Source organism: Pseudophryne corroboree, chromosome 9, assembly GCF_028390025.1.
Source record: "Pseudophryne corroboree isolate aPseCor3 chromosome 9, aPseCor3.hap2, whole genome shotgun sequence".
Classification (NCBI taxonomy): domain Eukaryota; kingdom Metazoa; phylum Chordata; class Amphibia; order Anura; family Myobatrachidae; genus Pseudophryne; species Pseudophryne corroboree.
In genome coordinates this window covers 451554505-451626593 of record NC_086452.1, presented here as the reverse complement: position 1 = coordinate 451626593, position 72089 = coordinate 451554505, and the positions used below count along the sequence as shown (strand labels likewise).

Sequence of the window (72089 nt, the reverse complement as noted above, 5' to 3'; positions counted from 1 at the left end):
TTTTTCACACACACCCATAAAACAGCCAGTTTCCGCCCAGAAACACCCACTTCCTGTCAATCACACTACGATCACCAGAACGAAGAAAAAACCTTGTAATGCCGTGAGTAAAATACCAAACTTCTTAGCAAATTTACTTGGCGCAGTCGCAGTGCGAACATTGCGCATGCGCAATTAGCGGAAAATCGCTGCGATGCGAAGAAAATTACCGAGCGAACAACTCGGAATGAGGGCCTTCGTTAGGAATTCTGCTAATAATAGCAGAATTGCTAATCTTTTGTTAGCAATTCTGCTATGCTAAGATACACTCCCAGAGGGCGGTGCCTTTGTGTTTGCATTTCTGCTAAAAGTAGCTAGCGAGCGAACAACTCGGAATGAGGGCCATTGTGTTTTACAAGAGGTTTCATATACTGTAAGTGGCCATGAGAAACCTTATTTAAAATGCATGTAGCCATAGGGATCTTAGGGGGTAATTCCAAGTTGATCGCAGCAGGAATTTTGTTAGCAGTTGGGCAAAACCATGTGCACTGCAGGGGGGCAGATATAACATGTGCAGAGAGAGTTAGATTTGGGTGGGGTATTTTGTTTCTGTGCAGGGTAAATACTGGCTGCTTTATTTTTACACTGCAATTTAGATTTCAGTTTGAACACACCCCACCCAAATCTAACTCTCTCTGCACATGTTATATCTGTCCCTCCTGCAGTGCACATGGGCCCTCATTCCGAGTTGTTCGCTCGCAAGCTGCTTTTAGCAGCTTTGCACACGCTAAGCCGCCGCCTACTGGGAGTGAATCTTAGCTTATCAAAATTGCGAACGAAAGATTAGCAAAATTGCGAATAGACACTTCTTAGCAGTTTCTGAGTAGCTCCACACCTACTCGGCATCTGCGATCAGTTCAGTCAGTTTCGTTCCTGGTTTGACGTCACAAACACACCCAGCGTTCGCCCAGACACTCCTCCGTTTCTCCAGCCACTCCCGCGTTTTTCCCAGAAACGGTAGCGTTTTTTCGCACACACCCATAAAACGGCCAGTTTCCGCCCAGAAACACCCACTTCCTGTCGATCACTTTACGATCACCAGAACGAAGAAAAAACCTCGTAATGCCGTGAGTAAAATTCCTAACTGCATAGCAAATTTACTTGGCGCAGTCGCACTGCGGACATTGCACATGCGCATTAGCGACTATTCGCTCCGTTGCGAAAAAAAAATAACGAGCGAACAACTCGGAATGACCCCCATGGTTTTGGCCAACTGCTAAAATATTTGCTGCTGCGATCATCTCAGAATTAGGCCCATTAGGGTGATTCCGAGTTGTTCGCTCGCTAGCTGCTTTTAGCAGCATTGCACACGCTAAGCCACCGCCCTCTGGGAGTGTATCTTAGCATAGCAGAATTGCGAACGAAAGATTAGCAGAATTGCGAATAGAAATTTCTTAGCAGTTTCTGAGTAGCTCGAGACTTACTCAGCCATTGCGACCAGCTCAGTCCTTTTCGTTCCTGGTTTGACGTCACAAACACTCCCAGCGTTTGCCCAGCCACTCCCCCGTTTCTCCAGCCACTCCTGCGTTTTGCAACTCGAACGCCTGCGTTTTTCCGCACACTCCCATAAAACGGCCAGTTTCCGCCCAGAAACACCCACTTCCTGTCAATCACACTACGATCAGCACAGCGATGAAAAAGCTTCGTTATGCCGTGAGTAAAATACCTAACTTTTGTGTAAAATAACTAAGCACATGCGCTCTGCGAACCTTGCGCATGTGCAGTATGCGACTAATCGCAGTATAGCGAAAATCGTCAACAAGCGAACAACTCGGAATGACCCCCATTGTGCCTTATAACCAATGCAGGGAAATGGCACTGACGATCCCATTTTAATGTATATCTCTCTGATTTATTTTTTACCCCAAGAATGAAACAGCTGCATAATGGGGGTAAGGTATAATCAGGGAGATTGCTGGTCTATTCAGGGAGTCAGGGAGATTGCTACTATTTCAGGGAGTCTCCCACAGAATGCGGGAGGGTAGGCAACTATAGGTCATATAAAATTTGGCCCCAAGGCAGTTGCCTGACATGTCTACAGTTCTGAAAATATCCTGTTGTAAACGTAATCCTGGGGTCCTGCTAAACATTTAAGCGGATAAGGAACTGCTGTAATGAACTAGTGAACGTAAAATAATGTGGTGTACACATACCTCCCAACTGTCCCGATTTTTGAGGGACAGTCCTGTTTTTTTGGTACAGTCCTGCTGTCCCACCCGCGGACCAGTGTCCCGCGGCGGGGGGCGGGCAGTTGGGAGGCTTCTGTTACTCTGCTCTGCTTAGCTCACAGAACGTGTCATTCACGTGAAGCCACACCCCTTTTATATAGACCATACCCCTTTTACGGGAGTGCACAGCTTCGGCACGCCAGGGAGTCCCGATCTCCTGGTCACAATGTTTCATGTTGTGCAGAGCTGAGCAATGTTTGTTTAGTAATCTTTGAGTTTGTGCATTGCATCAGAGGCAGGGCCACCGAGAATGGCCAAGGGCCTGGGTGCTGATGGGGGCGTTGCCAAATCTGGGGAGGTGTGGTCACATCAATAAAATAAAAATAGTACAATAGCTTCATTCACACAGTGGGCACCGGCGGACGCATAAGCCAGCGGCTACAACACTTGCACAGGGGAACTTTTGTCCCCCATAGTAGCTGACCCAGCCCCCCTGCTGGGCAAGCAAAGGCCCAGGAAACTAGTAACCTCTCGCCATTGGAGCTACTGATCAGAGGACGTCTGTTGTCTCCTGGCACCAATAGTGATGGTATCCATGTGGAAGAATGAGGATGTGGAATGTTACACACGCTCCTCTAACCAGGGTGTCATCTCCAGCAAACACCTGCAAAACCTGCCACAGAGGAACAAGACAGGCCCGAGGTGAGACGGCAGGAGATTCTTCTACTGGAAGAGTCACGTTTCCATAAGAACTACAAGAGAGTGTTTGTTAAACACAGCAGTAACAGCTTTCATATTTACAATTTACTAAATGGAGCGGACTACGGTAAACACATCACGCCAATTTCCTCTCTGCTCTGAGTGCTGCAGATGATATAAAGAGCACCTGTTCTGGAGAGATGCGCAGATAAAGATAATCCAATCTTCGTATGGATAACTGGGAAACCAGCGCAAACGTGTTTTTGTTTTGTGTTTTTTTCTTCCACTTAGTGAAATAATTTCCAGCGCGTACGCTGCTGAATGGTCTCAATAGAAAATTACTGATTTCTCCTTGACAAACAATGAGCGAGCAGTTTTATACCACCCTGCAATACTTCTGTTTAGATTTGTTAAGTTGTTTTTCTCTGTTTTAGTTATGATGGATGTTGCGCTGTCTGTTTGCTAGTTCTTTAAAGCACCAAATAGTTTTAGAGAATAAGTAAAATGATTTGGAAAATTTCCAGAACACTCACATTGCTGAAGGAGTGGTTGTACGTGAGGGCAAGCGGGGTGATGTGGCCAGAGAGCGCGGCCGCAGTTACCCCGGAGGTGCCCGCCCACACACCGTCTGCAGCAGGAACCGTGGGCTGCGTGGGCACCTCGCTGCAGCGGACACCACTGAAGGAGACAGTCAGACGCTAGAGGTCCCACATAACCTCTAGCGTCTGGAGGAGAGAAGGGAAACAGATGCTAGAGGTCAAGTGGGACCTCTAGTGTCTGACTGTCACAGTCAATGGTGTCTGCTGCAACGGGTGCCCATGCAGTCCACGGCGCCTGCTGCAGCCATGGTGTGGGCGGGAGGTAGGATCCCTGGCAATGAGCAGGAAACCCCTGGCAATGAGCAGAAACCCCTGGCAATGAGCAGGAAAATCACAGTATGAAACCCCTGGCAACGAGCATGAAACTCCTGACGAGCATGAAGCCCCTGACAGTGAGCATGAAATCCTTGGTAACGAACATGAGACCTCTGGCAACGAACATTAGACCCCTGGCAATGAGCAGGTAATTTAAAAGTGATTAAAAGCCTTACTGTGGGCATTATTTGTAAGGGACATTATGGTGTGCAGGGCATAAAATTATGTCAGGGGATTAACTGTTTGTGGCATAATGTGTGGCATTACGGTGTGTGGCATAACATGTAATGGACGTTATGGTGTGTGGCATAACGTGTAATGGGCATTACAGTGTGTGGCATAATGTGTATTGGGCATTACGGTGTGTGGCATAATGTGTAATGGGCATTACGGTGTGTGGCATAATGTGTAATGGACATTACGGTGTGTGGCATAATGTGTAATGGACATTATGGTGTGTGGCATAATGTGTAATGGGCATTACGGTGTGTGGCATAATATGTAATGGGCATTACGGTGTGTGGCATAATGTGGAATGGGCATTATGGTTTGTGGCATAATGTGTAATGGGCAGTACGGTGTGTGGCATAATGTGTAATGGGCAGTACGGTGTGTGGCATAATATGTAATGGGCAGTACGGTGTGTGGCATGTGTAATGGGCAATATTATGTGTGGTATAATGTGGAATGGGCATTACGGTCTGTGGTATAATGTGTAATAGGCATTACGGTGTGTGGCATAATGTGTAGGGGCATTACTATAAGGAGGAAAAATTACAAATAATGTGTTGTATAAGGGGCTCTACCTGGTGTAATGTGTATAAAGGGTACTACTGTGCAGTGTAATGTGAATTGGTACTATTCTATGGCCATGCCCCTTCCTCATTAAGCCACACCCCTATGTTTTTTACGTGAGCTTTCGGTGCGCACTAACCCTGTTTAGTATTGGTGGGGGGAATGCACCAAAGGAAACTCTCGCCCTGGGTGCCACAAGTTCTAGAACCGACCCTGGTTACCAGTAACATTTACAAACTGTGCACGGGACGAGGACACCACACAACACAAGTCTCTGATAAGTATACAATTATTAATGCCTATATCTACCCACTTGCTTGACTAAACCAGTATATGTGTGTGCATATATACTGTATACTCTTTTACTACTTTATTACACTGAATTGCCTTATTTCTGGGGGACATTGTGCGTGGACCGGGACACACCCCTTGTGCTGGTTTTCCAACAGGGTGGGGCAGACTAGTCACATGCTCAAAAGCAGATGCGCTATACTGCACCTAATGTCACTCATATCTAACCTGACTCTCTGTAGTCTCACCCACCCGTTCACTGGCACTCATTCCGACCCAATCGCACGCTGCACTTCTTCGCAGCGGTTTGATCGGGTCTGGAATGTGCATGCGCGGCGTGCGTATTGCGCATGCGCGTCATTGCCCGGCGACATCCTTCGCCGGGCAACGGCACTGACAGCAAAGAAAGTGGTCGCAGCGACGACCGCAAGAAGATTGACAGCAGGAAGGCGTTCCGGGGCCTCAACTCACCATTTGAAGCCGTTTTCGGGGAGTGGTAAGAAAAACGCAGGCGTGTCCAGGCGAACGGAGGGCGGATGTCTGACGTCAAAGCCGTGACCATCCTCGCTGGACCCTTCGCACAGGGTAAGTATGTCCAGGGCTGGTCTTGTTTTGTGTGAAACTTTTTTAGCATAGCACTGCACAAGCGATCGCAGCCCTGCTATGCTAAAATACACTCCCCCATAGGCGGAGATTAGTTGATCATATCAGCAGCAAAAAGTTGCTTGGTGCGATCAACTCGGAATGAGGGCCCCTGTTCATAGCAACACACGAGTGGGCGGTAGAGGCAGAGTGAGGGTTAGTTGAGTCCTTTTAGAGTCATTGGGGTATTTTTACTAAGGTAGTTTTTAGAAGTAAAGATGTTGCCCATAGCAACCAATCCGATTCTAGCTATTATCTTCTAGCAGCAGCTAGATAAATGTTAAGTGAAATCTTATTGGTTGCTATGGGCAACATTTCCACTTCTAAAAAAAACTCACATCTTAGTAAATATACCCAATTGAGTCACATGGGCAGGGTTGGACAGGCCCACAGGGGTACCAGGGAAACCATCGGTGGGCCGCACTGCCTGAAGGCCCACTCCTTTCTCTAGGGATCAGGTTCCAGACTGTGCACCTGTATTATACATGGTAGATATGTTGCACTACACTGCACTAGACTATTGTGTATTTCTGTGGAGGCTGGCCACCCCCCCCCCCCCCCCCGTTGTAGGCTGGCCACACCCCTAAGTATGGCCCCCTATCACTGCATTCCCCCGGTGGGACCTTTATGCCTCAGTCCAACACTGCACATGGGAGCCACACTCATGCAGAGAGGCCCACTTTACCGAACTAAAACTCAGTGTACCCACCCTGCAGCCTAACCGTAACACCCCCTGGAGTCTGCCTATCCCGAACACCCCCTCCCACGGGATTTTGGTGTCGGTATTACGGCTGTCTGGATCCTGAACGTATACCTAATATTCAGGTCTCCTCAACCAAATATATTTTGCCTGTTTTAAAATGTATGCAGATTTGTCTATCTCACTGCTATAAATGGTTTTTGCACATGATCAGTAAATACAGCCGTGTAATGAGAATGACTAACACCCGCTATTGAAAGTCACCTGCAACACTGGCTGATACACACCTTATAGTATTTGCATGCGTTTGCATGTTTGTAACACTGCCCTACCTCATTACTGTGAAGATTGCAATGTAATCTTATATACTATTAATACACCCGGTGTGATCTTTGTGTTCTGCTTTTATGTGTTTTTTTGTATTATCACATATCACACCACATATATTTACTGTAACGTTTCTGCACACCTATCCCAATTACCTTTGCCCTGATGTTTGGAGGTTATACCTGTATTTAATGCATATTAATAAACTTTAATGTTTTAATAAAAAAAATATTATTCAAAAGCGTGCCCCAACAAAAAGAGTCTTCGTTCCTGTCTTCTGACGCAAGTCGATATATCTGCCAGGTTGCCAATGTCTTCAGGAAACTGTAGCTGCTGACATTTCCCCCGAAAATCGACACACGCGCTCTAGTGGGGGGTGGTTCATTGGGTCGACCCCCAACTAGGTCGACAGTTATTAGGTTGACCACTATTGGTCGACAGTGCGTAGGTCGACACCTGAAATAAGTCGACAGGGTCATGAGGTCGACACGGAAAAGGACAATATGAAAAAATATCAACAAGAGGTTTTTTTTTTAATTTTGGGTGTCGTTTTCTTCGTAAAGTGACCGGGAACCCCAATTAGTGCAAGAAAAAGTTTAATAAATGTGTTTGGTTTTTTTACTACTCATGTCGATCTTTTCATGTGTCGACCTTTGTCATGACGACCTAAAGACCTTGTCGTCCTAGTATATGTCGACCAATAATGGTGGACCTAAGTGTGGTCCACCTAAAGACCGGATACCGCTCTAGTGAAATCACCTGGAAACTGGTGTGGGAGCCGTATTTCCGAACCTGCACTTCAGTAGCGTATGGGTCATTAGGTCAAACACACTTAGGTCGACAGTGACTAGGTCGACACCTGAAATAGGTCAACACAGTCTTTAGGTCGACATGAACACGGTCGACATGGAAAAAGGTCGACATGGTTGTTGTTGTTTTTTGGGGGGGTATCGTTTTCTTTGAAAAGTGACCGGGAACCCCAATTAATGCAACGTGTCCCCTCGCATGGCTCGCGAGCTTCGGGCAAAGTTATTATTCCCAATCGTAGTCCACGTGGATCATAAAGTAAGAAAAAGTTTAAAAAATTATTTTTTTTAGAAAACTTATGTTGATCTTTTCATGTGTCGACCTTTGCCATGTCGGCCTAGTGTATGTCGACCAATAGTGTAAGACCTAAAGACTGGATACCACCTGGAAACTGGTGTGGGAGACGTATTTCCGAACCTGCAGTTTAGTAGGGTATGGGTCATTAGTTCGACCACTATTGGTCGACAGTGACTAGGTCGACACCTGAAATAGGTCAACACAGTCATTAGGTCGACATGAACACGGTCGACATGGTAAAAGGTCGAAATTAGTTTTTTTATTTTTGGGGGTGTCGTTTTCTTCGTAAAGTGACGGGGAACCCCAATTAGTGCACCGTGTCCCCTCACTCCGCTACCGCTGCACTTGGCACAGGTTACTATTCCCAATCGTAGTCCACGTGGATCGAAAAGTATGAAAGTTCCAAAAATGGAAAAACAAAATTTGATAAACACGTCAACCTTTTCCCATGTCGATCTAGTGACCGTGTAGACCAATAGCTGTCGACCTAATGACTGTTGATCTAAGTGTTGTCGCCCTAATGACCGTATCCCGTTCAGTGTAACTCTGCAAAATGTCCTTTTCTGAAATTGACTGCATTAAAAAGCTACTTTAGTAATGTTTTTGGTATATGATCCACCCTGGCAGGGCCCATCGCTCTTGTTACCCTATAATGACGCTGAACCGGTCGCATTATTCGCACTCTGCGTTACAGAGGAAGAGCAGCAAGACCGGGAAGTGAGATTAACAAAAGATAAATCATGTAGAACCTAAGCCGTCCTTGAAGGAATAAAAATCATGATATGTTGTTTCTCTAAGAAAATTATTGTTTTAAAATTTTAACAATATTCATTTCAATGGAAGAAAACAAAGTAGAGGCTACGAATATATAAATGATACATGAATGTGTTGTTGCCGGGCAGCGCTGTTACTTATTAGCTGGGATGTAAGATTCGGGATCCCAGAAGTAATATAAGTTTATCCATTTCTATGTATTTTCCCTGTCTGTTTCACCAAGTGACTACTTCTGTGTCCAATTCACTAACACCTGTGGCGTAAGCACGTGGGTTTAATGGCATATTTTGGAACAAAGCTATTTATTTTTACCCCCGATCGGGAGGCGATGGACTTTACTGGATGAGCTGTCAAACGAGCAGAAGTCGCTGAAATGAGACTTTGTTATGTAAATCATGGGGGGAAGATAACGCAAACAGGAAGGTGTTACCTAATTTGTATAACGGTGCTGGAGCCACAGTTCTTGTTTATGACACCACATCAGAGGTGGCGGAACCTGTTGCAATCCGCTCAAGCTTCTCACAAGAAGGCGCTCAGTTAAGCACCAGTAAACCTATGTTTTTAAATATAAACACAAAGGAGGGGAACGGAATTGTGTGCAAGGTTTAGTGAGGTAAAAAATCTTGCAGACCTCACATCCAATTCTGAATTAGCGTGGGTATGCGCACTCCCGATACACGCAGTATCAGAGGCGTTTCTAGAGAGGAGGGGACCCGTGTGCAGACTCCGCGTATGGACCCCCTCCTCTCCTGTAGCCGTCACCGTCGCTGTTAGCACTCTCAGCACTGAGACTCTGGCACAGTGCCAGAGTCTACAGCGGATGCGCAGGACTTCGAAAAAATGGCCGCCGCACCATTTTTTTCGGCGTCCTACGCATGCGCTGTAGACTCTGGCACTGTGCTCTAGTGCGCTAGCAGCGGCGGTGACGGCTACGGGAGAGGAGGGGGCCCACACACAGTCACCAGTGGACGCCGGAAAGGTGAGTATAGAAGGAATGGGTGCAGTGTGTACGGTGTGGGGCCCCCTCTGGACCTAGGGGACTGTGTGCACCGCACACACTGCAGCCATTATAGATACGCCACTTCGCAGTATCCAGTTTTAAAAGAAGGGTTTTCAGTTCTGAAAACCACGCAGCGCGTAAAAAATAAAAATATACCTCTCCAGTAGTCTCTGAGGCTCTCGATGGTCACTCCTCCATTTTCTCACTGGGGAGGGTGCTGCTGAGAGTCTCAGGGGCTAACGAGAAGTTCAACAGCTGCTGGGAGATGTAGTTCTCTAAGCTGCTGCCTCCAGGGGGGGGATACTCTCACACGGGGAGGGGGGTCGCACACACAGAGTCACAGTTATTCATGCACTCACACACACACACTCATACACCCTTAAAGACACTGCTTAGAAAGGGGAGTCATTATAGACTTATTAAGCTAACTGGAATTTTGTTTAATGAGACCCTGGGGGATTTTGTCGCCCGGGTGCCAGAGCTAGCCCCAATGATTTTTCCCCCCCAAAAAAATAATTTTAGGAAAAATCAGACTTGCTCGGGGAGTGCGAGAAAAAAGACAGGGCGAGATGCATCATTGATTGGAGAGTGATAAAATGGAAAGAGAAAGAGTAGCAGCCAATCAGCTCCTAATTGTAATTTTTCAAACACAGCCTATAAAATGGTAGTTAGGAGCTGATTGGCTGGTACTTTATCTCTCTCCATGTTATCTCTCCCCAAGCAATGATGCATCTCGACCAGTTATTTCTGTAGAAATCAACACGTCTCATTTTCTCTCTTCTAATTGAATAACAAAACCCTGCGGTTGCGAGTTTACATTTCCTCCAGTCAGTTGAATTTCCCCCAAATACTAATCTGCTACATAGACTGTGTGACTGCACTGCATTCCACACACTCTGTGACATCACCATCCAATCACACACTAACCTGCTACATAGACTGTGTGACTGCACTGCACTCCACACACTCTGTGACATCGCCATCCAATCACACACTAACCTGCTACATAGACTGTATGACTGCACTTCACACACTCTGTGACATCACCATCCAATCACACACTAACCTGCTACATAGACTGTATGACTGCACTCCACACACTCTGTGACATCACCATCCAGTCACACAATAACCTGCTACATAGACTGTATGACTGCACTTCACACACTCTGTGACATCACCATCCAATCACACACTAACCTGCTACATAGACTGTGTGACTGCACTGCGTTCACTCTGTGACATCACCATCCAGTCACACACTAACCTGCTACATAGACTGCGTGACTGCACTGCGCTCACTCTGTGACATCACCATCCAGTCACACACTAACCTGCTACATAGACTGCGTGACTGCACTGCGCTCACTCTGTGACATCACCATCCAGTCACACACTAACCTGCTACATAGACTGCGTGACTGCACTGCGCTCATTCTGTGACATCACCATCCAATCACACACTAACCTGCTACATAGACTGTGCGACTGCGCTGCACTCACTCTGTGACATCACCATCCAGTCACACACTAACCTGCTACATAGAGTGTGCGACTGCGCTGCCCTCACTCTGTGACATCACCATCCAGACACACACTAACCTGCTACATAGAGTGTGTGACTGCGCTGCCCTCACTCTGTGACATCACCATCCGGTCACACACTAATCTGCTACATAGACTGTGTGACTGCGCTGCCCTCACTCTGTGACATCACCATCCAATCACACACTAACCTGCTACATAGACTGTGTGACTGCGCTGCCCTCACTCTGTGACATCACCATCCGGTCACACACTAATCTGCTACATAGAGTGTGTGACTGTGCTGCCCTCACTCTGTGACATCACCATCCAGTCACACACTAACCTGCTACATAGAGTGTGTGACTGTGCTGCCCTCACTCTGTGACATCACCATCCAGTCACACACTAACCTGCTACATAGAGTGTGTGACTGTGCTGCCCTCACTCTGTGACATCACCATCCGGTCACACACTAACCTGCTACATAGAGTGTGTGACTGCACCATGCTCACGCTGTGACATCACCATCCAATCACACGCACTAACCTGTTACATATAATGTGTGACTGCACTTTGTGACTTACCCCCTGTCGTTTAGAAGATTTTTTTTTTAATTATTATTACTTACATTGCACTTCCGGGATGCCTGGATTAAGCCCCGCCCCATAATTAAGCCCTACCTCCCAGTGCTGCCGTGTTTAATATGTACGCATTTTCCTTTGAGGCCATGCCCCTTGGTATGAGGCTGCTGAACATAGTGGATGGGGACTGAGGAGGCAAAGGTTGGCACGAGCTGGGGTGTGGGTGAGTCTGACATATGGGGAGTGGGTACAGAAGAGTGATGAAGATGAGGCTGTGGCTTTTGGATACACGATTCCCTTTGAGGCCATGCCCCTTGGTATGAGGCCACACCCACTTTTCTGGAGTGCGCACACCAAATGCAAAATATCTCCTCCCTCTCTTCCCCTGCATTGGTACCCTGTCATTTTTACTGGATCCGCCCTGACTATGTGACTGCACTGCGCTCACTATGTGACATCACCATCCAATCACACACTAACCTGCTGCATAGACTGTGTGACTGTACTGCCCTCACTTTGTGATGTAACTATCCAGTCACACACTAACCTGTGACAATGCTAAATTCCTTTGTCGTATAAACAACCCTTTATGAAGTCTAAGAACACTGTACGCTGTTTGCTTAAGAAGTACCGTAATGGTACGCTAGTTGCGTAACGATCGCTCAGCCGTAGGCGAGACGCTCAAGCGTCACGTTCGCTCACTGCCCAGTGATCACAGGACACGTTATTGGCTATGACTAGAGTAATGATTCGCTATGGCGTAGCTTACGCTCGAGACCACGAGGAGGTCACCAGCGGTGCAGACGCTCACAGCGCTATACCTTTATGTATAAACCTTATACCAATGAAATACACAGAATACCTTAATGTGAATACAGGGTGTACGTGCAACCTTGTGTAACCTGACTAACTACAAAGCTGCTTGAACGTCACCGACGCTCAAGTGAACACTTAACACTATAGAAAATACACAGATACTGGTTTAGGGTCCGAAGCCTATTAACTGTATTATATCTAATATACTTGTAAAAAGGGGATAACAGTACAAATGATACACTCCAATATAACAAAGACTTCCTAACCACAGAACTAAACAATAAATACAAAAAGACAATACTACACTGACCTAAATGCAATACAATACAATACTATAATACTATGAGAGATATAAGAGAAAAGAGGAGAGAGAGAGAGACGGGGAGAGATGAGAGAAATTGGCTCACAGTAAGACAATGATTACGGAGAGAAAACTTACGCACAAAGGGTATGGTCGCATGCGCCTCGATATCCAGCTCCCGGCTATCAGCAGATAACCGTTGATGAGAGAGTCCCGTTGGATATGGTCGGCCTGCCTATTTATGCCCCACACACAATGCAATCTCATAGTCCCTACAATCCCATTGTCCATTGGCCGAAGGAATTCGGCCCTGCATCATAACAAAAGGTCATAGGGTGATTCATACAGGTGGGCTGTGACGATTTCCAACAGCTCAGGTGGGTGGGAAACTAGGTTTCCACGCCGCATACCTGAGTATGTGTAAATAATAGAAATGGACATAAACTTCTTATGTCCATAACTATTCGCACGAGCGATTAATACGCTCCAAACCAACACCGGAATATTACTAATTAAATACTCTTCCGATGGGTACCAAACACTGCTGTATGATTCCTGTCAGACCCTTCGTACAATACAAAGAGGGATTCCTTTAAACAGGGACCTTCTATATTAACCAAACTTTCAGAAACTATCAAAGGGATCATGATCTATAAACCACATTAATTGTGAAAATATGTAACGAATGAGTCGCACGCTACGACTACATAAACTCTACCGTAAATACGCATATCGCGCCTGCGAGTGCACGCTATTGCGGGTATGCGCCTTCACGGGAGAGCGTACGCATGCGCAGCGCGGACCAGTGTGCGGTGCAAATATGGCAACGTGCATAGAGACATTTTTCTGACTTTGACAGTCCACCCTTTGGCAGTCAATAATAACTGCCACCTTCTAAAATATTTAAGGAGAAAAATGTAAGTCAGGGGTTAATTGATTTCCATGGTGGGGTAAGGAAGAAGAGAGGAGTAGGTGTGAAAAGGGTATGACCTAGTGAGAAAGTAGAAGCATGTGTGTATGAGTCCATGTTTGGAGGGTCATGTATCATCGTGCCGTACGTGTGGTAAATCAAGCTTCGAGGTATTGCGAAGTATACATTTGAATTCCTTCTTATCCTGTGGTACAGGTCTGTGGATGGGCTGTCAAACTCTACCGAGCTCATTTCGGCTGTGGTTGTAACAAAATGGGGATGCACATTTTAGTTGATGATACATGAATGGGGGAGGTATGTGGTTGCTGCTATCTGTGCCTGTATTCCCTATCGTCTATGTGTGTCGTTACCTGGGGGTTGTAGAGATGAAGATAAAGAACACTTACGAAAAATGCAATGATATTCTATGTCAGGGAAATGTACATCTGTTGTTGAAGTTGTGTTCGGTATCTGTTGAGAGTCGTCTTCTTTGCGCTGTATTGCTCCTTAGGCATGAGCAACAAGCTTTGTCAGTGCCATCAGATTTACAAAAAAAATGTTGGGCTAGCGTGAGTTTAAAAGTACTAGGGAAACTGGGGATCCATGGCAAAGTTCATCAAGTGTCCATATTTAAAGTTGTCAAATCTTCTTCTTTGGTCAATCCGTTGTCTGTATACATCTCGTCTCGTCAGCTTCCTCGTCCAAGGGGGTCTTTGTATCTGGGAGAAAAGCAGAAAAACAGGTGAAAGAAACGGACCGTATAATCGCATTTTCATCACATTCTGGTTTCTATCATTGGGTCATAAATCAAATCCAGGTTAATTACAGTTTCCTCACTCCTCAAACTCATCACTCTGGTACTTTGTTTGCACCTCATTAAAGCCTGCCCGCATCTAAATATCAATCCAATCGATATAATGACACCCAAGATACATAGTAGAAACTTTCCAACATCCATTATGACTCCTTGAGCCCAGTCTCCTAAACCGGAGAACCAATTTCGCGGGTTCAACCATGACACCCAACCAGTCAGCTCATTACCTACAGCAGCAAGGGTGAGATTGTGTTTTCGACGAAATTCCCACTTCAATTGGAGAATATCGTCCATCTTTTGGTCTATGACCTCTACCGGATCCTCGGTGCTATTTGTGATATACGTGCAACACTTTATGCCGTACTGTGTTGCCAATGTAACACAATATCCGCCTGTTACTGCTGTAAGATAATTAAGAACCATCCTATGCTGAACTAGTTCTGTTTTGTAAGCTTGAAGTTCTCTTCCAGTGTATCTAAACGTGTCATCATACATTTCAGTGATATTATCTAACAAATTGGCGAGTGCGGAAATGTATCTATAATTCATCACTCCTCGAGCGGTGCGAGTGAAATCTAACGCTACCAGAACCTGAATCCCGGTGGATTCATGGATAAGATCAGAGGCCGGATGCTCTAACCTTTCTGACAGCTGTCTTTTAACTCGGTGCTCGTAATGAGTGTGAGTATAAGGAGCTTGGGCACCACGGTGTATGTCCTTCATTTTGTCATGTGTAACAGTCATCACTTCAGGCAATACTTTTCCAATATAACACAATCCTTCAGAGTTTGGGGCAAGCCACTTGTACGCCTTTCTCCCGCATATGAAATATGCATCATCGGGGAGAACATAAGGGACGGAGAAGGACATGACCATGTTACAAACCTTCCAGGTGAAATCTCCTGACCCTAATTCTTCCATCTGCTTAATGCACGTATCGGTTTGTACGATATGTGCACAGTATCCTGGTGATACCTCTCCAACTCTAGTAATCCTATTTCCTAAGGTATATCGATACCGGAAAGATTTTCCTCTACTGGCTATGTGGCGTACGAGCTCTGTATCTGTAGGCATTCTATCTGCTCTGTGTGAAAAGGTCATGGTAAGGTTGCTCCATGACACTTCCCAATTTCCCGGTTTTCTGGGATTGGAGATGTTGAAACATAAGAGGGACCTATCCACATGGTATTGGTGGAGCTTCAAACTAGGAGGGCTGGAGATGTTAAACCTCCGGTCCACCGGTCTCCCACCACTTAGCTCAAGTACCTCCCCTAACGTTAAAGGAAATGGTACTAGCCCTGATTTGCTGTGACCCTGAGGTACTTGAGAGCATACCCAACAATCTGTTTGGTTTAACACGTTACCCACTAAGGAGTGATAGTCACTCAATGGATGCCGGTCCATATGGATATTAAAACTGGATTGGCATTACTTAATGCACCCATCTTCAATGACATTGTTACAGAGCCTACAGATACAATTTTCTTCAGCTAACAATCCGTCACAATTTCTTCTATGGTCAATGCTATCGGATCGTTTTCTGATACTCGCCTTTGCTTGTTGGTTAGGTTGATCTTGGAAAACTACGCCTCCATCATCATAATCGGAACCCATTCCAGAACCTCTCTCGACCTCCATGGTACTCTCGCCGGAACAGACTGCTCTGGTCAACATCATGGTCAACAGGAAAATCCGGATCACAGTCTCTTGGGGCAAGTCCATCTTTGAGGAGGAGACGAAGAAGAATGAGAAGGAGGAAAAATACATTTGAGGGAGAGGGGATGGGAAGTGGAGAAAACAATAAAAGGGAGTGGGGAGTCGACAACTGCTTTCGGTCTTCAAGGCTCAGGTGCCGCCTCAGTCCTCCTGGAACAGACACTCCAGTGATACAACCTCTACCGTCTGTTCCTTATCACGGGACTTCTCTGGATCAGCAACCTTTTTGCAGTGGGATGAATGGACCCAAGTCTCTCTCTCAGCAACCTTCAATGCTGTGGTGCTAGTCAATAAGACCTGGTATGGTCCTTCCCATCTATCAATAAGACAACCTGAGCGTAGAAAATTTCGTATCATTACATAATCCCCAGGTTCAATGTCATGACAATTACTACCTGGTAGATCAGGAATCACCAACTTCAGATTATCATTTTGACTCCTCAACTGCTTACTCATGTTAATCAAGTACTTTACAGTTACTTCATTGTTACATTTCAAATCATCCTGAGGGTTAATCATGACATGCGGTTGTCGACCAAACAAGATTTCAAAAGGAGACAGATTAAGGGGGGACCTGGGAGTGGTTCTGATGCTATACAAAACAATGGGTAAAGCTTCTGGCCACGTCAATCCTGTCTCTGTCATTACTTTACTCAATTTATTTTTAATAGTGCTGTTCACTCTTTCGACCTTCGCACTCGCCTGTGGACGGTACGGAGTGTGCAGCTTACTATCAATTCCCATCAACTTACACATTCCTTGAAAGACATCACCTGTAAAATGGGTACCCCTATCACTTTCAATGATTCTAGGGATACCATATCTACATACAAATTCCTGCACAATTTTCTTAGCTGTAAACATAGCGGTATTTGTAGCTGCTGGAAAAGCTTCGACCCAATTCGAGAAAACATCTATACAAACAAGTACATATTTCAAATTTCGACATGGGGGTAATTGAATGAAGTCAATTTGTATTACCTGGAAAGGGCCGCCGGCAGGTGGGATATGGGATGGTTCTGTAGGTATTGCTTTTCCAATATTCTTTCTCAGACAGGTAAGGCATGACATTGCTCTTTTACTCGCATGAGAGGAGAATCCTGGGGCGCACCAGTATGCTCTTACCAATTTGCACATCCCCTCCTTGCCTAGATGAGTCAGCCCGTGAGCTGCTTCAGCCAGACATGGAAGGTATGCCCTGGGGGCCACTGGTTTACCATGTCCATCCGTCCAGAGCCCTGAGGACTCCTGGCCATATCCCTTTGCCTTCCAGACTGCTCTTTCCTGTGTGGAACACAAATTCTGCATCTCACACAACTTCTGTGTGTTGATGGTATTAAATACCATCAGTTGTGTGGTGTCTGTCCGTATGGGGGTAGCAGCTGCAAGCTTTGCGGCCTCGTCTGCTCGGCTGTTACCAAGGGATACTGGGTCTTGGCTATATGTATGTGCTTTACATTTGATAACAGCCACTCTGTCGGGTTCCTGTATCGCTGTTAGAAGCCTTTTTATATAAGCTGCATGCGCTATCGGTGTACCAGCCGCCGTCATGAAATTTCTGAGCCGCCATAAGGCTCCGAAATCATGTACTACCCCGAAGGCGTATCTAGAATCGGTGTAGATATTGGCTGACTTACCCTTAGCCAATTCACATGCTCTGGTTAGGGCGACCAGTTCAGCAACCTGGGCTGAGTGAGGTGGGCCTAGCGGTTCCGCTTCTATGGTGCCTTGGTCATCTACGACTGCGTATCCAGTACACAAGTCTCCCGAGTCTGACTGTCTGTGACAACTACCGTCCTTGTAGAACGTGAGTTCTGCATCTTCCAGTGGATTGTCACTGATGTCAGGCCTTGCGGTAAAATTTTGGGTCAAATATTCCATACAATCATGTGTATCTTCCTTTGCATTAAATCCTCCTTCCCCATCACTCTCACCTTCCACCCTTTGTGCCTGACCAGGCACACCTGGGAGAAATGTTGCAGGATTTAATGCACTGCATCTCCTTATGGTGATGTTTACTGGGGCCATTAATGCCAATTCCCATCTTGTAAACCTTGCTGATGAGACGTGTCTGGTTTGGGCAGAATTCAATAAGGCAGATACCGCATGCGGTGTATGGATTGTGAGGTTGTGGCCTAGCACGACATCTTCGCTTTTCGTCACTAGCAATGCTATCGCCGCAACGCTACGCAAGCATGTGGGGAGGGATCGCGCTACCGTGTCTAGCTGGGCGCTGTAGTATGCAATTGGCCTGCTGGCGTCACCGTGTTTTTGTGTTAGTACACCTGCTGCGCACCCAGCACTTTCTGTTCCGTATAGTTCAAAGGGTTTCCCATAGTCTGGCATACCTAGTGCTGGTGCCTGCGTTAGACACTGTTTGAGTCTCTCAAATGCTGTTTCGGATTCGTCTGTATGCGAAATCCGATCAGGTTTGTTTGAGGAGACCATTTCCTGCAAAGGTAGCGCCAATATGGAAAACCCTGGGATCCAATTACGGCAATACCCACACATTCCTAAAAACGTCCTGATCTGTTGCTGGGTTTGTGGCAGTGTCATGTCTCTAATGGCTTGGATTCTATCAGCGGTCAGGTGTCTCAGTCCTTGTGTTAGACAGTGTCCCAAATATTTTACCTTAGTTTGGCATAATTGCAACTTGTCTTTGGAAACCTTGTGACCTGTGTCTGAAAGATGAAACAGGAGCTGTTTCGTATCCTTCAGGGATGCCTCCAATGAATCAGAACACAGTAGTAGATCATCCACGTACTGTATCAACACTGATCCACTCTCCGGTTGGAAAGACTGTAAACAATCATGCAAAGCTTGAGAAAATATACTTGGACTATCTATGAAACCTTGGGGTAACCGAGTCCACGTGTATTGGACTCCTCTGTATGTGAATGCAAACAAATATTGGCTGTCAGGGTGCAGAGGTACCGAAAAGAATGCGGAGCAGAGGTCAATAACAGTGAAAAATTTGGCAGTGGGAGGAATTTGCATTAGGATGACAGCTGGATTAGGCACTACGGGGAACTGACTCTCAACTATTTTGTTAATCCCCCTTAGATCCTGCACTAGCCTGTAACCCCTCCCCCCACTCTTTTTAACAGGGAAGATGGGACTATTTGCTGTGCTGGACGTTCTTACTAGAATGCCCTGTTGTAGCAAGCGCTCTATTACTGGGAAAACTCCTAACTCCACCTCTGGCTTCAGAGGATACTGTGGGATTTTTGGAGCTATCCTACCATCTTTTACTTGTACAACTACTGGAGCTACGTTTGCCATTAATCCAGTGTCCTGTCCATCTTTTGTCCAAAGTGACTCTGGTATCTGAGATGTCATCTCTTCTACTTGGGATGGGTTCCTATTTGTCATAATGGAATGTGACATTAATTTTGATGGGGAGTCTAACATGTCTCGTACTTCCTGAGCGTGATTCTCAGGGATGTCCAAGAATACACCTTCAGGAGTACAATAAATGACGCAACCCATTTTACATAGTAAGTCTCTTCCCAGGAGATTAGTTGGTGCCGATGCAGCCAGCAAAAAGGAATGCTTGGTATGCAAAGGCCCTATTGTAATCTCGGCTGGTTTGCTAACAGGGTAGTGCTGGACTACTCCTGTTACTCCCATGGCTGGAATTGTCCTACCAGTGGTTCTCATGCCCACTGTCGAATTTATCACTGACTTGGCCGCCCCTGTGTCTACAAGAAAGTTTAAAGTTTTACCAGCTACATTGATTGCAATCTCTGGTTCGCTTCCAAGACTAGCAATCAATTTAACTGGGTGCAGATTACAGGTATGGCCACACGCCTATTGGGTATGCTGACCTCCCTGAATCCTGCTGGCAGCGACTACTTGTGCGGGGGTTAGCTGGGAACTACCAGAGGCATGCCAATCTCTGTTCGGGGGATATATTTTTGTTTCCCCTGTATGTGGCTCAAAACTCCGCCTCTGTGGACCCTGCTCCCAATGTCGTGTGTCGTGTCGTTGTCTAGGGGGTTGAAAAGATCTTTGTACACTCTTTGTTCTACATTCTCGTGCATAGTGTCCCGGTCTGTTACAAGAAAAACATGTTATTACACTTGCCTTACCCACAGGATTCGGTGGTACATACGCAGGCTGCCTTGTGGTCAGCGCCTGTATACTTACGGACATCAACTTATCACTTTGCGATTCCCTGTGCCTAGTGATGTTTCTGTCGTGATCAATAGCAGCCTCTCTCAATGTGGACACTGACAGACCTCGCCAACATGGCTGCGTGGTCTGTACCCTAGCTTTTAATGTTTCTTTCAAACCATCCATCAGTACAGATACTGCTACTTCTCGATGGTTTGGGTTGGTCTTAATGTCTTCTATACCAGTGTACTTTGCCATTTCTAATAGTGCCCGGTGAAAATATTCTGTTGCCGTTTCGGACTCCTTTTGCTTAATGGAAAATATTTTATTCCATTTAACAACGGCTGGGAAATACTCCTTTAGCTGTAAATTTATCCTTTTTACATTATCCTTGTTGTACACGTCTGTAAGCGGTACATCTTTATCCAATGCACAGTCAGCTAAAAATTGAGTTGCGTCAACATTGGAAGGTAAACAAGCTCTTAGCAGTATCTGCCAATCCTTGTTGTTGGGTTCTACAGTGTTACCTAGATCCCTGATGTATTTTTGGCTAGCAACTAAGTCCTTTCTGGGGTCAGGAAATTCGGACACTATTGTTCTTAATTCCATTCTGGAAAATGGAGTGTACATGGCAATGTTCCTTATGGGAGTGGCTCCAGACACATCTGTTTTTCCATTGGGAACTGCTATTACCCTTACAGGAGAAATTCTAACAGCCTCTTCCTGTGTGGATTCTACTGCTTGTTGTGGTACAATTGTTTCAGTGTAGTGCATGGTGCCGTACTTACCCGTTGACACGACCTCACCTATCCCTCCGCTAGGGGCTTTCACTAATCTCGTGGGTGTCGCTGTGCCTACTGTGGTCTCTGCTATGGTGGTTGCAAGAGAGAGAGCTGAAATTGTTGCTGAATCGTCTTCTTGATCACACTCCTGAGGAAGGTTCAAAACAGGGTACATCTTGCACGGGTTAATACTTGCATGAGTTATTTGGTTAACATCATTAACATTTACAGGGTTACTAAGAGTTTGTGTTTTACAACCCAGTGCGTTTCTCTCCGCAATCAACTTCTCTCCTGCAATGTATGGTGGAGGAGGAGCTGTGGCTATCAGCTTCCTGACTGCCCCAGATCCTGCCGCCAGAGCCAAACCTCTCTGTATCTCACCTTCCTGGTGCCATAACTGTAAATAATCATGATGTTGAATTCGTCTCTTTGTTGATTTTACGAGACATATCCTCCTCCTTAAATTTTGTAACACTTCTGGACTAAAGCTACCTATTCTTGGGAATTTGTCCCTGTCTTGTACAGTCATTCTTTCCCATTCATCACATAAAGATTCGGTGTGACTTCCATATTTTTCACACATTACATATCGTGCCGACCCAACTGGTCGGTTCACAGAATCAACCTGAACCAAGGTTGATCGCCCCCTACCTGAGCAACTGGCCCCCATAGTCTGCAGGTGTTGCTTAGTCCTCCTTGGATTTCTGTATCAAGGTTTTCAGCAAGCCTTTACAGACAACCAAATTACTCCACAGTAGGCCGGCGGTGGCGGTTTACCGAGTACCCCACTCACTCGCCCACCTCGACCAATACGACCTGATCACACCGACGTGGTGCTGGCGTACTCGATACAGGGCCCTACCAAAAACCTTCTGTTTACTGGAACATATGAGGGTTACCCGCAGGACACTTACTCTTTCCAGTAAAGGTGGGGTTGTTAGATAGTTCCTGAGTGACCAGCGAACTTCCCTTTAAAAATAAAAAATTACACAAATCACGTCAGAATGTACAAATAGCGTTTGTGACCACTTTACTCTAATGGTATTAGGTCAGATTACTAACTACTGCACACAATTACGTGCGGTCCAATCGTTCAGTACATAAGCACTACCTGTTATGTACTGAGAGATTTAATGGAATCGATGTTTCCGGCCGCGATTCCTTCAGCATGAGCTTATGGCCTATATGGGTTCTGCACCAACACCCCAGGCGTTGTGCCTCTTGTACCTTTATAGCGGACCTTTTAGTACCTTGTGACCTCCTGGTCTTGTTACCTTATGACCTCCTGGTCTTGTTACCTTATGGTCCGCTATACTCTAATGCTCAAATATTATTTAACCAGGGATGCCTCCCTAGCCACCGTATATGTCACTTACACGTATGTCCCTTGACGAGTACCCGACTTTCCTTTTGGTTCCACCTTAAAGTTGTATAAACTTATGTATAAAAAAAACCACACTCACTCAACACATGTACACTTTTGTTTCTATATCTATTTCTGCGCAGAAATTGTCTTCAGTCCAACAGTGTTACCAATTAGGAGCAGGATCTGTTAAACTAAATTTCAGATTTTTCCAAAAATAGATTTGCGTTATTTACCGCTTCGCGTTACTTATCGCCTTTGCGCTAATTATCGCTTTGCGCTAATTCAACTTTTCGTGACTTGAGCTACGTGGGCGTAACCGGACGCTACGTTGCGTAATGTACGCTGCGTGCGTCTGCCTTTTGGATTGCGTACGCTAGTCTTTGTTAGCGACACGTGTACGCAATGCAAAGATCCACCGTAACACAATATATACTTTTATCAATGTAAATGATCCCTGATCATCTACCGCAATCCACACTGACTGCCTTGTCTCCTAGACAAATCGTGTGTTGTTCTATACTTTAACTATTACCTCTACTATGAAATAACAGCAAATCTCTTTTTAGCACTTTCTATCAACTATAAAAATTGGCAAACAGGAATAGTGATATACGAAATTGAAAAAGAAATGCAGATAAATGTATGCGTGCGTGTATACGCAAGACAGAAGAGAAATAAAACAGTTTTAAAAGACACAAGCGTTTTGTTCTTACTTCCGGTTCCCGGATTCCTTCAGCACTCTTTATCTAAGCGAAGCAGACGCTTATCCCGTCAGCACTGCGAGACAACCTCCCACCCTTTGCTGGGGGGATAATGTCTGCTGATCTACCTAGTGCAGATATGAGAAGGATAGGACGAGTCCCCAATTGACAATGCTAAATTCCTTTGTCGTATAAACAACCCTTTATGAAGTCTAAGAACACTGTACGCTGTTTGCTTAAGAAGTACCGTAATGGTACGCTAGTTGCGTAACGATCGCTCAGCCGTAGGCGAGACGCTCAAGCGTCACGTTCGCTCACTGCCCAGTGATCACAGGACACGTTATTGGCTATGACTAGAGTAATGATTCGCTATGGCGTAGCTTACGCTCGAGACCACGAGGAGGTCACCAGCGGTGCAGACGCTCACAGCGCTATACCTTTATGTATAAACCTTATACCAATGAAATACACAGAATACCTTAATGTGAATACAGGGTGTACGTGCAACCTTGTGTAACCTGACTAACTACAAAGCTGCTTGAACGTCACCGACGCTCAAGTGAACACTTAACACTATAGAAAATACACAGATACTGGTTTAGGGTCCGAAGCCTATTAACTGTATTATATCTAATATACTTGTAAAAAGGGGATAACAGTACAAATGATACACTCCAATATAACAAAGACTTCCTAACCACAGAACTAAACAATAAATACAAAAAGACAATACTACACTGACCTAAATGCAATACAATACAATACTATAATACTATGAGAGATATAAGAGAAAAGAGGAGAGAGAGAGAGACGGGGAGAGATGAGAGAAATTGGCTCACAGTAAGACAATGATTACGGAGAGAAAACTTACGCACAAAGGGTATGGTCGCATGCGCCTCGATATCCAGCTCCCGGCTATCAGCAGATAACCGTTGATGAGAGAGTCCCGTTGGATATGGTCGGCCTGCCTATTTATGCCCCACACACAATGCAATCTCATAGTCCCTACAATCCCATTGTCCATTGGCCGAAGGAATTCGGCCCTGCATCATAACAAAAGGTCATAGGGTGATTCATACAGGTGGGCTGTGACGATTTCCAACAGCTCAGGTGGGTGGGAAACTAGGTTTCCCGCCGCATACCTGAGTATGTGTAAATAATAGAAATGGACATAAACTTCTTATGTCCATAACTATTCGCACGAGCGATTAATACGCTCCAAACCAACACCGGAATATTACTAATTAAATACTCTTCCGATGGGTACCAAACACTGCTGTATGATTCCTGTCAGACCCTTCGTACAATACAAAGAGGGATTCCTTTAAACAGGGACCTTCTATATTAACCAAACTTTCAGAAACTATCAAAGGGATCATGATCTATAAACCACATTAATTGTGAAAATATGTAACGAATGAGTCGCACGCTACGACTACATAAACTCTACCGTAAATACGCATATCGCGCCTGCGAGTGCACGCTATTGCGGGTATGCGCCTTCACGGGAGAGCGTACGCATGCGCAGCGCGGACCAGTGTGCGGTGCAAATATGGCAACGTGCATAGAGACATTTTTCTGACTTTGACACCTGCTACATAGACTGTGACTGCACTGCACTCACTCTGTGACATCACCATCCAATCACACACTAACCTGCTGCATAGACTGTGTGACTGTGTTGCCCTCACTCTGTGATGTCACTATCCAGTCACACACTAACCTGCTACATAGACTGTGTGACTGCGTGCAGGATGCTCCATGTAGCCCAGCAGCAGTGGTACTGGCTACAGGGTGCTGATGCAATCCCCAAAGCCTGTGCCCTGTGTGACAGCACTGTTCGCACACTCCTGCTTATGGCCGTGGTCCCCACAACTTCTGTTCGTCGGCCATCAGTCACGAGGTTGAGTTAGAGGGACAGATGAAGAAGGGGGCTTTGGCACAGATGGGCAACCAACAATTGACCAGTGAATGATGCTATTTTAATCAAATAAGTTGGTTTAATTAAATGGTCATTTTTTTATCGGCAGCTTCAACAAAATAAGGACCGCTCAGTGGTTTAATAATAGAAGCAAATAGCTTTTTAGGCATTTGAATTGATATGTCTTCTTGTTAGAATATTAACTCATTATTGTCCTATTGTATTAACACTGGCTGTGTGGGGTTTTTTTTTATTGTATTTGTGATTAAGAAGCCTATTTATCACCATCCGTAGCTCTATCCCTGCAATGACACTCCGCAGCGTCATCGGGGTTTTTTTTGTAAAAAAAAATACACTGATGTTCTGCTGAGCATGTGCCGGCCCCGCCCCCCCAACACCGCCGCCCCCATCGCAACTACTCCCCCCCCCCCCTCCTTGTAGGATAATATACTTACCCGTCCAGGGAGCCGGTCCATGCTGCTCTTGCTGGGCTGCCGGGCGCCGGATCCTGTGTGCGTCTGTGACTCTTGGTGCTGTAAAGTGCAGTGCCGCTTTGCAGTGTCACTTTACTGCACTGGGGTCACAGCACAGCAAATGAGGGACCCGGCAGTTGGCAGGGCTCAGCGGACTGGCATGTTTTTTGTTTTGTTTTTTACACTGGAGCCGCGTCCCGCACAGCTTTCTCTGCCAGGGGGCAGAGAAGGCTGAGCAAATGGCTCCTTATCGAGGTGCTGCCCTCTGATCTCGCCAGCCTGAGCTGGCAAAATTATCACAGGGCACACTGCAGTGTTTTTTCACATAATTTTTTTCTTTAGTAAATTCGGTCGCATCGCATTTCCCATTATAAGTATGGGGAATGCGATGTGGATTACTACAAAAAAGTGAATTAAATGGTTTGGATCCATTTAATTCACTTTAAAAGTGTCATTTTAGCCCCACCCCTTGTTGTGGATCTACAATTTGTGGCAATTTTTTGAGATGCGGTGGTATAATGACGCCAGATCTAAAGAAGCCAGCTCCTGGGAATAAGCCGCAAATATTTAATGATTAAAGGGCCCCTTAGTAATTCTGTTACAATTCTCTGCCGCAGTGCCTAGTAACAGCTTTGGCCAATGGAAGCAGGAGGATAGGACGGAGAGGGGGCAGGGACACAAGTGGAGGCAGGAAGTACTGGTGGACCGCAGGCTGCCAGAGAGAAGCAAACCCTGTACCCCAAACTCTGCCATGAACTGTATCTCAGGGGCAAACACACAATTTCTAGGTGGGGGTTTCCAAATGTGGAACATTCTCCCACCTCATGGTAAGGCTCCTGTCTTTTCTTCTTGGCAGCTACTTTTTGGTCCAGTGTACACATACAGCAAACTTTATAGAAGAAGCTGCTATACTGGGTATGTTGCAGCAGCTCAAGTGTTCATATTACATACTATTGCTATTGTGGTCAAAATTTTAGTCACTAAGAGGAGAGGGGGTTTCCGGGCAACTGGAATACCCCCTTGCGTTTGCCTACTTATCCATTAACAGGCAGATGCCCTGATGGCGACCCCATAGGGAAGGTTACTCCTCACTGTGCCCACAGATAAATACTAAGCTCCAATTTACAAGCTCTGTAACACAGGTGGTTTTGCATTACGACATATTCTATCCTCACCCAAAAGAACTTTGCAGAGTAAATTGTACGATACAGTTGCAACATGTAAAATTGCAACGTTTAATGAAATATAAATGAGTTATAATAGGTGGTGGGAGCACCTGGCAGAGATAAATTCAATCCAGTAACTTACTAATTGTGCTCTAACTGGGGAAACTATGAGGAGACATTTAAAATAATTTAGAAAATAAAATAAAACACCGCTTGTTGATTCTAATATCTGCAAACAGTCTCATCCCCCGAGAGATGGAACACTTTGAAATGTTGCAGTTACTATAGAAACACAGAAGGCTTACATTTTAATAATTAAAATATTTAGACTTGTTTTTATTAACATGTTATGTTATTGTAATCTCGTTTGCTAACAGCAAACAAATAGCACAAAATAGGATATAATTTATATGGATTTAGACGTTCGCAAATTGCTGGTTTGTGAGCCCAAGAGGTAATTAACATTTTCCTTCCAAAATTCGTCTCTATGCATCCAAAAATGTGACAACAGACTTCAACAAGTTGGTTACATGCAGAGTTCTCCTGTGACTTTTGTTTTGTATGCTGTTTTGTTAACAGAAGCGGTCTGATCGTTAATCCAAAGTGGGGGCTCCACAGGTGTAGCAGGGGATCTGGGGGCTAATAATATCGCACAGTGACGTCATGCCGCCGTCGTCCGGAGAATGCATTTTTGGACGATGAGTCCAAATTGAGCTGCATGCACGGCCGACACCGAGGGTCGTTAATGACCTGCGGGGCAGCGCATCGCTTGCCGGCGGCGGCATACACACTTAGCGATAAAGTAAACAACGTTGCTCAGGAATGGTAAAAATGAGTGACGTTGTTTACTTTATCGCTAAGTGTGTACCCACCTTAAGACTGATCACAGGGTGAGATTAGAGTCAGGAAAGGTTCTGATTGTGCTGGGTTAAAATTTCAAACTATAAAGTGTCCCTACGAACATATTTGAGAGGTGCCTGTGTCGCAGGGCGCAGTGTGGCCACCATTTACAGTTAATATGGGCAGTGTCAGGATGGAGATAGTCCCCTTTCTGCCTGGCTGCTCCACCTCCTGTCTCCCCACAGCCCTTCCCCGCCTGCCTCCAGGGTCCTCCAACCCCTACTGTGTGCGGCTAGTTACTGTGGGCTGGCACCTCCTCTGGGACCATCCCTGCGCCCTTCTCACCTCCCACTTCATATGTTCCTCACCTCTTCCTCCCTTCCTCCTCCCACCCCTTTTGTGGTTTTGAATACATTAAATAAATGTTGTACATCTGGGTGGAAATTAATTCCTTATTGTCCGAATACCGACAATAAGAAGTATTAGTCAGGACGGCTATCCGTATGGTGTATGTGTAAGTGCCATTAGTAACAATAATGGCTGCTGCTGCCGCACACAGAATACCAGCGGGCGTTGCAGCTCTCCGCTCCCAGCTGTGTGCGTCACTGCAGCATATGGCGGTAGCATAGGGTAGTACTGGCTACTGCGGCCACGCATGTGCGGCGCTAAACACATCGCAATCTGCTAATTACAATTCTTCAAATTCCGTTTAAGACAGAGGGGGAGAGGTGTCACCACCTAAAGAGGGTAAGTTTAGGGGTTGCCCATAACAGCCAATCAAATTCAAGCTACCATTTATCTAGTATTCTAGCTACCAATCATCTAGTCTCTACATCGAAGTCTGCATTTTTATCAAAGTGTGATATAATTGACACATAACAGCAACGTTCCACCAGCGGTCAACTGAAGTGAAATAGAAGGAAAACAGAAGGACACCAATCTATCAAAACATAGAAACCTGAAGAACTAATTTAAAAAACAAATGTGAGTCAATTACTCTTCATATCATTCACCTCCAGATTGTTGAATCTGAATAAATAACACTGAACTACTTTACTTGGACATTTCAAAATCCATCCATTTTACCAATACATGCTTTTATCTGTATTATTTTTTTATGCACAGTTTAAAACACTTAAAAGTCCTGTCTGAATTACCATAGCTTTTTTACCTTCACTCACAATCCTCTCATTTCTAATAGGCCCTACACATTAGGCGATTGGCCACCGAGGTGGCCGACGGGCGACCCGGCGGCGGGGGGAGCAGTGACGGGGGGAGTTAAGTTTCTTCACTCCCCCCGTCACCCGGCTCCGTAGACGTGCAGGAAATATGGACGATCTCGTCCATATTGGCCTGCATGCACAGCCGACATGGCCCCAGCGATGAACGAGCGCGGGGCCGCGCATCGTTCATCGCTGGTGCCTCCACACTGCACGAGATCGTTCATATCGTGCAGTGATGTCGGCCAGTGTGTAGGGCCCATTACAGTCCACATCAATTTCTGCACACATTTTATCTATGCTTCTGATTCACTTCAAACTAAATTTACACCCATTGAGCTTACACTGCTTTTCTCACCTGCGTTTCTGCAATTCTTCGGCTCCGATTTCCTTACAGCCTCCACTCCTGGATCCAGTTTCCCCCACCTATTTACCTACTCCACACTGTCAAGGTTATCTTCTACCCTCCACATCACAGCTTTATCCTTCCCTCCTAGTCTCCTACACCTTAATCCCCCCCCCCCCAGTCTCCTACACCTCCTCCTTTCTCCCCACCTCTGTCTCCCCTCAACCCCCTCCCTTTTCACACCTATCCTTCCCCCTAGTATTCTCCTAAACAGAAGACAGCAGACTAATCATTTCAAAGTATTCTGCTAGGCCTTAATCTTCAAAGCTTTACCTGAAGTTTTCCAGTTTCTAAATCATTAAAGATTAAGGCCTAACAGAATGCTTTGAAATGATTAGTCTGCTGTCTTCTAGTTGCCATTCTCATCTCACTAACTGCACACCTCCACCTTGTCTCCCATCCTCACTCTCTGCTCTTGACTTTGCCATTTACTTCACATCCAAAATTGACTCCATACGTCAGTACATCAAATCACACCAGACCATCAACAAACAGCCTCCTCCTATCCCTTACCACCCCTCCCCATCCCTCCCACCTACTCTGACATCTTACTCCCATGTATCTGGTGAGGAAGTCATGGTCCTCCTCTGTTCCTCCCCCCTCCCCACTTGACCCTATCCCCTTCCCCACTACCTCTCTCCTTCTGCCTGTTCCCATCTTTCCCACCGTCTCAATCTCTCCCTCTCATCAGGCACTGTCCCCTCTGCCTTCAAGCATGCACTCATCTACCCTATTCTTATAAAACATACCCTTGATCCAAACACTCTCTCCAACTACCGACCCATCTCTCTCCTCCCTTTTGCCTCCAAACTGCTTGAGCGTATTGTCTACAACCGCCTTACTTCCTTTCTTTCCTCACACTGCTTGACCATTTCCAGTCTGGCTTCCGTCCTCTCCACTCCACTAAAACTGCCCTTACAAAAGTCTGCAATGACCTCCATGCTGCCAAATGTAAGGGTCACTACCCTCATCTTATTCTTCTCCTCTCTGCTGCTTTTGACACTGTGGACCACCCTCTCCATCTGCAAATACTTAACTCGATTGGTCTGCCTGATACTGCCCTCTCTGGTTGTCTTCCTACTTCTCTGACCGTTAATTCTCTGTCTCCTCTCATGACTCCACCTACCCCCACTTCCACTAACTGTAGGTGTCCCCCAAGGTTCTGTTCTTGGTCCTCTCCTTTTCTCTCTCTATACATCCTCTTTAGGGGAACTCAGTTCTTTTGACTTCCAATATCATCTCTATACTGATGATACTGAAATCTACCTTTCCTCCCCGGACCTCTCCCTCCTTCTCCTCACTCGTATCTCCAACTGTCACTCTGCTATCTCTTCTTGGATGTCCCAGTGCTTTCTTAAACTTAATGGGGTATATGCAATTGTGGTCGAATTCCCGAAATTGGCGAATTTCGGGTCATTTTCGACCAAAAAAAAAAATTCCCCTATGCAATGCAGTGCTTTCCGACCAAAAAACGGACCTTCAAAATTCGACTTTTTGAAATTCGACTTTTTGCAAATTCGACTTTTCTGCAATGATACAAGTGCTGCAATTCGACCAAAGCATATTCAATTCAAGTTTGGAAATTCGACAGCAGTGCTTTTAGACAGCAAATTCGTCATTTTCAATCCGCCACACTTTGGAGGGTGAAAACAAATAAAAAAATTTTAAACATGTTTTTTTTGGTGGTTTTTTTTTTGGGAATAGCAGATCTATTTATATTAGAAGGGATTAGGTTTTTTTTTTTTTGGGGGGGGGAGGCACAAATATTATTTATATATTTTTTAAAATATTATTTTTTTATTTTTATTTTTTTATTGCTGGAACGGTAAAATCAGGAAAAAAAATGGCGTGGGGTCCCCCCTCCAAAGCATAACCAGCCTCGGGCTCATTGAGCTGGTCCTGGTTCTAAAAATGCGGGGAAAAAATTGACAGGGGATCCCCCGTATTTTTAAAACCAGCACCGGGCTCTGCGCCTGATGCTGGTGCCAAAAATACGGGGGACAAAACGAGTAGGGGTCCCCCGTATTTTTAACACCAGCATCGGGCTCCACTAGCTGGACAGATAATGCCACAGCCGGGGGTCACTTTTATGCCGTGCCCTGCGGCCGTGGCATCAAATATCCAACTAGTCACCCCTGGCCGGGGTACCCTGGGGGAGTGGGGACCCCTTCAATCAAGGGGTCCCCCCCCCCCAGCCACCCAAGGGCCAGGGGTGAAGCCCGAGGCTGTCCCCCCCCATCCAATGGGCTGCGGATGGGGGGGCTGATAGCCTTTGTGATAAAAAAAAAGATATTGTTTTTTCCATTAGTACTACAAGTCCCAGCAAGCCTCCCCCGCAAGCTGGTACTTGGAGAACCACAAGTACCAGCATGCGGGAGAAAAACGGGCCCGCTGGTACCTGTAGTACTACTGGGAAAAAAATACCCAAATAAAAACAGGACACACACACCGTCGACAGTAAAACTTTATTTCACACTACCGACACACACATACTTACCTATGTTCACACGCCGACATCGGTCCTCTTCTCCATGTAGAATCCACGGATACCTGAAAAGTAAAGTTCAATATACTCACCTTAACCAGGGTCCAGAGATAAATCCACGTACTTGGCAAAAAAAGAAAACGCATTTACCCGCACCAAAAACGGACTGAAAGGGGTCCCATGCTGACACATGGGACACCTTTCCACGATTAAGATCTGTCAGTGACAGCTGTCACTGACAGGTCTCTAAGCCAATCAGGAAGCGCAACTTCGTTGCGCTCACCTGATTGGCTGATCGCTGTGACAGCGCATCGCACAGCTCCCTCCATTATATTCAATGGTGGGAACTTAGCGGCTAGCGGTGAGGTCACCCGCCGGTCAGCCGCTGACCGGCGGGTGACCTCACCGCTAGCCGCTAAGTTCCCACCATTGAAAGTAATGGAGCGGCTTTGCGAGGCGCTGTCAGAGTACAGACGGCGTCCAGCCAATCAGGTGAGCGCCACGGCAGTAGCGCTTCCTGATTGGCTGAAGGGACATCAATGACAGGAGTCACGTGATGTCCCGGCATTCGGGAGAAAGGAGTGTAATGTGAAAACATTGGACCCCTTTCTAGTCCGGTAAGGCTCGGTGATCGTTTTTTTTTTTTACAAAGTACGTGGATTTACCTCTGGACCTGGACCTCTGGACGGACGCTGGAAGGTGAGTATAATTTTTTGACAGGTACCCTCGGATCGTCGGAGATCGTTGCAGTCGGCGTGTCAACACAGGTAAGTATGTGTGTGTCGGCGTATGAAATAAAGTTTTACTATCAAGGTGTGTGTGTCCTGTTTTTATTTGGGTATTTTTTTCCCAGTATTACTACAGGTACCAGCGGGCCCGTTTTTCTCCCGCATGCTGGTACTTGTGGTTCTCCAAGTACCAGCTTGCGGGGGAGGCTTGCTGGGACTTGTAGTACTAATGGAAAAAACAATATCTTTCTATCACAAAAGGCTATCAGCCCTCCCATCCGCAGCCCATTGGATGGGGGGGGACAGCCTCGGGCTTCACCCCTGGCCCTTGGGTGGCTGGGGGGGGGGGGACCCCTTGATTGAAGGGGTCCCCACTCCCCCAGGGTACCCCGGCCAGGGGTGACTAGTTGGATATTTGATGCCACGGCCGCAGGGCACGGCATAAAAGTGACCCCCGGCTGTGGCATTATCTGTCCAGCTAGTGGAGCCCGATGCTGGTGTTAAAAATACGGGGGACCCCTACTCGTTTTGTCCCCCGTATTTTTGGCACCAGCATCAGGCGCAGAGCCCGGTGCTGGTTTTAAAAATACGGGGGATCCCTGCCCGATTTTTCCCCTGCATTTTTAGAACCAGGACCAGCTCGATGAGCCCGAGGCTGGTTATGCTTTGGAGGGGGGACCCCACGCCATTTTTTTTTCGGGTTTTTCCCCGTTTTTTCCCGTTTTTTAAAATCGCGGCAAAATCCGCCAAATCGGCCGATTTTCGCCCGCGACTCTGGCGAATCCGTTTTTCATTGCATATGGTGAATTCCGGAAGCCACCTTCCGGAATTCACCTGGCGAATTTGGTCGAATTGAAAAAACGGCGATAATTGCCGCGAATTCGCCCGCTATTGCATATACCCCAATATGTCTAAGACTGAGGTGATCATCTTCCCAACCTCCCGCACAACCTCACCTCCCACAATTTTCATTATCTATTGAAAAACTATTTTCTCTAGCCCCCAAGTGCGCTGTCTTGGAGTAATCCTTGACTCCTCCCTCTCCTTCAAACCATACATTCAGCACCTCTCACAAACCTGCCATTTTCATCTAAAAAATATTTCTAGGATCAGACCCTTTCTCATCCAGGATGCTACAAAGACCCTTATCCACTCACTGGTAATCTCCAGACTGGACTACTGTAATCTCCTCCTGACTGGCATTCCTGACAAATATCTCTCTCCGCTCCAATCTATCCTCAATGCTGCTGCCCGGCTCATCTTCCTCACCAAACGCACTACGTCCACCTCCCCTCTCCTACAAGCCCTTCACTGGCTCCCCTTCCCTTTCAGAAGCCACTTCAAGCTTCTCACACTCACAAAGCCCTCACCCACTCCTCTCCAATCTACATCTCTGACCTTATCTCCCTCTACACTCCCAGCCGTCCTCTTCGATCTGCTAATGCACGCCGACTCTCCTGCCTACGGATTACTTCCTCTCACTCCTACCTCCAAGATTTCTCACGTGCTGCTCCCTTTTCTCTGGAATTCTCTACCTCTCCCCCTCAGACTCTACACCTCCCTACATATTTTCAAACGTGCTCTCAAGACCCACTTCTTCACCAAACCCAGCCAACTCTCATCCTAACCCCCTGTTCCACGCTCTCTATGTACCCCGTGTCACCCCTACCTGTCTACCCCTCTCCTTTAGAATGTAATCTCTCACGAGCAGGGTCCTCAACCCTCATGTGCTTATCCTTCGCTTACTTAAACCGTCTTCAACGGCACCAAATCCTGCGGCCTTCTGCCACCTGATACTTATTCCAGTGTTGTCTGCTGTTGTAGCTATGTTTATTTAACCTGTATTTGTCCTATATTGTCTTCAGCTGTAAGTTGCTGTTTTCCTGTTTTGGTTATGTACTCTGTAATTGGGCGCTGCAGAACCCTTGTGGTGCCATTTAAATAAAGGATGATGCTAATAATAATAATAATAATAATAATAATAGTACATTCTATACACAGCTAGAAGCTGACAGGCTGCTACAGGTAGCTCCTCCCCTTGTCCTCTTTAGAAGGCGCTGAGCGTCTCACCCTGACTCAGCAATGAGGCGGCTGCGGGCTCTTTAAGACCCTATTCCGCCTACTCATCCTTACACCAGCAGTCACGTGGTCCGTGCTGCAGCGGCCGCCGCCGCCGCGTCATGCCGGTGGGCGGGGACACATGCGTCAGGTGGCCGCTGCTGGGCGGGAAGACGGCGGTGCCGGGAGTCAGACTAGAGTCGCACTGTCGCACAGGCTGAGAGGACTCAGGGAGCCGCCATCGTCATCACCGCCGTCATGCCGCCGACCACGGGCAGCAGCAGCGCGGCACTCCGGGGCCGGGTGCAGGAGCTGGTGGATAGCAACGCCGTCATGGTGTTCAGCAAGAGCTACTGCCCCTACTGCGACCGGGTGAGGCGTGGGGCGCCCTGTGGGGGGTTGTGCCCGGGTGTGGGTGAGGGTCACCTCGTGCAGTCTCTGTAGTGGGGTGCTGGGGTCTGTATATCCTAGGGTGGGGGCTGCAGGGGGCTGTGTGACCCCCATTGTCCTATGGGGGACATGGGAGCTGTGCTGGAATGGGGGTAGCTGCACCCTCATCGCCCCTGTCCTGCCTGTAAAGTGCTCTGTTTGGGTCACATGGGGGTGGGGGGTAAGTGCGGCCACCCTATGTGTGTACGTCACACTGTGGTAACGCGTTTTGCCATCACTCCTATTTAATATGACCCCATTGTGTTTTACCTGGGTGTGGCGGGAGAGAGGTGACCGGCTGAGACCTGACCGATGTGCTCGGTTCTCCCGGTGACACCGCTACTCTGTAACGCAGCTCACTGTGTATATTGTTTTGCTACCAGGGCTATATGGGACACCTCCCCTTGTTGTAAAATCATTAGCGCCTATAAAAGGCTTATGGCCGCGTTGCTTAAAGCTGTATTCGTGGGTAGGGTGAGGAAAAACGTACACCCTGCTATAGCCCAGAGGGGTCCGCCCCCTGCGCCGTCTTTCCCAGGCTCCATTACACTGCCTGTGATGAGCTTGTTGGTCCATGCAACGCAGATCATTATCAGTCACTTACCAGTACGCTCAATATTGATTTACTTCATTGAATGACTGAGCTGCACATTGTTCGGTATCGGTAATTTTCACACTATTGCGGTATGTGCCCAGCGTTACCGGCTGAGTGCAGCCGGAGGATAGTAACAGCTGTAGTGGATATTATATAGTCCAGCCTTATACATAGAGGTTGCAGTTGTCCGTCACACATCGAAGTGATTCCCAAGGCATCGTCTGACCTGTACGTTACTAGAGCTAATAGGTTTGGGTTTTGTGGGGTGAGGGGCATTTGTGTTTTCTACTTGGTGATAAGTACATGTAGAATAACTGGTTCCTTCATGTGTTAATCTCTTGTGAGTGGTTTGCTGCATATGCTAATGACTCTACTCTGCTGTGTTCTGTTGTCTGCGTTGCCACTTATTTCACCACAAAAGTTACCGGCATCCAATTATTGTGGGCATTTACTCAGTCTTGCATCTTCCTTCTACCTGCGAGAACCCAATTTTAATAAACACTGACTTTATTTATCTTTTTATTAGGTAAAAGAACTCTTTACCTCGCTGGGCAGAGAATATGTCGCTCTGGAACTTGATCAGTGTGGTAAGCGAATATAAGACTACCTTCCTACAAAGTTACCCGTTCTAGTTATAGCTATTAATGTTTAACATGCTTTTATATACGGCCTTCGCATGAGAAAAGGAAATGCTGTACTGTTACACAACAGGTTCATTGGAGCTTCAGCTACATCACTTTGTATTGCAGCAAGAATGTTTACACCTCTGCTGCAGAGAACAGTGGGGCAGATGTATTAACCTGGAGAAGGCATAAGGAAGTGATAAACCAGTGATATGTGCAAGGTGATAAAGGCACCAGCCAATCGGCTTCAATATGTAAATTAACAGGATCTGATTGGCTGGTGCCTTTATCACCTTGTACATATCACTGGTTTATCACTTCCTTATGCCTTCTCCAAGTTGATACATCTGCCCCATTGTCTCATCCAGAAAGAAGGCAGACATACTGTGTACTGAACTTATTGCCGTATGCTGTACTGACTGTCCATTCACTGGGGATAAGCCTCAAGCGGGTAATTCAGTTAGCCGCAAAGTGTCGGCGGTCCAGCTGTTTCCCTGGTACCTCACACCACATAGAGGTGCACAGAAAAATTTACGATGTTGCAGGGTACTAACGTGCTGCTGCACATCGCTGCTTGTTGTGTTGCCACCAAAGTGCGTTATGCTACGGTAGTGTCAATAATAATCGGCAACGGCTGTAGGGTCGACTGGTGGGGGGTGCTTGGGTGCGCGCTAAGCATGTATAAACATACATGTGAAGATGTATGTAATATATGTTCTGGCAGCGTATCTGGTATCCGCAGCTGTGCGGTGTATCGCAGCCGCCATGCATCCCGGGTCTCGGCATTAGGCACCTGCCCCGAGACTCCTGTGAAACTAGCCAATGAGAGTCTGGGGGTGGGCTTAGGAGAGGGAATCCTAGCGCAGAGTCCTGGGTTCTGCATGGCGGCTGCACAGCGTCACTGCTGATCCCAGATACACTGCCAGTACACACATTACATACATCTTCACACGTATGTTTATATGTGCTTAGCTGTTGATGGTTCCTAGTAAGTGGATAGATTGCACGGCTGCTTTCTGTAACACGTACATATTATTTGTGTGTGCAGATAGCTATTGATGCTTACCAGTATTTATTTGATTTTTATTTTACCATATTAGAGGATGGCAGCAATATTCAGGACATCCTGCATGAGATGACCGGACAGAAGACTGTTCCTAACGTCTTTGTAAATAAAACGCACGTTGGTGGCGCAGATAAAACACTCCAGGTAATATTTCTTCAGTCTTTGCCAAATCTAGTAGTAAAGTCGGGTCCAGCTTACGATCCGCCTATATAAATGGGTTTAATATGCCATTTTATTGTGTGCCCATGGTTAACGAGTTATCTCTGAATTGTAGGCTCATAAGGATGGAACTCTGCAGAAACTGTTGGACAACTCTGTCACCTACGATTATGACCTTATCGTCATCGGTGGTGGCTCCGGTGGCCTGGCGTGTTCTAAGGTATAATAATGTCCCCTGGCACCCTTTTCCCTGGCCAATATATCGCATGTACCAAATCATAGTGTTCACTCTAGGCTGTTTTAGCAGGGCGCCGCGCCCTACCCGTTTTTTAGAAGGCAAAACCCACCCTGCCCTTTCTCTTTCATCCATCTGGGGGACGCTGCGCCATTACTTGTGGGTTAGAGGTGTGTGGTAGTGGAGTTTGGCACAGAACTATTAAAACCTGACTCCTCCCCCCTCTAACCCCTCCCATCTCCTTCCTGCCTAGCCAGTACCTCAGTTTTTGTTTTGTGCCTGTGGAGTACAGACACAGATTTTTTTCTCTCTGAATATTTTAGTTAGGTATTTTCTTATTTTATTATTTAAGTGCCTAGTCCCTGTATACAGGTGACAGGTACTATTAGAGTGGGGTTAGATAAGTTCCCACTCTATAATCTGCCGCTGGAGGTCACCACACTTCGGTCACTGGGGCTGGATTCCTATTTCTAAGAAGTCGGCAGTGAGAAGGTACAGGATAGACACAATCTGTCTCTGACAGTATTGGTCTATCCTTCCTATATCCTTCCTATATCTTTATATATTTATTATGTTCCCCCTATCTCCCCTCCCCCCACCCCCACCCCCCCCACCCCAGCTCTCTCTCGGGAGGTGAACGGAGGAGCGCATTACCAAGGATTTATTTATTCCTACTAAGGTTGTTGGCGGAGTAGCCCGGGAGAGTGGTGAGTCACTCCCTGGGAGATATGTGGATAGATGCTGCCGAACAGAGCCGCTGTGAGTAGCGGCGCGCGGGAGCCACTAGCAATCAGATGGCGGCGCACGGGAGTCACTGCTTGAGCAGGGCCGCTGTAAGTAGCGACACCCGGTGGCCGCTGTAAGTAGCGACACCCGGTAGCTGCTGCCGAACAGAGTCACTGTATGTAGCGGTGTACGGGAGCCGCTACCCGAACAGGGGGACGCGGCGGGAACTGTAAACTTCCGGTTATAGCGCGCCTACGCTGAGCTACCCGGCGCGCACTTGCTTCAGAGAAGGGACGGATTCCCGCCCTGCACTACCTGACACACACTCCCGTACAGCGTTTACAAAGCTCCGGCCGCCATCTTCTCCAGGCAGTATGGGGGACGCGGTGAGACACACAGCACTGAGCTTGGACACCTTTTAAGAAATACTCACCCTGTTTATTCAGTGGAGGTCACCTAACAACAAGTATACTTTGGGGGCATTATGTATTCTATACTTTAATGAGTGAACAGAATTTGTCTCAATATAAATTACACAGTATGCTTCACAGTGCTGACCACTACTCTACTGAGTTTATAGTACATTGGTAGTGCATTTGTTTAATAAAAAAAAAAAAAAAAAAAAAAAATTTCATTATGAACATAAGGTGGTCTGTGATGTCATAGTGGTTTCAGTCTCCACCTGTAATGCGTGCATCCCGTGTTCGAATCCTGGCGAGACCAGAATTTTCCAGAAGGGGGAAGACACCCTAGGGGTTTTTAAATTGCCTACTTGCAATGTGAGTCAAGGCTCGCTAAGGGTAGGGCGGACGCGGGTACCCTATATCCTTTATGCTCTGGTGCATCGGTGGTGGACCAACAGGAAGGTTCTGCGGACCTGTCTCTGCCTCCGTGGGCTCAAAATATGGGCAGATGTCTTGCTAATTTAACTCAATCCCTAAACAAGTTTGTAAACTTGCCGACAGTTTTCCTACTACAACACGGTCACAACCGTTGCCCGCTATAACTTTATGGGGGAGGAGTTAGAGTCAGTCCCATTGGAGAATGGGGACATAGACCCAGAGTGGGACAAAGTTTCGGTCTAAAAAAAAAAAAAAAAAAAAAAAAAAAAATTATTGTGTTATTAGCTCAAGTGTTAGATTGCTGTTAGACACCATCCGGCAGACTCTTAATAACAGGGATATTTTAAAGGAGGCCTGACTTAAACCGGATTATCGTTCCAAGTCCCTAAGAAATTAAAATTTCTATATCCTTTTACAGAAAACAGCCCAAAGGTAGGCACACTCATTTCACTTTTAGCAGGAGCTACGGCTATTCCTTCGGTACAGTCGGTGACATGGAAAGATCCTACAGATAGGATGATTGAAGCAATGCCTAGATCTGTTTTCTTTATCACGATTCTAGCTGGCGCTTGGGTCCTCAGGGCCGCGGATGACGGACTAGCACAGGTCATATCTGGAATGCAATCTGACGATCCATCGGAAGCCATTCAATTAGCAGGACAGATTTCACTCTTATTTATGTGGGTGAGGCCTTGATTGATTCTGCTACACTACACTCCCGTATTTCTGCCTTGACCGTGACAGCAAGACGGTCTCTTTGACTTCGGGGTTGGAATGCCGATTTTGACTCCAACAGACCTTGTCGGCGGTACCCTTTGAAGGTGAGTTCTCTTTGGGTCGGAATAAAAGAAGATTATTTCAGCTACTACAGGAGGGCAGGAGCCCTTTCTTCCGGCTGTTCCTTCCGAAACCAAATACAAGGGTTTGTTCCTTTCATGTACAGGACAGAGGTAGTTCCATTCCTTTCGTGCTGTCTCCACATATCCACGAAAACAGTTTCAGAGGTAGAAGTAAACCTACCGACAAACCTACTGCATAACGCCGGAGGGAGCAGTGACGGTCGGGACTCTGTTACTACAGTTCAAAGAAGTGCGACTCCTGTCGAAACCAAATAGGTAGGTGACGGAGGTCATATCCAGAGGATATACGTTAGATCTCGAGGAACCAGTCCCGTATCGTGTGTTCTTCACTTCTCTTCCAAACGGTCCCTCCAGCCGTCGAGTTCTTCGTCATGCAACAGCCACTCATCTACGAAATTAAGAAAATTTTTCTAGTTCCCGCTCATTAGAGAGGTTGGGGATTTTACCCGTGGACAAAGTGGACGGTTCGTTTCAACCCAAAAGCTCAAAATGGACTACATCCCCTCGATTATCATCGCCATGGAAACAGGGGAATATTTGGTTGCATTAGACATACTGTAAGACGCATATCTGCTTGTTCCTATTTGTACGGATCATAAAGCTCTTAGAGTCACCGTCAGCCTTGACATTTCAGTTTCAGGCTCTTCCCTTTGGCCTAGCCACGGCTCCTCGGGTATTCACAAAGATCATAGACCATGCGGTTGCAGTTTTGCAGCGTCAGGGAGTCAACATTACTCTGTATTTGGATGATCTGTTGATCAGGGCACCGTCAGAGTTGATTCTTCTCCAGACCTTGCGTCTCACAATAGAGACCCTACAGTTATTTGGATCAATAATAGATTGTCCAAAGTCGTCTTGGCTTCATTCCCAGAAGATAATGTTTCTGGAACTCTTATTCGATACCAACAACAGAAAGTGTTCTCCCTCATTCAGGACATACAGTCCAGAATTTGAGCACTGCTGCATTTCCAGGATGGTGGCAACCTTCGCGGCAGTTCCATATGCCAAGTTTCATGCTCGACTCCTTCAGGCTCAGATTCTCAACTGTTGGACTCGGACAGGGCCTCATCTCAACTTACAGCTGTTCCGCTTGTCTGTACAGACTCGTCAGTCACTTCGCTGGTGGCTTCACAGCTCCAATTTGACCAGAGCTCGAGGCCAGTCAAAGAGTCAGAGTTGCAGATCAACATCTTGGAGTTGAGGACGATTCGGTAGGCACTACTCCGGATTCAAACCAGAGTACAGGGTCATCAAGTGCGGATTCGGTCCAACACCACCACGGCGGTTGCTTACATAAACAAGATTTTCATATGGTAGGAACATTGGGTTCCGACCAGATCCGAGATTCACATGCCAGGAATCGAGACCTGAAAAGCGGATTTCTTAAGCCGTCACACGGTGCATCCAGGAGAGTGGGAACTTCACCGGGTGGTGTTCTGACTCTAGTAGCTGGTCGGGCATACCCGATGTAGTACTCGGGTCCCTCTAGAAATTCTAATCGATGCACTGATGGCGCTGTGGCACTTTCAGCTGGGTTAGGTGCCAACATTTCCACTAACTCCAAGTCTGCTTCAACGCATTCGGAGAGAAGATCTTCCAATCATTCTGGTGGCCCAGATTGGCCAGGCTGACAGTGGTACGCTCTTCTGCGCACTATGGTCATCAGGGAACCATTCCGACCCCCTCCGCATCCACATCTTAGGATTCAAGGACCATCTCACTACCCAGGTTGAATCGGCTGGTTTTCAAGTAAAAAAAAAAAAAAAAAAAAAAAAAAAAGTTTTATTCTCGTCCTGTTGTGTAAATTATGATTCAGACTAGCAGGCCGGTGGCTTCTGAGATTTACCACAGAGTGTGGCGTATTTACGTTGCTTGGTGTAAAAAGCGTGGTTTAACACCGGATTTGTTTAGAGTTCCTCGTCTGTTATTCTTCCTTCCGGAGGGTCTCAATAAGGGTCTGAGACTTTCTTCACAAATGGGTCAGGTTTCTGCCTTGACGGTTCTTTTTTCTAAAGAGACTGGTTATCATTCCAGAGGTTCTGACGTTCCTTCAGGGATTTCTGCGGATTTAGCTACCTTTTTGTTCCTCCGGTTCTTCCCTGGGACTTTACCTTAGTCCTTACGTCTCTTCAAAAATCTCCATTGACCCTTTGGAATCTGTAGAATTGCGGTGTCTAACGTTCCTCTATTGTTTTCCTATAGAAAATTGCCTCAGCAAAATGAGTATCTGTATTGGCAGCTATTTTCTTGCAGTCCACCCTTGTTGGTGTTTCATGATAATCGGGGGGTTCTGCGAACAAAACATTCCTTCTGAAGGTTGTGTCAGCATTTCATCTAAATCAGGACATTGTCCTTCCAGCGTTACTCTTTCCCCTTCCACGGAGGATTCCCAGTTGATTTTTTAGATGAGCTTAGGACCTTATGGTTTTCTTTATCTCGTGCGGATTATATCCATCGTACGGATGCTTTGTTGGTTTTTAATTGATGCGTCCAAACGAGATTGTCCGGCTTCCAAGTACATAGTGGCTCGTTGGGTACCTTCGACCATATCAGTCTTCTGCCGTTTCAGTTCCTGAGTCAATCCGAGCTCCTTCACCTCGAGCTGTTGGAGTTTCTTGGGCTGTTCGCGGGGGTGCGCCTATTGAGCAGCTGTGTCGGATGGCGACATGGTCATCTGTGCATTAGTTTAATAAATTTTACAGTTTTCATACTTTCGGTTTGTAGACTGCCTTTGTTGGGCGTCACATTTTGCGGACGGCTATGCCGTCTCCGTCTCCCTCCTCTTATTGGCTTGCTTTGGGAAATCCCACAAGTAATGGCGCAGCGTCCCCCAGATGGATGAAAGAGAAATAGGGATTTTTTGTTTACTTACCGTAAAATCTCTTTCTCTGATTCCATCTGGGGGACGCTGCGATCCCTCCCAGATGTTTGTCTGGTTTAACCAGTAAATTTTTGTTGGTCTATCTTGTCTGGTTTAACCAGAAAATTTTTGTTGGTCTATCTTGTCTGGTTTAACCAGAAAATTTTTGTTGGTCTATCTCCTTTGGCTTGGCTAAACGTTAACTGAGGTACTGGCTAGGCAGGAAGGAGATGGGAGGGGTTAGAGGGGGGAGGAGTCAGGTTTTAATAGTTCTGTGCCAAACTCCACTACCACACACCTCTAACCCACAAGTAATGGCGCAGCGTCCCCCAGATGGAATCGGAGAAAGAGATTTTACGGTAAGTAAACAAAAAATCCCTATTTTTGCGGCGCCCTGCTAGAACAGCCTCCCGCTTCCTGCCCTCCCAGCGTGTAAAGATGCCATGCGCGTGGTATCCATTCACGCATTGGGAGAGAGCTGGGGGAAGCCCAGCACTGACAGAGGTACTGGGCACGCCCCAAACAGTGATGTCAACGGCCACAGACTCCCTCTATAGCAGCGTCTGGGGGCCGCACCGCCCACAAAAATGACTGTGAGGGGGGCCGTCCCCTAATTTGCATGGTCGTGCCCCCGAACTCCGGCGCCCTGCCCCTTCATCATCCTAGAAGGAACACTAAAATCATATGGAACCACTCCCGGGAGAGTTCAAGGGAAATCGCCTCCGACTTTAGCCCTTCAGGCGTGCCTTTTCACTTTCTTTTTAGACAAAAAAAAAAAAAAAATCGTCATGGGTGAAAACGCCCACAGATTCGCTGAAACACGTTTATCGGCGCCGAATTTGCAGATACATGTGGTTTTGCCAGTGCCGGATTTTTCAACCAGTCGAAAAAATGTCATGGGCATTGAATAGGTCGCATGCAAATTCTACCTAAAAACGGGCGAAAAGTGCAATTTTTTTCCCGGCTGGTTGAAAAAAAAAAAAAAACGGCACAAATTGAATACACCCCCCACCCCCCGTAGTGTTCAGTCTCTGCGTTGTGAAATGATCTGAAGCTGGAAGGCAATTATTAGATTACTTTTCACCCTTTAAAAGCTCAACAATGCCATCCCAGGTGCAGAGAGGTCCTAGCTATGTGAGTGTCAGAAGCCGCTGAATACAGTAAGTGGGGGAAGTCCAGTAAGGGATCCCTGCTGTTTATTTTGCCTAGAGTCTGGGTCCTTGTAATCTATGCGATATAAACATTGAAATGTGAATGTTGTCTACAAGCGGTAAAATCAGCCATTTTGTCGGGCTGTACTAATGATTTTCAATGGTCCTACAAATTGTCCATGTGCCAGTGAGCTGGCGGGCTGCATCCTCAAACATTGGTTCATTCAACAAAATGGCGGCCTCCACGGTGACAAGGTCACAATTTATGTAGGCAGTTATAGGAATGACGCATGCAGTAGTTAAATCTCTTCTGTCCCTTGTGCAGGAAGCCGCTTCATTGGGAAAGAAAGTAATGGTGCTGGATTATGTAGTCCCTACACCACTAGGAACTTCTTGGGGTAAGTCATGTTTTCCTTATTGATCTTAGTGATTGAAGTGATAGGAACTTGCTTGTGTAACAAAAAACTATGACCTCTTAGGGTGTCAAAAAATGTTTTTTTTTTTGTTTTTTTTTCCCCCCATGAAATCAGAACCGATTTTTATTCAGATTTCTTAGAGGTAAACAAGTGTACAGCCTTTTCCTGATTACAAATAATCCGCAATTGATTATATAAAGCACTGCCCCCTTGTTTTAGTACTAGTTAGACACGTTCAGCTGTGATTACATCAGGAAATTGTAATTGTAAAAAATTATTCGCTATATTGCTCAACTTTCATCTGGATGCGGGGACTGTTGGCCACCGCAATGCCTCTCGGCAGGATTTGCTACATGTACCTTTATTATGGGATATTCTTTTCTGCTTGCCTGCACTATTTATTTTTCTCTATAGTGGACAATATAAACGGTACATTCCTCCTAACCCCCTCCCTCCCTTATTCCAAATTAGTTACTTTTTAAATATCACTCTTATAGGCCCTACACACATGCCGATATTCTGAAAGATATGAACGATCTCGTTCATAAATGAACGAGAACTCGTTCATATCTTTCAGTGTGGAGACTCCAGCGATGAACGATGCACGGCCCCGCGCTCGTTCATCGCTGGTCTCCCGTCGGCTGTACATGCAGGCCAATATGGACGATCTCGTCCATATTTGCTTGCACTTCAATGCAGCCGGGTGACGGGGGGAGTGAAGAAACTTCACTCCCCCCGTCACTGCCCCCCCGCCGCCGGGTCGCTCGTCGGCCGTATCCGCCGTCGGGCAGCTCGGCGGCGGGTCGGCCAGTGTGTAGGGCCCTTTAGATTTGTAATTAATATCTTTTGGTCTTCATGATGAAGCATTCATTGTGGAATCTCTCAAAGACCACCAGACTTATCTTGAAATCTGTTGAAACACTATACTTAATCAAACAGTGGGACTTGTGCAGTTATGGTTTATAAGGCGTCAAAGTGCAAACACACAAATGTTTCAAAATGTCATGAGTAGCAAAAATTAATATAACGCCAGACTGGGTTGGATTAATAATAATCAGCGGGACATCTGATTGCACCAGGGCTTGTGTAGATACTTTAGTTTTATCCTTGCTTGTTCTCTGAATGGCTTTAGAGTTTATTTGCTGCTGTCGGTGTGACCATTTGTAACAGTTCTGTAATCACGAATTTCCTCTGACTCTTAAATTGCTTTTGTGTGTAAATATTCAGTTTGCTTAATGGCTGCTCGTGATTAGTAGGTGATCAGCAATGACCTGTTCCACATCAAAGTGTAGCGTGCCGGGTTCATGTTACTCACACAGCAGCTCTTGTGAGTGTGTTGCGGATAATTATTACTGTGTGTTTTATACAGGGCTTGGAGGTACCTGTGTAAATGTTGGGTGTATTCCCAAGAAGCTGATGCACCAGGCGGCTCTCCTGGGACAGTCGCTGAAAGACTCCAGAAAATTTGGCTGGGAATATGATGAACAAGGTAATTGGACGGATTTCTATAAATGGTCACATCTCGTATCTGAGCTTCGTACAGGTTACTGTATTTTGGTGTCTGTCCGTCTCTTACAAGATATTTCAATTACAGTAAAGCACAACTGGGAGACCATGAGAGAGAATATCCAGAGCTATATTGGCTCCTTGAATTGGGGTTACAGAGTGTCCCTGCGGGACAAGAGCGTCCGGTATGAAAACGCATATGGAGAATTTGTTGAACCACATCAAATTAAGGTATAATCCATATTCCTGCCCCTCAGGTGGAGGTTGGGAGGTCTTATAGCTAATACTCATTTAAAACTCTTCCATTTTCCAGCATATACTGTATTCATTTGAATAACTGTCCCAACATCTCATTTATTAGGCAACAAACAGGAGGGGCAAGGAGAGTTTCTTCACAGCAGAGAAGTTTGTTGTAGCCACGGGGGAGAGGCCCAGATACCTCAACATACCGGGGGACAAGGAGTTCTGCATTACCAGGTGGGAGCTCCGTGGTTCCTTTGCACTTTCTTGTGCAGTTTCGGCATGCCAGTCTGAACACGTCACTAGAACATAGTGCTATTATCCTTATCTCTGCGGCATGCATACAGTTTTACAGTCATGGCTGTGTTCCAGGTTCTAAAACTACAGTTGTGTAACACTGAATTAGTAATTAAGCCTTGCTGTGTCCTGGAGGAGGAGGTATGGTATAGTGCAGAGAGAAACTGTATTGTCGCCTCCACATGGACCCAGCTGTGTGTGAGCCTGAAGAAGGCTCAACCTTCTAATGATGCCTGGAGCTGGTGGCGTCCTAGTAAAGGGATTTCCTGTGTGGCTGAATGTTTAAACTGGACCCATTGCCAACACTCGTCTTGTGGGCTGAACTAGTATGCAGCTTATCCGTGTGTTGGGAATCTGTCTTATGACTGATTTCCTAGCAACTTCATAAGCTACTCTCTCAGCCTGCGGAATGATGGCTGCCTAGCATAGGGAACTGGTCTACCTAGTGAGACCTATTGCCTGCACAGTAGAAACAGCATTTGTATGTGCTAAACAGGCCTCTAGATAGAGCAGTTTGCTGCTGTTCCATTGGAGATGTTAAGATTTAGGGGCAGATGTATTAAGCCTGGAGAAGTGATAAAGCAGTGATAAGCGCAAGGCGATAATGCACCATCCAATCAGCTCCAATATGTAAAATGACAGGAGCTGATTGGCTGGTGCGTTATCACCTTGCACTTATCACTTCTCGAGACTTAATACATCTGCCCCTTAGCTAGAAAGTGTATCGATGCAATTTGTTTTCATTTAACTTCCTGATGAAGTTGCTTGAAACAAGATTTGTCTCGTATTAATATTATCAGGTTTTTTTTTTATGGTAATACATAAGGGACTTCTCAGGTGTCATGTGATTTTATCTAATGTAGGACCTTTTCTGTTGTGGGCAGGGCAATGCGGTATGGGCAGGGGTCCTGTGCACGCTTCCGATAAAGGCGAAGGATTGGTGGCGTGCCCAGCACTTATGAACCTGCTGGGCTGCCCCCAAGCCTTTCCCATCACTGTCCATAGATACTGTGCACATGGCATTTATTCATCCGGTGCTAGTGATTGGCAACAGCAAGTTTCCCACCCTCGGGACTCTGTGGGCTACTGGTGGGAAGGGATAGGCAGGCTGCTCCTAAAATGGCAGGGTGCATTTTGTGGATTTCAAATCTGGCAGGGCGCAGCACCCTGCTCATTTTAGCTTGAACCCTAGACCTAATACAGTTAAATATGCCACTTTCATTTCCTAACGTTTGCTGTAAGTTGTGTGGCAAGGCAGAAAGGTTTCCTCTCCCCAAAGGTTTAATCATGCACCTTTCATCAGTGCTTCAGTTACTGTGTACAGATGTCTCCATGTTTTACATAGTCTGCTGTACGTAATCCAGCCATGACTCTGCACAGGGGCTGCTTCCTGGTTAGGTCATCAGCGCTGTATAAATCTGGCTGCGTTTCTACACAAGGAAAGGAGAATATATGGCTACATATGTATTTTATATTAATTTCCAGTACATTGTGTTATGACTCGTCAGCACTCCTAAGAAAGAAATGGGTCTTAATACCTCAGTAATGTTACCCCACACCCACTTCCCCTGGGTCCTGAACGGATCAGACTGTTCCTGCTCTGCTTGTTATGTGCCAACCTTATGCCCTTGTCCTCATGTACTTCCTGCTCGCACGAGTGTATTTAAAATGCCCATTTACTCTTCTGTTCTCAAGTTTGAGATTAGTTTATGTATATTAATCGTCAAACCTACTGGATTGTTGTGGAAGGTTGTTTGATAATTTGATGTTGCAGTGACTGATATATGAATATCTTGCTTGTTGTGGTGGTTTGGGTATGCAGATAACACCTGTGGTGTTTCATAAGTATGATCACCCCTGGTAAAGGGGGGTCAGTTTAGAAAAACTTGGGGACAAAGGGGTCTATTCAAGAAGCAGTGAAGAGTGGAGAAGCGAGTCTGTGGAGAAGTTACCCATGGCAACCAGCTGCTCTGTACAATTGTATAGTATGCAAATTTCAAATGATACGTCAATGCTGATTGGAGAAGTTGCCCATGGCAACCAATCGGCATTAATGTATCATTTGAAATTTGCATACTATACAATTGTACAGAGCAGCTGATTGGTTGCCATGGGTAACTTCTCCACAGACTCGCTTCTCCACTCTTCACTGCTTCATGAATAGTTCCCAAAGTACCAACCAGTCGGCTCCTATTTATCAAACACGGGTGTTTTCATGAAGCAGTGAAAAAAGACCAGTGGAGTAGTTGCCCATGGCAACCAATCGGCTTTGAAGGAAGTCTTTATCAAGTACATTCTATAAAATGTAATAGAGATTTTGATTGGTTGCCACGAGCAACTTCTCCACTAGTCCTTTCTCTACTCTTTTCACTGCTTCATGAATAGACCCCATAGCCTGTAACTGACATAATTGCCTCCTCTTGAAGAGAACCCATGGATTTTGGGTGGTGCGTTAACCACCTCAACATGTGGAGCTTGAGTTGGCCTTCAAATTAAAATCTTGTGTCAGATCATTTTTTTTCTTCTGATGGATTAAGTATACATATCTGTAATAAGAAAATGTCTAGCCCCATTATAACCATGTATATTTTTAATTCCACTTTACCCTTATTAGCAGCTGATAGTTTGCTATACAGAAATTTCCACAATGCCCTAGGGGTATAACATCTCCTCTCCCTAATCCAATGAGGAAGCTGGTATACATGTGTTATGTGATTACTTGTGCCAGGGGTTAGCAAAGGTGAGTCCTTCTCCATTGAGAAGGGCTGAGAATTTCACTGAGTGGTTCAGTTGTCCTTCAGCCACGAGAATCGGGCTGACACACGGGTCACGTTTGACCCACACGAGTAAGCTCTTAACCATCTTTTCCAGTTATGGAGCTCCTGTGGTTTTTTTTTTTTTTTTTTTTTTTTTTTTTTTTTTTCCAGTGCTCCAAATAGAGATTAGTTGCACGGGTATCATTGCTGTGTTAGTTTCTGGAGACTTCTTTAATGGTATGTACCCAGCATTAGCACTGACTTAGGTCACGCACTGTCCACTGACTTGAACTGCAGCTGCAGTTTTCCCACTCACTGGGGAGTTACACGAAGCAGGTGTATAGGGCACACAGAGGAGACTGAAGCCTGTCTTTTGTGTAAGTGGACACTCGGCTCATCTGAAGGTAGCAAGTCGTCAGAAGTCCCCATCATATTTTCACACCTGCCTCTGGTAATGGTTTGCATTCTCCTAGATTTCCAGCCAGCAAGAGCATGGAATACCAGTTGTCTCTGTTGGTCCTAGGTGGGAACAGTTATGAGTGGGCCTAAGCTGGTGATCAGGGCCGGCTCCAGGCATGTTCGACTAGAGCGGCCGCGCGGGGCGCCACTCTTACAGGGCGCCGCACGCTGCGGCCGCCATATTCCTGCCTGGAGCCAGCCTCCGTGTGTCCCACTCCCGGCCGCTTGTGTGCGCTATGCAGCGCGCTGTGCGGCGCCGGCGTCTGACGTTGGACGCCGGCGCCGCACAGCGTGCATAGCGTGCAGACAGTTTCGATCCTCCGTCCGCGGCCCGCCCGCGCCCACAGCAGTATTCCCGGCTCCCAGCAGCACCGCAGTGTCAGTGACAGGTAAGTTAAAATCTGTCTGGCACTGTGTGGGGCCGTTTATGTTTCTGGCACTGTGGGGGCATTATTTTTCTGGCACTGTGGGGGCATTATTTTTCTGGCACTGGGGGCATATCTGCACTGTGGGGGCATTATTTTTCTGGCACTGTGGGGGCATATCTGCACTGTGGGGGCATTATTTTTCTGGCACTGTGGGGGCATATCTGCACTGTGGGGGCATTATTTTTCTGGCACTGTGGGGGCATATCTGCACTGTGGGGGCATTATTTTTCTGGCACTGTGGGGGCATTATTTTTCTGGCACTGTGGGGGCATATCTGCACTGTGGGGGCATTATTTTTCTGGCACTGTGGGGGCATATCTGCACTGTGGGGGCATTATTTTTCTGGCACTGTGGGGGCATATCTGCACTGTGGGGGCATATCTGCACTGTGGGGGCATTATTTTTCTGGCACTGTGGGGGCATATCTGCACTGTGGGGGCATTATTTTTCTGGCACTGTGGGGGCATTATTTTTCTGGCACTGTGGGGGCATATCTGCACTGTGGGGGCATTATTTTTCTGGCACTGTGGGGGCATTATTTTTCTGGCACTGTGGGGGCATATCTGCACTGTGGGGGCATTATTTTTCTGGCACTGTGGGGGCATATCTGCACTGGGGGCATTATTTTTCTGGCACTGTGGGGGCATATCTGCACTGTGGGGGCATTATTTTTCTGGTACTGTGGGGGCATATCTGCACTGTGGGGGCATTATGTTTCTGGCACTGTGGGGGCATTATGTTTCTGGCACTGGGGGCATTTATGTATCTGGCACTGTGGGGGCATATCTGCACTGTGGGGGCATTATGTTTCTGGCACTGTGGGGGCATTTATGTTTCTGGCACTGGGGGCATTTATGTATCTGGCACTGTGGGGGCATATCTGCACTGTGGGGGCTTTTATGTTTTGTGGCACGGCGGGCATTTATTTATCTGGCACTGTGGGGGCATTTATGTTTTGTGGCACTGGGGGCATTTATGGATCTGGCACTTATGTATCTGGCACTGTGGGGTCATTGATGCATCTGGCACTGTGGGGGCACTTATGTATCTGGCATTGTGTGGTCATTTATGTATCTGGCATTGTGGGGGCATTTATGTATCTGGCACTGGGGGCATATCTGCACTGTGTGGCCATTTATGTATCTGGCACTGCTGGGGGGCATGTCACGTGTAGCTGGCACTGCTGGGGGTATGTCACGTGTAGCTGGCACTGCTGGGGGGCATGTCACGTGTAGCTGGGGGGCATGTCACGTGTAGCTGGCACTGCTGGGGGGCATATCATGTAGTGTATCTACTAGGCGTCTGTGGCTAGGCAATGTGTCTATCGTGCGCTGCCTGGCGCAAAGTGTCTATCGTGCTCTGCCTGGCGCAAAGTGTATAGGAGGTTCTACCTGGTGCAAAGTGTATTAGCTGCACTACTATGTGGTGTAATGCGAATTGCCACTATTCTGTGGTCATGCACCTTCCCCACGAAGCAACGCCCCTAAATTTTTGCTGCGCGCCTTCGGCGCGCACTGTCCCTGCTTCAGCATGTGGGTGGAGGAGCACCAAGCATTACAGTATGTACATCATTTTGCCCTCCTTACTTAAAAATGTGCCCTCCTTGTGATCAGCACCCTGCCCTAAAACGTGAACACTATCATGTGTAGTTGGCACTGCTGGGGGTCTATTGTGTGTAGCTGGCACTGCTGCGGGGCATGTCATGTGTAGCTGGCACTGCTGCGGGGCATGTCATGTGTTGCTGGCACTGCTGCGGGGCATGTCATGTGTAGCTGGCACTACACTGGAGACATTGTGTGTAAGGAACACTACTGTGGCTGTTCTGCATAAGGCTGCTAATTGTGTGCATAGAGGGGGTGTGAAAAAATATATTTATTTATAGTTTAATAATATGAAGTTACGAGGCCACACCCACTTTCCCAGGAGGCCACGGCCACTTTTCCCGAAGCGCGCGCGCCTTCGGCGCGCATAGGGGTTGGGGGGCGCTTTTACATTTTCTCGCTCAGGGTGCTAGTATGCCTGGAGCCGGCCCTGCTGGTGATAAACTAGAGGTGCTTATCTTACAGTAGGTGTTTGGCAAAGCTTGCGGGATTGGGGACTTCAGCAGCAGTGAATAGGCTCCAGGGAATTGTCTTTAGATCCCCTAGTTCTGAAGACCAAAGTGGCTTTTTGTCTTGGGGCATTTTGTCCTCCTACCTACAGTCCTCTCTCAACTCCATCTATTGTACCATAAAACCTGCTCATATGTTTTCCATCAGTGCTGAGCCCCACTCGGGTAATAATTAGGACAAGCCAATACCCTGCCGTGTGTGTTGTATAGAGCCAACCTATCCGAGTACTGCTGCATGGAGAGGAATGTGGTACGTGTGTGTAATTCTAGCTTTGTGCTCTCTCCCTATAGTGATGATCTCTTCTCATTGTCCTACTCCCCTGGGAAGACGCTTGTGGTCGGGGCCTCCTACGTGGCTTTGGAGTGTGCTGGGTTCCTTGCTGGTATAGGCTTGGATGTCACGGTTATGGTGCGATCCATATTCCTCCGTGGCTTCGACCAAGAGATGGCCGAGAGAGCTGGCGCTTACATGGAAAGTCACGGAGTGAAGTTCCTCAAGAAGTTTGTACCAACTTCAGTAAGAAACAATCTTACTCATTACACTGTAGTTAATAGCCTGTAGGGCGCAGACTTTGATATCTGTTTGTGGACACATTCTTTATAGGAGGGGTCCTTAGGTCTCGGAGTGACTTCACTATAAAATAGTTTCTCTACCTAATGTTTCTGTATATGTTGCCTGTAGGGCTGGTAAGACTATGGTAGATGGACGATTACCTGCAAACTGGTTATGCCAACATAGCCATCATTTAATGGAAGTCTTTCCTATGGTCAAACTGCACGTGGCTAGGCCGGGTCTATAGCAGCCTGACAAAGCACTCCTGCGATCTGTCCTAGGATTGTAGTCACTAATTGATGTCTTTACCCCCCTCTGATAGACTATGGGAAAATGCTGCAGGTCTGTTTTTATTCCAGTTGCAGATGCTTTAAACCTAATTAGTAATCTGGCAGCCATGACGGGCTCCCAGCGGGACCCAGGAGCAGAGAAATAAGTACATATTTAGTTTCTTATTATAGCTCCCACCCCTCAAACTCACAATGATGAATTTATACAATTTTGGATGGGAAACTTTTTAATACTACATTGAGCCAATCTAAACACTTTTTTGTTTATAATGTTCTGGAAGCATCAATAGACCTTTCTACCAAGTGACGCAACGAACCGTTCTGCGCTGTCACGGAGAACTTCTGTAGCATAAAGTTCTACCCTACACCGTCGATGCACAATATTGCCAGTATGACACAGATGGCTGTACTACATATATGCTTTTATTAATCACAACTACTGAATCTTTATCACCGGCCAGAAAAGGACCATTGGTGGTACTGTGGAACCAGGGTCCCCTCTGATGCTGCGCACCGTAGTCGTCTTTGCCTGATTGGTATTGCCCTGTACTGAGATGACTTAGAAAATAGCTGAACTGTCATATGTAGTTGCGCTGTAATGCAGTGAAAGTAATGCCAGGCCTGATTTCTGTAGATTGAGCAGCTGGAGCAGGGCACCCCTGGGAGGCTGAAAGTCGTGGCAAAGTCTACTGAAGGAGAGGCGGTCATTGAAGATGAATATAACACCGTAAGTGTGGTTTGACGTAGCGATCTGCCGAATCTCTGCACGTCTATATAGTTGCTGTAGACCTATGCAGATTTGTTGAAGTGGTTTTAAGCTTTGCTTTCTTGTAGGTACTGATTGCTGTGGGCAGAGATTCCTGCACCAAAAACATTGGTCTTGAGAAGATTGGAGTGAAAATTAACGATAGGTGACACACTTTCTGTGTAGATATATATTGTTGTGGTTTGGCTCTGCTGAGCTGCTATATAAACCTCAATTGTCCATACCAGGAACGGCAAGGTACCGGTGAATGATGAGGAACAGACCAATGTGCCTCACGTCTACGCCATAGGCGATATCCTTGACGGAAAGTTGGAGTTGACACCAGTAGCAATCCAGGCTGGTCGACTGCTGGCAAGAAGACTATACGGGGGCTCCACTGTGAAGGTATAAACGTGTAGTTATATCGGTGGGGAACTGTTTTGGTCATAAAATAGTGGCAGTGGTCTCAGTCATTCTATTGGGGCGTCCCTATAGATCGATCTTTTGCCTTGTGTGTATTAAAGGCTACAGGCTAATAGTCTTGCATAAAGCCAGAGCTCGGCATGTCCAAGCACTGGTAGCGTTTGTCCACTTGCTAGTGTGGTAACTAAAGTCCTTCATTCTCCCCAGTGTGATTACATCAACGTCCCAACGACAGTGTTTACTCCTATGGAGTACGGGAGCTGTGGATATGCAGAGGAGAAAGCCATTGAAATTTTCGGCGAGGAAAGTTTAGAGGTATGTCCAGACGCTCGTACAGCTCTAGTGTAACGTTCTGCTCGCCCTTCCACTGAAGTGTGGTATAGTCTATCATGGTCTTGTTTCTACATGACCCCATACAGAGGGGTGGTTTCTATGCACCAATATGTCTCCGCTCTGTGCGCTACACGGAATGTGGTATATACTGCGCTTGCTGTTGGCATCCTTAAACCCTGTGGGTAATACCAGCATACTTAGTGAATTGTGGGTAGATCATCAATACTGTGTAAACTGTTTCCTTTCCTCTTGGTCTGTTCAGTGTTGTGGTACAAAGTCAGGATGTGTGTAGAGCGCTCCCCTGTGAGCCTTAGTGTTACAGAACGTAAAACAAGCTAGATAGAAAAATCGTTCTCCAGCGCATTCCCTTGCAGATCGCATAACCTATGTTTCTCTTACGTCCTAGAGGATGCTGGGGACTCCGTAAGGACCGTGGGGTATAGACGGGCTTCGCGGGAGACATGGGCACTCTAAAGAACTTTTTAGTATGGGTGTGCACTGGCTCCTCCCTCTATGCCCCTCCTCCAGACATCAGTTAGATCCTGTGCCCAGAGGAGACTGGATGCACTGCAGGGGAGATCTACCGAGTTTCTCTGATAAAATAATTTTGTTAAGTTTTTTTTATTTTCAGGGAGCACTGCTGGCAACAGGCTCCCTGCATCGTGGGACTGAGGACAGAGAAGCAGACCTACTTAAGTGATAGGCTCTGCTTCTTAGACTACTGGACACCATTAGCTCCAGAGGTTCGGAACGCAGGTCTCACCCTCGCCGTTCGTCCCGGAGCAGCACCGCAGTCCCCCTCACAGAGCCGGAAGATAGAAGCCGGGTGAGTATCAGAAGAAAGAAGACTTCAAAGGCGGCTGAAGACTTCAGATGTTCTCTGAGGTAACGCTGCGCGCCATTGCTCCCACACACAGCGGGCACTGAAGGGCGCAGGGGGGGCGCCCTGGGCAGCAATATTAAACCTCTTGGGACTGGCTAAAGTATATAGATATACTGTGGAGACAGTATATAAGATAATCCCCGCCAGGATTGTGAATTTGAGCGGGACCGAAGCCTGCGGTTGAAGGGGCGGGGCTTGATCCTCCAGCACTAACCAGGGCCATTTTCTCCACAGCACACTGCGGAGAAGCTGGCTCCCCGGACTCTCAACTGCTGAACATGGTGACAGAGGGCAAAAAAGAGGGGGCGGGGGGGCACATTAGATTGGCGCAGTGAGTGTATATACATATATTGGTATAAAAGCGCTGTTAAACTGGGAATTCTGTTTCCAGTGTCAGGTGGTGCTGGTATACTCTCTCTGTCTATCCAAAGGGCCTTGGTGGGGAATTGTCTCCATATAAATATATCCCTGAGTGTGTGGGGGTGTCAGTGCGTGTGTCGGCATGTCTGAAGCGGAAGGCTCATCTAAGGAGGAGGTGGAGCAAATGATTGTGGTGTCGCCGTTGTCAAAGCAGACACCGGATTGGTTGGACATGTGGAATGTTTTAAATGCTAATGTGTCTTTATTACATAAGAGATTAGACAAAGCAGAGTCCAGGGATAGAACAGGGAGTCAATCCATGGCTTTGTCTGTGTCACAGGGCCCTTCAGGGTCTCAGAAACGTCCCCTGTCCCAGGTAGCAGACACGGATTCTGACTCCAGTGTCGACTATGATGATGCGAGGTTACACCCAAGGGTGGCCAAAAGTATTAATTACATGATTATTGCAATAAAGGATGCTTTGCATATCACAGATGACCCCTCTGTCCCTGACACGAGGGTACACATGTTTAAGGAAAAGAAACCTGAGGTAACCTTTCCCCCATCTCATGAGCTGAACGCGTTTTTTGAAAAAGCTTTGGAAACTCCAGACAAACTGCAGATTCCTAAAATAATTCTTATGGCGTATCCTTTCCCTGCGCAGGACAGGTTACGGTGGGAATCCTCACCCAGAGTGGACAAGGCGTTAACGCGCTTGTCAAAAAAGCAGCCCTCAAGGATCCTGCTGATCGCAGACGGGAAACTACCTTAAAATCAATTTATACACATACGGCTACTTTGCTCAGACCGGCAATAGCATCGGCTTGGGTTTGTAGTGCGGTAGCAGCTTGGACAGATACCTTGTCAGCTGACATTGATACCCTAGATAGGGATACCATTTTATTGACCTTAGGTCATATTAAAGACGCAGTCTTATATATGAGAGACGCTCAGACGTTGGGCTACGCCATGGCGATTTCTGAAAGGGCAAGCCCTGTGGACCCGCCAATGGACAGGTGATGCCGACTCAAAGAAGCATATGGAAGTTTTACCTTACAAAGGTGAGTATTTATTTGGGGAAGGTCGCGCGGACCTGGTTTCCACAGCTACCGCGGTTAAATCTACCTATTTACCTTATGTTTCCCCCACAGCAAAAGAAAACGACGCAATATCAGATGCAGTCCTTTCGGTCGCGTAAGTCCAGAAGAGGTCGGGGCTCTTCCTTCCTCGCCAGAGGTAAGGGTAGAGGGAAAAAACTGCCGGCTACGGCTAGTCCCCAGGAGCAGAAGTCCTCCCCGGCTTCTACTAAATCCACCGCATGACGCTGGGGCTCCACTGAGGGAGTCTGCGCCGGTGGGAGCACGTCTTCGACTATTCAGCCACGTCTGGGTTCAGTCAGACGTGGATCCTTGGGCGATGGAAATTGTATCCCAAGGTTACAAGCTAGAATTCGAAGACGTGCCTCCTCGCCGGCTTTACCAGCTTCTTCCCCAGAAAGGGAGATAATTTTAGCGGCAATTCAAAAAGTGGTTGTCGAGGTTCCCCGGGGTCAACAGGGAAAAGGGTACTATTCAACCCTATTTGTGGTCCCGAAACCGGATGGCTCGGTCAGACCCATTCTAAATTTAAAATCCCTAAACCCTGTACTTGAAAATTCAAATTCAAGATGGAATCGCTCCGGGCGGTAAACTCCAGCCTGGAGGGGGGGTGGGGGTTTTATGGTGTCACTGGACATAAAGGATGCATACCTTCATGTCCCCATATATCCCCCTCATCAGGTGTACCTGAGATTCGCTGTACAGGACTGTCATTACCAGTTTCAGACGTTGACGTTTGGGCTTTCCACGGCCCCGAGGATTTTCACCAAGGTAATGGCGGAAATGATGGTGCTCCTTGCCGGCAGGGAGTCACAATTATCCCGTACTTGGACGATCTCCTGATAAAAGCGAGATCGAGAGATCAGTTGCTGAAAAGCGTGGCGCTCTCCCTGGGAGTGCTGCAGCAACATGGCTGGATTCTAAATCTACCAAAGTCACAGTTGGTTCCAACAATTCGACTATCGTTCTTAGGCATGATTCTGGACACAGAACTAAAGAGGGTTTTTCTCCTAACGGAAAAAGCCCAGGAACTCCAGAACATGGTCAGAGACCTGTTAAAACCGAAAAGAGTGTCGGTCTATCAATGCACTCGAGTACTGGGGAAAATGGTGGCGACCTACGAGGCCATCCCCATCGGCAGGTTTCATGCGAGGACTTTTCAGTGGGACCTTCTGGACAAGTGGTCCGGGTCCCATCTCCAAATTCATCAGAAAATAAGCCTGTTCCCCAGGTCCAGGGTCTCTCTCCTATGGTGGCTGCAGAGTACTCTTCTTCTAGAGGGTCGCAGGTTCGGCATTCAAGACTGGGTTCTGGTGACCACGGACGTGAGCCTCCGAGGTTGGGGAGCAGTCACACAAGGAAGAAACTTTCAGGGGATATGGTCAAGTCAGGAGGCTTGTCTACACATCAACGTACTGGAATTGAGGGCCATATACAACTGCCTACGTCAAGCGGAGATTCTTCTTCGCGACCTACCGGTTCTGATTCAATCAGACAACGTCACAGCCGTGGCTCATGTAAACCGCCAAGGCGGAACAAGGAGCAGAGTGGCAATGGCGGAAGCCACCAAGATTCTGCGCTGGGCGGAAAATCACATAAGCGCTTTGGCAGCAGTCTTAATTCCGGGAGTGGACAACTGGGAAGCAGACTTCCTCAGCAGACACTATCTCCATCCAGGAGAGTGGGGACTTCATCCAGAAGTTTTTGCAGAGATAACAAGTCAGTGGGGACTTCCTCAAATAGACATGATGGCTTCACGCCTCAACAAGAAGCTTTGGAGGTATTGTGCCAGGTCAAGGGACCCTCAGGCAGTAGCGGTGGACGCCCTGGTGACACCATGGGTGTTTCAGTCGATCTGTGTTCCCTCCTCTTCTGCTCATCTCAAAGATATTAAGAATCATAAGACGAAAAAGAGTACAGAAAATACTCATTGTTCCGGATTGGCCTCGAAGGGCCTGGTATTCAGATCTTCAGGAAATGCTCACAGAAGATCCGTGGCCTCTTCCTCTCAGAGAGGACCTGTTGCAACAAGGGGCCCTGCGTGTTCCAAGACTTACCGCGGTTACGTTTGACGGCATGGTGTTTGAACACCGAATCCTAGCTGGAAAAGGCTTTCCGGAAGAAGTCATCCCTACTCTTATAAAAGCTAGAAAGGAAGTGACTGCAAAACATTATCACCGTATCTGGAGAAAGTATGTATCTTGGTGTGAAGTCAAGAATGCTCCTACGGAAGATTTCCATCTGGGCCGTTTTCTCCACTGTTTACAGACAGGAGTGGATATGGGTCCAAATTTAGGCTCCATTAAGGTACAGATTTCGGCCCTATATTTTCTTTCAGAAGGAATTGGCTTCTCCCCCAGAAGTCCAGACTTTTGTAAAGGGAGTGCTGCACATACAGCCCCCTTTTGTGCCTCCAGTGGCACCATGGGACCTTAACGTGGTGTTTACAGTTCTTAAAATCTCACTGGTTTGAACCTCTTCATACGGTTGAGTTAAGATTTCTCACTTGGAAGGTGGTCATATTGTTGGCCTTGGCATCTGCAAGGCGGGTGTCCGAATTGGCGGCCTTGTCCCACAAGAGCCCCTATTTGATTTTTCATGTGGATAGAGCAGAATTAAGGACTCGTCCTCAATTTTTGCCTAAGGTGGTTTCATCGTTTCACATGAACCAACCTATTGTGGTACCTGTGGCTACGAATGACTTGGAGGATTCCAAGTCCCTGGATGTAGTCGGGGCCTTAAAGATTTATGTAGCCTGGACGGCTAGGGTTAGGAAAACAGAGGCACAGTTTGTCCTGTATGTAGCCAACAAGGTTGGCGCTCCTGCTTCTAAGAAGACTATTGCTCACTGGAACTGTAACACGATTCAGCAAGCTCATTCTACGGCTGGATTGCCGTTACCAAATTCGGTAAAGGCCCATTCCACTAGGAAGGTGGGCTCTTCTTGGGCGACTGCCCGAGGCTCAGCGTTACAGCTTTGCCGAGCGGCGACTTGGTCGGGTTCAAACACTTTTTTGCAAAATTCTACAAGTTTGATACCCTGGCTGAGGAGGACCTTATGTTTGCTCAATCGGTGCTGCAGAGTCATCTGCACTCTCCCGCCCGGTCTGGAGCTTTGGTGTAATCCCCATGGTCCTTACGGAGTCCCCAGCATCCTCTAGGACGTAAGAGAAAATAAGATTTTAAACCTACTGGTAAATCTTTTTTTCTCGTAGTCCGTAGAGGATGCTGGGCGCCCGTCCCAGTACGGACATTTTTCTGCAAGGCTTGTATATAGTTATTGCTTACATAAGGGTTATGTTACAGTTGAGATCAGTCTTTGGCTGATGCTGTTTTGTTCATACTGTTAACTGGTGGCGTATGTTCCAAGTTATACGGTGTGAATGGTGTGGCTGGTATGAATCTTGCCCTTAGATTAGCAAAAATCCTTTCCTCGTACTGTCCGTCTCCTCTGGGCACAGTTCTCTAGCTGAGGTCTGGAGGAGGGGCATAGAGGGAGCAGCCAGTGCACACCCATACTAAAAGTTCTTTATAGTGCCCATGTCTCCTGCGGAGCCCGTCTATACCCCATGGTCCTTACGGAGTCCCCAGCATCCTCTACGGATTAGGAGAAAAAGATTTACCGGTAGGTTTAAAATCTTCTTATTTTTTCTTTCTCTCCAGATTTACCACACGTTGTTCTGGCCTCTGGAGTGGACGGTACCTGGACGTGATAACAATACGTGTTTCGCTAAAATAATCTGCAATAAACTTGATAATGTACGTTCAACAACTGTAAGCGTCAATTTGCGGCATCAGGATGTCTGTAGAAAAGGAAGTTGCTCATCTCTTGTGACTTGCTTTCCTTCCTGCTTTGATGTACAGTGGTAGTTCTAGGTAATTTGCCAGTAGCATCTGTCTGATCTACATAGGTTTGCTTTATTCTTAGCCTTCTAAGGCTGATCTGTTAAGGCAAATGCTGCTGTGTAAGTGACTTGCAACCCACTAGGTCGTGAATGGTTACATGTCTATCACATTTCTGCAATATTAAAGGACATTAATAATTTCAAATAGATTTCTCTTTCATCCATCTGGGGGACGCTGCGCCATTACTTGTGGGGTTAGAGGTGTGTGGTTGTGGAGTTTGGCACAGAACTATTAAAACCTGACTCCTCCCCCCTCTAACCCCTCCCATCTCCTTCCTGCCTAGCCAGTACCTCAGTTTTAGTTTTGTGCCTGTGGAGTACAGACACAGTTTTTCTTTCTCCTTAGATTTTTTTTTTTTTTTTTCTTTTTCCTTTCTTTTTCTATACCTAGTCCCTGTCTACAGGTGACAGGTATAAATGGAACAAGGATGCTGTCAGAAAGGGCCACCATACCTTGGTCACTGGGGCCTTTTTATTCACTAAAACGACAGATCAAAAAGGTACTGGACAGCCACAATCTGTCACTGACAGTATTGGGCTGTCCCTAACTGCTTTTATTATTATTTTATTATTATTATTATTATTATTATTATTATTTTATTTAATATTTATTTATTTGATTATTAATATTTCACCCCCCCCGACCCCCTCTCCCCCGGCGCAAGCCCGCCAGCGGGAGCTATGCCGGAGACCTGTATCCCTACACCCGCAGTAGTGTCTGAGGGGCTGTGGGGACGGACGGGGATCCCGGAGAAGCCGCCGCGTAAGTCGCTATACTTAGCAACGCGCGGCAGCCCGAACTTCCGGTTGATCGCGTAGTAACAGAGAGTGCAGGGACGGCTTCCCGCCCTGCTCTGCCCGCGCGCGCGTCACTTTGCCTGACGCCATCTTCCGGAGGGGACGCTGTGCAGTACAGGAGAGCCTCTCAGGGGGAGACTTTATTTACAAAACCGCAAGTATAGAGGGGCTATTCATAGGGGGAGATTACAATCAAGCTAATGAGCTAAGGCTGTTTATTACTTGGCAAAGAGAGCCAGCATACTGGGTTACAGTCCCAGAGATCTCTTCAAGCTATAAATTTCTTATTGAAAGGTCACTAGTCACAATTGTATGCTACTTTCTTTAGTACATTCAGAATAGAGAAAATGACTAGTAAACCGGACAAACCTTCAAAGGGAAAAACGGCCTCAGTGGTTTAATTTTCCTGCTCTCAGTGTGGCTCAAAGCTAGCAAAATGTAGTACTGACGCGGGTACCCTATGTACAGCATGTTCTGGTGCAATTTCAGATTTGCGTCAGTCTAGAGAGACTGAATCTGCTCGGACTCAGGTGGAGCCCTTGAGGGCCCAGAATATGGGCAGGAGTATCACTGATTTAACTCAGTCCTTTAAATAAGTTTGTAAATGCGGCCAGCAGTTCGACTGCTACTAAGCGATCGCAGCCGTTACCAGCTATAGCGTTTCCAGGTAAGGAGGCGGACACTCTGTCATCTCCTTTGGAGGAGGGGGAGGTAGATCCTGAATGGGATGAAGTTTCGGCTTGGGAAGTTAGATTGCTAATAGAAGCCATTCGTCAGACTCTTAATATTCAGGACGCGGCGGTGGAGGAGACTCCTTCCCCCTTCTTCAAACGACAGAAGAGACAGGTTACTGCCTTCCCTTCTTATTCTCACTTTGCAGATATTTTAAAAGAACCCTGGCTTAAGCCGGATTCTCGTTTTCAGGCGCCTAAAAAGTTAAAGTTTCTATATCCCTTTACGGAGGAAGATACAAAATTTTGGGAGACGGACCCAAAGGTAGACGCTCCTATTTCACATCTGGCAAAAGCTACGGTGATTCCGTCGGTACAGTCTGTGACCTTAAAAGACACTACCGATAGGAAGATAGAAGCATTACTAAAATCTATGTTTTCTTTATCAGGTGTTTCCCTCCGTCCAGTACTGGCGAGTGCCTGGGTACTTAAGGCCGTGGATGAATGGCTTGCACAGGTGGTATCGGGAATGCAGTCGGACGATCCGTCAGAAGCCATCCAATTAGCAGAGCAGATTTCGGAGGCCCTCACTTATGTGGGTGAGGCCTGGTTGGATTCAGTTGCGCTACAGTCTCGGGTTTCAGCCTTGACAGTATCCGCAAGACGCTCCTTGTGGCTTAGAGTTTGGAATGCTGATTCTGACTCAAAGCAAACCTTGACGGCAGTGCCTTTTGAAGGTGAGTTTCTTTTTGGATCAGAGTTAAAGAAGATTATTTCAGACACTACTGGAGGAAAGAGCCCTTTCCTTCCATCTACACCTCACAAACCAAAACCTACAAGGTTTCGGTCCTTTCGTACACAGGGCAGAGGTAGTTTCCAATCCTTTCGTGCTTCCTACAGATTTCCAAGACGGGGGTCTTTCAGAGGAAGAGGATCCCAGGCTATTCGCAGGCCGGCCAGTAAGCCTGCCGACAAACCTGAGCCATGACGCCTCAGGTCTCCTGGAGGGATCAAAGAAGGTTGGGGCCCGGTTACTTCAGTTCAAGGATGTGTGGCTCCTATCGAAACCGGATCGGTGGATAATGGGAGTCATATCCAGAGGATATATGTTGGATTTCGAAGAAACAGTCCCAACCCGACTATTTATAACACCTCTCCCAGACGATCCCTCCAGACGTCAAGCTCTCCTTCAGGCAATAACAACCCTCTTACAAAATGGAGTAATCATTCCGGTTCCCTCTCATCAGAGGGGTCGGGGTTTTTACTCAGGTCTTTTTCTCGTAGACAAGCCGGATGGTTCGTTTCGAACCATTCTGAATCTGAAGGCTCTCAACCCGTATCCCTCAACCCAAAAATTCAAGAACATAAAAGACGCTTACTTACATGTCCCGATTTGGGTAGGACATCAATCTCTACTGAGATTTGCAGTGGGCCCGGAGCACTTTCAGTTTCAGGCTCTTCCCTTTGGTCTCTCTACGGCTCCCTGGGTTTTTTACAAAGGTCATAGGTCATGTAGTCGCAGTTCTCCGTTGTCAAGGGGTCAACATCACTCCATATTTGGACGACCTGTTGGTCAAGGCACCATCAGCGGAGATTCTCACTCAGAACCTGCATCTCACGATGGAGACGCTACAATCGTTCGGGTGGATAATCAACTTTCCAAAGTCATCTCTACTTCCTTCTCAGACAATGATTTTTCTAGGACTTCTATTCGACACCAACAGCCAGAAGGTGTTTCTTCCGGCGGACAAGATTCAGGGACTACAGTCCAGAATCCGAACCCTGTTACACTTACCAGTAGTGTCGGTCCTCAGATGTATGCAGGTGTTGGGCAAGATGGTATCCTCTTTCGAGGCAGTTCCATATGCCAGATTTCATGCCCAACCTCTCCAGACTCAGATTCTCAACAACTGGACTCGGACGGAACCGCGTCTCGAATTACAGTTGATCCGCTTGTCGGTAAAGACTCGTCAGTCTCTTCAATGGTGGCTTCACAGTCGGAATTTGAAAAAGGGTACACCTTTCACTATCTGGTCTTGGATCATGGTCACCATGGATGCAAACCTCAGTGGTTGGGGGGCAGTGTTCCAGACTCCTCACTTCCAGGGACGCTGGAGCAATCAGGAGTCAAAATTGCAAATCAACATTCTGGAACTAAGGGCGATTCGGTATGCACTCCTTCACATTCAAACCATGGTACAGGGTCAACCAGTTCGTGTGCAGTCCGACAATGCCACCGCAGTGGCTTACATCAACAAACAGGGAGGAACTCGCAGCTGGTCCGCAATGAGAGAAGTCGCTCAGATCCTCGCGTGGGCGGAACGTTGGGTTCCGGTGATCTCCGCGATCCACATTCCAGGAGGGAAGCAGACTTTTTGAGTCATCACACGATTCATCTGGGAGAATGGGAACTTCATCAGGAGGTGTTCCTCTCTCTAGTGGACCGATGGGGAATGCCAGACATAGACCTGATGGCGTCCCGCCTCAACGCAGAACTTCCTCACTACGGCGCAAGGACTCAGGATCCACAGGCATTCCTGATCGATGCTCTAACTGCTCCATGGCAGTTTCAACTGGGATATGTGTTTCCGCCAATTCCACTGATCCCGCGTCTACTTCAACGCATTCGGTGACAGGGTCTCGCAGTGATTCTAGTGGCTCCAGATTGGCCGCGTCGACAGTGGTACACTCTACTGCGCAAGTATGGTCGTCAGACTCCTTTCGCCTACCTCTGCGACCAGATCTTCTTATTCAAGGACCTTGTCGCCACCCAGATTTACATAGGATGGCTTTGACGGCTTGGCTCTTGAATCCAAGATTTTGAAGGCAAAAGGTCTTTCTCGATCGGTTGTTCAGATGATGATTCGAGCAAGGAAACCGGTGACCTCTGGCATTTACCATAGGATATGGCGTATTTACATTGCAGGGTGCGAAAAACGGAGACTAACTCCGCATTTGTTTAGGCTACCTCGCCTACTCTCTTTCCTTCAGGAGGGTCTCGACAAGGGCCTAAAGCTTTCTTCACTAAAAGGTCAGGTTTCAGCTTTATCGGTTCTTTTTCAGAAGAAACTAGCAAATATTCCAGAGGTTCAAACATTCCTGCAGGGAGTACTTCGGATTCAACCACCTTTTGTCCCTCCGGTTCCTCCCTGGGATTTAAACTTGGTCCTTACGACTCTTCAGACCTCTCCATTTGAACCCTTAGAATCGGTTGAACTCCGTTATCTGACACAGAAAGTTGTTTTTCTGTTGGCTATTGCCTCAGCTAGACGAGTATCTGAGTTGGCGGCTCTTTCTTGCAGACCCCCCTTGTTAGTGTTTCATGAGAACCGGGTGGTTCTACGGACTAAGCCTTCTTTCCTTCCAAAGGTTGTTTCAAAATTCCATTTAAATCAGGACATTGTCCTTCCGGCCTTTACTCCGACATCTTCTCCTGGGGAGGACTCTCATTTAGCTCTCCTGGATGTGGTTCGAGCTTTACGTGTCTATTTGTCTCGCACCGAGTCATTCCGGCGTACGGATAACTTGCTGGTTTTGATTGATGCTCCGAAACGAGGTTGGCCGGCCTCCAAAAATACTGTGGCCCGTTGGATAACTTCGGCCGTAAGACAGGCTTACGTGTCTGCTAATGTTTCGGTTCCTGACTCAATTAGGGCTCATTCTACTAGAGCTGTTGGAGCCTCTTGGGGCTGTTCGCGGTGGTGCATCTGTTGAGCAACTGTGCAGGGCGGCAACCTGGTCGTCAATTCATACTTTCACACATACTTTCACCGTTTTCATACTTTTGGTTTGGAGACTGCCGCTGTTGGGCGTCGTATATTAAAGACGGCTATGCCGTCCCCGTCTCCCTCCTCTTATTAGCTTGCTTTGGGAAATCCCACAAGTAATGGCGCAGCGTCCCCCAGATGGATGAAAGAGAAAAGGTGATTTTTGTTACTTACCGTAAAATCTCTTTCTCTGATTCCATCTGGGGGACGCTGCGATCCCTCCCAGATGTTTGTCTGGTTTAACCAGTTAATTTTCTTTGATCTATCTCCTTTGGCTTGGCTAAACGTTAACTGAGGTACTGGCTAGGCAGGAAGGAGATGGGAGGGGTTAGAGGGGGGAGGAGTCAGGTTTTAATAGTTCTGTGCCAAACTCCACAACCACACACCTCTAACCCCACAAGTAATGGCGCAGCGTCCCCCAGATGGAATCAGAGAAAGAGATTTTACGGTAAGTAACAAAAATCACCTTTTTCCACTGCCGCTAAAACCCCCGGGTTATTGTCGTGGTAATCCGGGATGCAGCTCGATGGAAAAGGGTCCCCAAAAAAATATTCGGTTCAGCTACTTAGGAATTTCCAGGGTTGGACCCGGATTAAGGGGCAGTGTAAACCCAGGTCCCGTTTACAGCTTGGCCATTGGTTTAAAAAAAAAAAAAAAAAAAAAGGAACTGTCTGACAGCTGTCACCGGGCAGGGAGAGATTAGTCTCCCTGTATGGTCTGGACCATTCCGGTTTTTACCCCATCCCCGCTTCATATGGGGAGGCTGTAATCTCTCCATGCCCGTCTCCCCGGTGGCGAACAACCTTCTGGACAGGACACCCCCGCTCCACTGCAGGTTGCTGGTCTGACCCCGTTCCAGGTTTGACTAGACACCGGGGAGAGCTGAATTTCCCAGTGCTCGGAGATGGTGTAATTTCCAAGTGCCGGCAGAAGAGGGAGACTGCACCCTTGTGTAGTGTAAACAGCATGGACCCAGGAACAGCCCAGGTTGGAGCCACAGTGTGAAAGCTGTCTGACCCTGACTGGAACGGTGTTCCAAAACCTGTTGGATCCAGTATTTTGGTGAAAAAGGGGGTTTAAGTGTATGCGCTGATGTTTGGTGGGCTGAACCAATGTACACGCATAATTGAGCCACTTCACTTTAATTCAGCTGGGTTGGTCAGTGTAATGTGACAGATTTGCGTTTTAAAGAGACTGCATTCTTGCGAGCGTTGGTTCGGCCTACGAATGGCCCCCTCTAAAGCGCTCTGGTCACTTACTGCAAACTGACAAAGCTGTAGCACTATCCGCTGCTGTCCATCACACTTGTGTGTGCGTGCATCCGCTATATATGCGCCTGAAATACCCAGTAGTGTAGTTTCAATCACTTATTGAAATGGTCATTTTAGATTTTTAATTAAACACAGAATACAACCATGTAGGTGTGTATCCCGCTGGTGATGTAATTAGTTATTGAACAGTAGGAGATAGCTGTGTTCCCTTTGTGTTAATGCAGGGCTTCAAACTCAAAAGCCTCTATTGTTTTTAGGATCGCGTTATTGGGTTCCACGTCTTGGGTCCAAATGCTGGAGAGATCACTCAGGGCTTTGGTGCAGCAATGAAGTGTGGCCTAACCAAAGAGAAACTGGATGAGACCATTGGCATTCACCCGACATGTGCAGAGGTGAGTCCCACGTGGCATTACTTCTACCTAGTCACAAAGATCTTAGAGCCATTACCTCAGAGGTTCTCAAACGTGGCCCTCAAGGCTTATCCCTTAATGTTACTTGTGAAGATTAGCCCACGTGTGCGGTTGCCATAGCATGTTTCTCTGCTGAGGTGTAACCACCACTAACTTGTAGATGTTAGCTGTCGATGGTTCTGTTCCGCTGGTACTAAAGTGCGCGGGTGTTTCTTTGCAGTTAAAATATATATATATATATATATATATATATATATATATATATATATATATATATATATATATATATATATATATATATATATATATATATATTTATATATATATTTATATTTATTTTTCGTTTTGTAATTTGCCATCCATGGTATCTTATTTCTTTTTCAGACCTTTACTACAATGGATGTCACCAAATCATCCGGAGGGGACATCACCCAGAAGGGTTGCTGAGGTTAGATCCTGCTGTTAACTGTCCCCCTGACCGATCTTCCTATTGAGAGACCATTGTGGTTCAACGGACTCTGGTGGAAAACGAAACTTTGGAGGTTTTCATAAATGCGTCACCATCTCTGGAACTTGATAGATACGCTTTGGTCAACCACAGGAGGATTCTCACGGGTGAACAGTGGAACAGCAGGATTATCAGAACGTCTGGACGTGTTTGGATTAGCGTTTTTCCAGAAATGCTTATTGTGAAGTCTTTGCTCGTCACCTTGCACTGAGGAGAGCACTGACTGATGCCCAAACATAGTCCAGATATCTTCGTCTCCTCTTTAGCTTTAGGTTTCTTTTTTTGTGGGGTTCTTTTTTGGTCTTTTACTAAAGACCCTTTCTATTTTGTGTCTTTCTCCCCACGATGGCCATTTTTATCCTGGTAATACTAGTTATTACCTTTTTTTGTAGAGTTGGTGTATATACTGTCCATGTATTTATCTCACGCGTTGAGGGTTAGTCTGTTGTTCAGCATGGCTGCCTCCCATGAGGATATGACTTTTTTGTACCACACTCTTTTTGGCTTGCAATATTTTTCAAAAAGATAATGTATAAAAGTTATTGACACTTTATTTCTGTGTGAGGAACTTCTCTTTAGAGTCATGGAATAATGAGATCCACGAGGTAAATCCAGAATATGGATCAAAAGACCTCCTAGGTGCTTAGCTGCTGCCGGAGAAAGAAACTAAAACTTATTCTAAAGTGTTAATAAGATGCAGAGGCCTCAGTTATGTAGATTTGCCGCTACATGGTAAGCTTGCCACTTTCAAGGGAATTTCACTGGTGGGGGGTGCCCCTTACTTTCATATATTTGTATTTCGTATAGTCATGTATTTTTACATTGAGATGCCACAAAAGCCTCTAATGCACTGGAGTGTCCGGTCTTACAGAAAGTGAATGTATAAAGTTATGGATCTAGTGAGATGAGCTTTTGCCTGTTTGGAGGGGCATCCACAACCTCTGTTAAAGCTGCTAAGATATCTGAAATAAACCCTTTTAGATTTACTTTACTTGTAGCTGCTGATATTACCATGTGCACATACACTGGCCACAGCAATCGTGCAGGCTTCACCAGGGTTATTTGGCTTAGTTACTGTGACTGCCTGGGTGCTAACTGCATGATTGACTGTATTACAGACTGTGATGCAATGGCTACGCCTAGGCAGCAGTGGCTCCTTGTGTAAGAAGTGGTTTTACACAGGAATTGATGACCTAACAATGTGTTTCCGCCGGTCACTACATTATTTTCAGCTTCTATGGGTCATGCTCTTTTTGGACTTGAATTTTCACATTCCTCAAAGATGTATAAAAAAGCAGCTTTGAAAGAGCCATGTACTGCTATATAGCTGTTGGGTGTGTCCGGACTCTTATTACACCAGCCGTACTTGTTAGATGTTTTTATATACAGATTGAGTATCCCTTATCCAAAATGCTTGGGACCAGAAGTATTTTGGATATTGTTTTTTTCCGTATTTTGGAATAATTGCATACCATAATGAGATCATGGCGATGGGACCCAAGTCTAAGCACAGAATTATGTTTCATATACATCTTATACACACAGGCTGATGGTCATTTTAGCCAATATTTTTAATAACTATGTATTAAACAAAGTGTGTACATTGAGCCATCAGAAAACAAAGGTTTCACTATCTCACTCAAAAAATTCTGTTTTGGAATATTTTGATATGGGATTCTCAACCTGTACCTGTGAGAAGTGATTTTGCTTTCATATACACACACGTTCGGTTATGTGTCAGATAGCGCTGTTTATAACGCGTTTGGCACTTACCCACCACTTCCTTCATTTCCTCGTGCTCATTAAAAGGAAGTGTTGCTTTATTTTTGTGCCCTCACAAAGTAACTGCTTCGAAAGCACCTGTAAGTGGGATCCATAAATGGAACATGTACCTTGATAGAAATACATAAAGCATGAACATAGTTCTAAAGCAAATCTATGGACTACTGGCCTTTAAACGTCCGGCATTGTGAAATTGTTAACATTAGTGTTAGACTGGGGGTGAGGTTACTGTTAAGCTCTAAGGGGGGGGGTGCATACAGTTGCGTTTTCGTCCAATTCTAAACTGCAGCGCTTGCCATTTAATAGTGGGATTTAGTAGTCAGCCATGTGTTGGCTGATTTTTCCACACCAGAACATTCTGCTTTGACGGTGCAACATGCACCCGAGATAGGCAGATGTAACGTTAGTGTTCAGCAGTGATACCATTTGGCCATTTGTTTTATTTGTTGCTTTAGTAATAAATGCGAGAATTGCAACATATCCATTCACATAGAGCAGCAGCCTTCACTAAATTGGTATATTCCATAGTATCAGAACATCTGTTAAATGACTATCCATCTGGCCTGATACATATGCAATGTAGGCATTATGTCATGGTCTATGGTCACATTGTTAATCCGAGAGCTGCCCATCACTCGGGCACAAATATAAATACATTTGAAACTCTTGCTGTGGGTGTTTTTGTTTTTATTCGGCACCCGGTTTGTGTACCAGTGAATTGATTGGTTGCATTAATGTAGTATGGAAGCCTGCTATTAGAGTTGTGTAAGCTGATGTAGAGAAAATGTGACCACCCACCAAACCGCATAACTTTCTGTCGACTAACTGCTGCAGCAACTTAAGTGAGTGTGTGAAATGGTCTTATTAAAGCAGAACCTGTTGCTTCCAGTATACACTTGTTGTTTGTGCTTAAAATATCAATACATTTGTTGTGCTTAGTGCCAAGACTAAAACGGTGAGATTATTAAATCTTGAAATAATGTATATGCTACGATTAAGGTGGCCACGCACGCGGGATGCACTTAATTTCCCGTCAATCGTGTTACTGACGCTGAAATCCAGACACCCATTGAAACGTGGTGGTTGGAATCCCAAGATCCGCTCAGAATCACCACTTCAAGTGGTGGCATGGACCAACAACCTAAGGGGAATAGATTACTGTGCGACCCGGACCCATAGCGTGGTGAGCCTGCAAGGGACACGTTCTCAAGGTCGGGTTTCCGGCGTCTGTATTTCGACCGTTTAGATCCAGAGAGTCTGGATTTCGTACTGAACCCATGCATACACCTTTCAGAAGTTGAGACCTACATCTGGGGTTTTGTATAAATGGATTTGGACTGAAAGGTTGGGCTGTGAGATCCGGTTGGTACGTCGCCGGCACTATACACTGCTAAGTGATTGCATAACGAGTAAGTTATGTGCGGCCTAGGACATGCCACAAGCTAGCTCCTTTGGATAAGCAGAGGGCAAACAGGATTAAGCCATAGGGGGTGCTGTAGCTAAATTATTTGCCTGTTCTGTTTAATTAAAATTTCCTTTCTCTGACGTCCTAGTGGATGCTGGGGACTCCGTCAGGACCATGGGGAATAGCGGCTCCGCAGGAGACAGGGCACAAAAGTAAAAGCTTTAGGATCAGGTGGTGTGCACTGGCTCCTCCCCCTATGACCCTCCTCCAAGCCTCAGTTATATTTTTGTGCCCGGCCGAGAAGGGTGCAATCTAGGTGGCTCTCCTAAAGAGCTGCTTAGAGTAAAAGTTTTGTTAGGTTTTTTTTATTTTCAGTGAGTCCTGCTGGCAACAGGCTCACTGCATCGAGGGACTTAGGGGAGAGAAGTGAACTCACCTGCGTGCAGGATGGATTGGCTTCTTAGGCTACTGGACACCATTAGCTCCAGAGGGAGTCGGAACACAGGTCTCACCCTGGGGTTCGTCCCGGAGCCGCGCCGCCGACCCCCTTGCAGATGCCGAAAAGTGAAGAGGTCCAGAAACCGGCGGCAGAAGACTTTTCAGTCTTCATAAGGTAGGGCACAGCACTGCAGCTGTGCGCCATTGTTGTCAGCACACTTCATAGCAGCGGTCACTGAGGGTGCAGGGCGCTGGGGGGGGCGCCCTGGGCAGCAATGATAGTACCTTATTCTGGCTAAAAATACATCACAT

General features: G+C 46.6%; 1 protein-coding gene across 1 annotated transcript; it reads left to right on the top strand.

The window, feature by feature from the left end:
- The first annotated feature begins 34453 nt into the window (after window positions 1-34453).
- On the top strand, window positions 34454-69138 carry TXNRD3 (thioredoxin reductase 3). The gene is made up of 16 exons (XM_063941208.1): window positions 34454-34752; window positions 35931-35991; window positions 37128-37237; window positions 37368-37472; window positions 44252-44324; window positions 45712-45831; window positions 45937-46079; window positions 46210-46325; window positions 52430-52655; window positions 53616-53708; window positions 53816-53892; window positions 53975-54131; window positions 54357-54464; window positions 60486-60581; window positions 67492-67626; window positions 68029-69138. Exons 1-16 carry the CDS (start codon window positions 34639-34641, stop codon window positions 68089-68091), a joined length of 1797 nt encoding a protein of 598 aa, XP_063797278.1. The 5' UTR covers window positions 34454-34638; the 3' UTR covers window positions 68092-69138.
- The last annotated feature ends 2951 nt before the right edge of the window (window positions 69139-72089 follow it).

Coding starts and splice junctions, on each gene's coding strand:
- TXNRD3 (XM_063941208.1), top strand. CDS start 34,639: ATGCCGCCGACCACGGGCAGCAGCAGCGCGGCACTCCGGGGCCGGGTG. Junction 53,893..53,974: donor GGAGTGAAAATTAACGATAG/GTGACACACTTT, acceptor TGTCCATACCAG/GAACGGCAAGGTACCGGTGA. Junction 67,627..68,028: donor TTCACCCGACATGTGCAGAG/GTGAGTCCCACG, acceptor TTTCTTTTTCAG/ACCTTTACTACAATGGATGT.